The 66,289-nt window shown below is 41.9% G+C and overlaps 1 protein-coding gene and 1 long non-coding RNA gene across 2 annotated transcripts; both read right to left on the reverse strand.

Annotated features, from left to right (window-relative positions):
• Positions 1-4,332: 4,332 nt before the first annotated feature.
• LOC124292272 (coadhesin-like) lies at positions 4,333-14,679 on the reverse strand (the record flags this gene model as incomplete). The annotated part of the gene is made up of 6 exons (XM_046729333.1): positions 4,333-4,946; positions 8,314-8,490; positions 8,907-9,143; positions 12,218-12,406; positions 12,992-13,279; positions 14,559-14,679. Coding segments are annotated over 6 exons (1,221 nt in total), but the record flags the coding sequence as incomplete, so codon positions are not given.
• A 5-nt stretch (positions 14,680-14,684) lies between these two features.
• Positions 14,685-51,258, reverse strand: LOC124292267. Its single transcript, XR_006902402.1, has 3 exons — positions 51,206-51,258; positions 16,400-16,588; positions 14,685-14,748 (listed from the first exon to the last, which is right to left on the reverse strand). It is a non-coding gene; the product is annotated as an uncharacterized LOC124292267 (long non-coding RNA).
• Positions 51,259-66,289: the final 15,031 nt, after the last annotated feature.

The following is a 66,289-nucleotide window of genomic DNA, read 5'->3' on the forward strand; positions in this document are numbered from 1 at the left end:
TGTTTCAAGGTACGTCTGGTGACAAATTGACCAGAAGTCTGAATAAATTGGTGAGCTAATAAATGTCCCAGTCATGCATTTATATGATAAAACGAACCCCCACTTCATCATTCATCATCATGGCTAATGATCAAGTTGACGTGACAACTTCCTCCTGCATTCAGCACCTGACAAGAACTTTATGCTATTTTCCACACCAGACAACCTCCTCCATCAAGCTGCTGCAGACACCCTGTATTGTGATTGGACATATATGTTGATGATGTTATTGATGTTACTCATACCAATGTTTCAAAAGATGCATATCACCTGTATGTTTATAAATTATTATTTCAAACTCATTATGTCTTTCTGTGTTAATGCCAGTTACATACGAGTTTATGAATTAAGTAAATCCTTTAGTATGTAGTTTATGACTATACTATATATCAGTGCCCACTACCCTGATACAGACTATAACCTAATCCCTGTTGTTTAACACTGCCCATTTGCAAAAGTGGGAGTAAACCGTATTTGGCTGAGCCGTGAAGATCCGGGATAGAACAGATCTTCGTCAACCCAAGCCTGCCGTAAGAGGATCGGGTGGTCAGGCATTGACTTGGTTGACACACGGAATCCAAACTGCGAAGATTGTTGCGCATGATGTTAAGTAATGGATTATCTGGTCCACAGGACACAGGACGCTTTAGCTGGAATATAGCTGAGTTCGCACAATAAACATATATTTCTTGACAACACACACGCTTTTTGTGGTCCCTTGGGACCATGTGCACGAAAAGGCTTGACAAAAGTGAACAACTGCTTTATGGTCAAATGTTCCTAAACCGCTTGCCGACAAAGAGTGAGTGAGTGAGTTAATATTTAACGTCACATTGGCAATATTTCAGCCATATCGTGACGAGCTTACCGACAAAGAAGATGTACAGACGATGCTTCAATAACTCTTCTGAATCTCATCTATAAACATTTGGAAAATAGTGGATCATATGTGAGGATTCTTTTCGCGGACTTTTCCTCCTCATTCAGTACCATTCAGCCACCTTTATTCTGTCAAAACTGTCAAACATGTGTGTTGACAGTAATCTAATCAGATGGTAGACTCTTTTATGATTAATAAACCTCACTGTGTTACTGAAAATGGGATCAGTTCCTCTGTTACCAACCTGTCCACTGGAACTCCACAAGGATGTGTTTTGTCACCAATATTGTTGATTATTTTTACCAATGATTGTATCAGTGAAACAGCTAACTGTTTCATTATCAAATTTGCCGATAACGCAGCAATTGTTTCACTTTTGAAATCTGCCTACCTTGATTACAGAAATGAGGTTTTGAATTTTACAAATTGGTGTAAAGATAACTTTTTAATTTTAAGTACTAAGAAAACAAAAGATAAGATTATAGATTTCAGAAAAATCATCTCACCCTTTAGGACCTACTTCAAATGGAAATTGTGACTAATACAAGCATTTAGGCACTATCATTGACTGTATGCAAACTTGGAATGACAATGTTGATTACGTATACATAAAAGGTCAGCAGAGATTGTATTTCTTTCGTCGTTTCAAACAAGTTTAGACTTGATTGTTGTCTTATATGTAATGTTTTACGAAACATAAATACAAAGATTTTAACTTTTAACCCTACTTTGTTGGTTTGGTAACCTGTCTGTTCAAAACAAAACTAAACTCTGCAGAATTGTTAACGCAACACCCAAAATCATTGGCATAGATTTAGCAACATCTATCGTCCTTCTTTACGAGCAGCAAGTTGTCACAAAATAGCGGCAAATTGTAGATGACAGTTCTCATATTCTATTTTACGTTTTTGAATTTTTTCTGTCGGGACGTCGTCTGCGCATGCCAATAGCTAGTACAAATATGTTCCGTCATTCTTTTGTATTCATTATTTTAACAACAGTTAATCTCCATATTCATTCATTTATCATCTTACCTTCATGTACACCATTTTACACAAGTGCTATTTTTATCTCGTCATTACATTAAGTCATATCTTACTCTTTCACTCTTTTAGTGCTCTTACCTATTTATTTTTTTATTATCTTAATGCTTGTTGAAATGTGATATGTTGTGATTCCATGTTATGTTGTGTTCTACGTGTTTTACGATGTAACCAAAATTCCCCTCGGGATAATAAAATGTTATTTTATTCTATCTTAATTCGTGTGGTGCAACTGCCCGTGAAAACTATTCAGTACTCAACTGCATCACACTTAGTGTTTGACAGATCTGTGTGAGTGGTGACCTCAAGAACACAAGTCCGTCTGAGGTCTACAACTGTATATTAGACAACAACTGTTGTATATCAGTCACACACCAGGTCTAAAATACACAGGTCTATTGTCTATATACTTCTATTTCAATAGTTTGTCATTTTGTGATGATAATTAATCATATCATGAATTGCATACTATTTGAACACACCCAGTCAAATATCCATCATTATTTAGGATATATCTCGTCCATCAGTCTTGCGAAAAAACCCGACAATCCAGTAACTCATTCCAGATGTACCCGTGAAGGTCCGGGTTAGAATTTTGATCTTCAGTAACCCATGCTTGTCGTAAGAGGCGACTAACGGGGTCGGGTGGTCAGGCTCGCTGACTTGGTTGACACATGTCATCGGTTCCCAATTGCGCAAATCGATGCTTTTGCTGTTGATCACTGGATTGTCTGGTCCAGACTCGATTATCTACAGACAGCGGCCATATAGCTGGAATATTGCTGAGAGCGGTGTAAAAGTAGACTAACTCACTCATTCCAGATGTCGAGTGCATATCCGTGAATGACCTTTGTTTCTTTGGTATTGTTAAAAAAACGTATAATAATGTTATGTTCATTATTGTCTTGGCTACTGTCCACCGCCAAACGAGGCCGCGGAGCCATCTGTATGAGTATGAGACAAAGGTGTTCTACTGACCAGTGCAAAATTAGAGATGAATCCTGTCTGATCAATTAGTACGGCAATCCTGTATCCTCTTACCCCAGGATAAATCTGTGCAGTTAAGACGTACCATGCACTTTCCCTCACAGGATCTCCGCAGATAACAGAGGGTTATTGCAATGTACATTGTCTGCGGTGGAAGATTGGCTCTCTTGTACACACTCGTTTAAGCAGAAATAGGTCATTCAAGGATTTGGGCCAACGGATGACAGTTGGTACATGAGTGAGATAAAGATTAATGTCGCATCTACTTTGTTTCAGCCATATAGCGAGGAGACCAAGTTTACACATACACACAAGTGAATTATAAACACAAGGTCCCGCATTTTTATTATACACACATTTTAACATTACAGTATTATTTACAATATAAAATATAGGCTTTTACAATATTACTTACAAGTTAAAGCAAGGGCTATAAGCCAAAATGAAAAACAAAACCACAAGCATTTAGTTATACACATACACGAGGGAAATAACCTTTATGCAGAATATGTAAAGCACAATCATCACATGGATGAAAGATTCAGAAAACACATGTTCGTCTTAAGGGAATGGTGTTAAGCTGATGATAGGTGAGCAGCATTGTCTTATCCATAAACATACATCAACGAAATATCGAAGTTCGAAGCTAAAATAAGAAAACTATCGTCCTCTGTGGAAAAGTGTATCTTTGTTTAACAGAGAGAACTCGTCATAATTTTATTAAAAATATCAACAAATGTGTGTTGCAATAATACAAGTTCCAGAGAGACCAACGATGAACCATAATATCAATATATTACGTCTTTGTGTTTTTGTAATGCATCCAGGTGTATACTATCTATTATTCATAGTAATGATATAGATGTTTTTCAAACAATATGTGAATCTATTATATCACTGAAGATTGATGCCTCAATATTGAAACATTGTCCTCGTATGTACAGTGCATTATCATATGTTGTGCTTCGCCTCTGCACAAACGATCTGCCCGTGAAAATCCGGGTTAGAATGAACCTTCAGTAACCCAATGCTTGTCGTAAGAGGCGACTTACGGGATCGGATGGTAAGGCTCGCTGGCTTGGTTGACACACGTTATCGGTTCCCAATTGCGCAGATCGATGCTCATGCTGTTGAGCACTGGAATGTCTGGTCCAGACTAAATTATTTACAGATGGCCGCCATATAGCTGGAATATATCTGAGTGCGGCGTAAAACTAAACTCACTCACTCACTCACAAACGATCTGGCGATACGGTTGCATTCAGACAGGCCAAGCCACGAACAGTGCATGCACTGTTCCAACATATCTATTTATTGGCCCAGAAACAGAATGTTAATTAAGTTTTTTCAAATGTAGTTCGATCAGGGATTTGTCTTGTTCAGTCAACCCTTGTAACTTGTCCCACATGATTCCACGCATTTTAGTTAAGGACGATATTGGTTGGTTTGTTGGTTGGTTGTTGTTTAATGCTCACTCAGCAATATTCCAGCTTTATGGTGGCGGTATGCAAATAATCGAGTCCGGACCAGACAATCCAGTGATCCACAGCATCAACATCGATCTATGCAATTCAGGACAGTATTGACGCCGTGACTTTGCATGTTTTTTTGTGAAAATCAGGGTCCCCAATAATTGGTGTTATAAAAACGTGCCTTTGACATTATCGGAATCGTACAGTGGACTCCGCGCCATTACAAGGAACAGAGATTTGTATTGATTAAGGAAAGTGTTGTTTTCTTCCTCTATTTAGAAGGGGCTAGGTGCACATTACAGTCACTTGTTTCCTCTTACGTCAGGGCGATTTCACACACAAACCGTTGTACGTAATTACAAACGTCGTCATCCAAGATGTCTTTGTCGATTTCCAAGCACATTTTAGTGGAATCAGACATTGAAAAGCCAGAGATTGAAGTTCCATCTACCCACTTCCACGAGCCAGGAGTTGATGTTTGCTGTCCCCCGATGAAGTAGTCTACGTCAGAAGTTCCGATGATATCTACAAACAAATAAATGGATGAGTTGTATTAAAATTTGTCGAAAACGTCGAATAAGGTCATGAAGTATGACAAGCTCAAAATGATACAGGACGACAACGACCTCCACACTGCTGAAACCATCAGCACGGGCATTCGTCTATGTTCAGGTGTGCACTTGATTTGCCTTTGCGTGTATTTGTGATGGTTGACAAGGCAAGAATCATACAAAGGATTCAGGTTTGAGAGAATATCAGTGTATGAACAGTTTAATGATGTGATTGTCAGAATATTTCTGATGATTGTGGAAGGGATTTATTGCTTTTTGTTTTATTTATAAGACATTACATTGTACCCTGTTCATAACGCCACCATTTACCCAGGACGATTAATGTCGTGGCGCTGTGTGGTCCTGTGCGTAAATCAGTGGAAGTTAAGCGGAGAGTCGCTGGATGGGTGACCGTGTTTCGCAGCTTGACTCCTGCGGGTTTCTAGGACCAGACCTGCTCCACAACGAAGCATATGTGATACATGTGCTCTCACCTTTGGCAAGTGAGTTTGTTCAAAATTGCCCCTGTTCACCCACCAGAAAATAGGTACCCGGTGTGATAAGTCATGCGACTATTAACCTTCTCTAGCAAGAGTAATAATAATCACATTGTTGGCAGCGTGCTCCGCCGTGGTGCGGAATTCAGGGCATTACAAATGCCCTTATTCATATCATTATTATAACCAGACTGGCATCAGAACCAGGAAAAACAAATATGTCGGCCGTAACCTCAATGCACTAAAATAATAACCAAACGTAGTATAACAATAATTTGCAGACATATCTGTCATCGTCTGGGTCTCTCCCTCTTGAATGTTAGGGGGCAGTGGGGTAGCCTAGTGGTTAAAGCGTTCGCTCGTCACGCCGAAGATCCGGGTTCGATTCCCACATGAGTACAACGTGTGAAGCCCATTTCTGGTGTCCTCCGCCGTGATGTTGCTGGAATATTACTAAAAGAGGCGTAAAACCCAACTCACTCACCCTCTCACTCTTCAATGCTCGAAGGTGTAGAAGACAAGTGTGACCAGTATGATTCCAACGATTTGTGACAAGTGTGACCAGATCTTAGACATTCCTCACATAGGGTATACTCATTCGTCAACACTCGTTCTTTCCGTAACCTTTAAGTAAATCCTTGGCCCCATTTCACAAAGCGATCGCAGCACCAAGGTGATCGTAACTCCCATACATTAACATAGAATTTAGACAGTCGTAGTGCTACGACCGCTTTGTGAAACGGGCCCCTTATCGGTAATGTTATGAGCGATAATACGACAAACCAATCAGAACACACGTTAGGATGGAGGTACTTGATAAAAGCAACTAGAGTAATTTAATCAGTCATGACATTATGTGATAGTTAGAAAATCATGAAAATGTATATAGTCATATTGACATGACATAGAACGGAATTGTGTTGCCTTATTCAAAGTTTTCAATAAGGAAAGGATCACGAACAGTGCGATATACAGACACATGCGTTTGTTTACGTAACAGCTCTAAGTGACCAACTGACTGTGTTTTGGACGATCTTCCGGACGTGCTTTGGAGATTTTACGTGCGTTTTCCAAGCTTTTCAGGTCATCTAATTATAAAATGCTTAGAGTTTCAAAACAAACATTATTTAGCGCGTGTTGCTGTTTGCTTTGTCCCGGAATATATAATATGAGCGCATGCTGTCACTAGATCACTGGGCGTTGATTGTCAAGGCCCCCAATCAGTGTGCGAAATAGCCACTGGCCCGCTAGCCCATGGCTTGTAAAAATCCAGTCGGGCCACAGTCACTGGTCCAACTGGCTAGTGAATTTCATGGGGTCACTTTGTAAATATATCACTCTCTCCGACTTGTTAAGTTATAATACACTTTTAAATCATGCAAGATTATGTTCATCATATTAGCGGCTTAATGACGAAACCCGTATCATGCCGACAATATCTTATACTCATCTATTTCTGTAATCTTTTGCTTAGTTTCTACATTCAAATTTCGGGCTAGTGAATTATTTTGTGGGCTAGAAAATTTCAGGCATAGCTAGCCCGACTGGAAACTATTTCGCACACTGCGTCCCCAATCAGATGTTTGCGATACAGCTTGCAGCTTATGCTTCGAGGGACAGAATTAAACCAGCACGTGAGTTGTGCCAATCAAGATAAAATCCATTATCACGGAGAAAACCCATATGATTAACCATTGATAAGCTTAACCAATGATTAAAAGCTCACTTTACTGTGTATGGCGTTTCAGAATACAAAATGTTCAACGATGAAGATACGTATAAAACGTCAACGCCAGATAGTTCGATGCTCATTATGTCAATCACCGGATTGTCTGTCCAGACTCGATTATTTACATGTAGACCAGCGTCATTTATAGCTGGAATATTGCTGTGTGCGGCCCTATACAACAAGCAATCAAACTTTCGGTTACCCGCCGAAACAAATTGCATTGGGCCTGTAAATGAAAATAATGGTATCAGTCAGTTGCTGAAAACACAATTTGCATTACAAAAAAGTTTTATTCCAAAAACTGCTCAGAAGCATTCCTGATACGCGACGACGTCCTGGTAACAATCGAGTAGTGACCAGGCAACCATGTGATGGGCAATATAATCCACTGACACGTTGTCATATAAGTAAGCGAGTATGGTTTTACGACACTGTTTGCAATATTCCAGAAACAACACAGACGGGGACATAGAAATGTCGGCGTGACGAGCAAACGCTTTAAGCACTGGGCTACCTCACCGCCCATCACATTTAGTGCTTGTGTTGAACATCAAAACTTAGACAAGTGCAGAGATTCTACTGATGCATTTTCAAAGATACGTTCAAGAAATATTTTCGTTTTGCACATGTAACCCTGTAGGCTTATCTTGCTGTACTTTGTCTTTTAGCGACGCACACAAAAATCGTACAGCTGGATGACGACGGTTTGTATATAATCGAAACTGGACAAGACAATCCAGTGATCAACAAAATGAGCTTGGATCCACACAGCTAGGATACGTTGACATGTGTCATCCAAGTCAGCTAGAATGACAACCTGATCCTGTTACTGGCCTCTCACGACAACCATGGGTTCCTGGAGACCAATCCTAAACCGGATATTTAACCAATTCTGTGATTGCTATCATAAACATCGACCTATGCTCTTAGGATACCACGACATGTGTCAACCATGTCAGCTGGAATGACTACCGATCGCCTCTTTCAGCAAGCACGGAGTTGCTTAAGACCTCGACCAAGCTGAAAGAAATCAAATTATGCAGAAAAGGTGTTATTACCCAATAACTATCGACCAAGCTGAAAAAAATCAAATAATGCAGAAAAGGTGTTATTACCAAATATCGCCTGGCGAATAAACGTTTCCTTGGCGCTTGTCTGAAGGGCTATGAGATCCCCTCCTTCAGCTTGACAGTAGGAACGAGCATCGTTCCAGTTTCGAGTAATCGATGAGATCTTGTAACATACGTTGACAGAAGCGTCATGTATGTAGCCACTGCTTGTTGGACATGTCACTTGAATTGTAGAAGGTACATAGATGAGTTTGATGTCGACCGTGTTGGCATAAACAGTACATTTCGAAACGTCAGCAACAATCCTGAGTTAAATAGATGTTCTCTCTATTGTTTGAAACTCTGCTGGGGGTTAAAAAGAAATATAGCAGGATCGATCTGAAGGAACTCATGAAATATCTCTATTTCGGTATCAAAGTAGGTGCCTTTCGGGCCCGACTGACTAAAAGCTATACAAAGTAACATATATCGACTGTGCACTTTTTACACATTGTTAACCTACCAATGCATGACGTTTCCTGTAATGATAAGCCTATCTATGTAAAAATATTGAAATCCACCAATACAACGTTTCCTACCTAAACAGAGTTGGCTTTCAAAAACAATTTGTAGTTAAAAAGTCAAATGTGGACTCGTACCTGGACACACTGCAGTATTACATGACACTACTGTATCTCTGGTGGGTGATCCGCTACAGGTGGCCCCCCCGTTAGATGGGGCAGGGTTGGTACAGGTTCTGGCCTCGTGTCTGGTTTTTGTCCCTCCCCCACAGCTCAGAGAACAGGGTTCCTCAGGGGAAGTGATCCAGCTGGACCAACCGCCATCAACTGCATGAATGAAGAGATTGTGGGAGTGAGTGGGTGTGGTTTTACGCCATTTTAGCAACATTCCAGCAATATCACGGCGGGGGACACCAGAAATGGACTTCAAAACATTGATCACACAACAGTCTCGTTTCCTGCTGACTGGGTTCCGTCTTTTTGCGCAACTTAGTACAATAACCAGTCCAGAATTCAACTGGATATATAAATATTAATCAGTATTATTGGATATATCGTATCACTTGTATATTGCAACACTACGTGCTCTGACAAACGGAAATCTGGAAATCGTAGAAATTTCAAAACGAGGCCACAAAAAAGGTTTGGCGGTCTTTCACGGCCTTGATGTTGTACCAATCACATACTCTACGTTAGAAAAATACATGGGATAAGCGGAAAGAACACATAACATGTGTAACCAGCAAGCCAGATGACTTGTGAATCATTTTAAAACCTCATCAAACCTCGCCATAAAATATAGAAATACGATTGTTTTTCAGTTTGAAATTAAAATTCATTTGTAAATACCATTTTCTTATGGAACAAGGAATTGTAATTTTGTGTAACCATAGTTGTTTGTAGTGTCTCTTTTCATTTTCACACGAGAAAATTCGGATCGGCTGACAAGTAGGAAATTGTCTGAATTGGTTCATGAGACTCAAGTTTCGGTTTGCACATTGTACGCATGTGGGGAATTGAACCCGGGCTTTCAGCGCGAGAAGCGGACGCTTTAACCATTAGGTTACCCCACAGCCCGAAATGATTGTGTTATGTTATGGCCTTTGTTGTTATTGCTGCTCACAAACCAATGATAGTTGATGGTATCAGTGAATGCAACTAGCACTCAATGCTTACAACTTAACGGGCAGAACAAACGTGACACCTTTTGATTTTGCGATTTTCGAATGACAATTTGGAAATGACAACGATACACCTTTCATTTCCTATTACAAAATACATGGGAACACATAAAACATCAATAACAATTCTGTATGGCTCGCGACTATGTCACAAATTGATATTACGTCCCTTAAACACTGCCTTTCTCTTTAGGGTAACATTTCTTGTGTTGTTACTTAATTTCAATTAATATCAATAAATAATGTATAGAATAACCTACATAAAACTCGGGATTAACATATACCTTAACCTACGGTGAATGCTTTAAGTCTCTCGACACCGACATGGAAGAAAGGCGCTCGTGACATATGATCCGTAAATGTGGTTAATCTATAAATGTGTCACAAGCTTTAATCCTCAATCATTTAGAAGCGTCTGTTTATGATGGACGTTTCCAGTCAGTTTCCATGATGCTCAGTGATGCAGACCCGTGAAGATCAGGGTTATAATTGATCTTCAGTAACCCTTACTTGTCGTAAGAGGCGACCAACGGGATCGGGTGGTCAGGCTCGCTGTCTTGGTTGACGCATGCCCTCGTATCCCAACTGCGTAGATCGATGCTCATGTTGTTCATCACTGGATTGTCTGCTGCCATACTCGAGTATTTCATCACTGGATTGTCTGCCGCCATATAGCTGGAATATTGCTGAGTGAGTAGTAAAACAAACTTACTCACTCATTCAGTGATGCACAGAAAACAACTGTTTGTCTGTAGATGGACTTAATACACCGTGGCACAGTTTCCCAAAGTCGATACCATGCCCTGTATATATTGGACAAATAAATCGGCTAATCATTCCAGATGAATACTTCCGGTCAATTGGTATAAATGTCACAGGTTGAATTGTTCATACAATGTATAGCACAGCACCCATGGCACAATTCACAATTTTGTCCCTAACGGCTTGCCATACAGATGAGTTGGCTGCCAGCAGGTACATCCTGGGCTCTGGCACATGCTGCTCCTGCAGTCTGTACACTCAGGTGATAAAAACGCTGCACCCGTAAAGATCCGGGTTAGAATTGATCTTCAGCAACCCAAGCTTGTCGTTAGAGGCGACTAACGGGATCGGGTGGTCAGGCTCACTGACTTGGTTGACACATGTCATCGTATCCCCTTATGTAGATACAAGTTCATTGTTTTGAGTGCTGTGTAACCATTCTTCAAGGGTATATGTATTTGTAACGAGTATTTGAGTGTAGGAGCATTTAGCAACAACACAATCATAGAGTTCCACGTAACTAATTCATGTGCATTACATACTTTGATATTCGATTGATATCAATTACAATCCAAATATTTTTCCACAGTATTCATCATAATTAGACTTTAAACAGTCAAATTTCCTTTTCTCAAATAATTGGGTGGTTTTGACCCAAATTGTGGTTATTTTCCACTGGTAACATGTTTACGACGGGTGACAGGATTCTCCGTTCGATTACCTAAATGAGGATAAATGGGAGCGTCAAACTAGAGACAGTGATCTATAATTCCAAGTTTGAATAGGCGTTATTGATACATAGGCGTATGGTGTTTCTGTGGGTAGTTGTCAATAAACACTGATTAAATACTAATGCGAAACCACGGAATAGGTTTGTACGAGAAGTGACAGAAGAGTTCTGATGGAGCAGGATGTCCAGTAAACCCTCATTAGTGACTGAGTTTAGTTTTACGCAGCGTTTACCAATATTCCAGCAATACCACGGCGGGGGGACACCAGACATGGGCTTCACACAATTTACCAATGGGTAATCGAACCCCGGTCTTCGGCGTGACGAGCGAACGCTTTAACGAGTAGGCTATCCCACGGTCCCTAAAACCTTAATAGCTTTCATGTACCATCCTGTCGAATCCAGATTCGCAGATTTAAAGTAACTTTTTACAATTAGCACATTAAGGACAGTTTCTCATACACGTATACAGTCGACCCAACTTGTCAACTTGCCCAAATACAGTTAATAGCTTATAAAGTATTGTGTTACCAACGCGGCAGTTGCCATGACAACAAAGTACCGCATATATAGAAAAGTAATATTCCTTAAATATACAGCTTTTGTATATACACTAAAGATAATATTCGTTCTTCCAGTATACCTCGATCACATAAAGGACAGTTTCTCATACACGTATACAGCCTACTCATCTTGTCAACTTAACTACAGTAAAAAACGATTATAATGATTAACACACAAGTAAACTTTGTACAATGTTTACTGTTATATCTCACCTGGACAGGGTGTGGTGTTGCAGGATTGACTAGGATTATCTGTGGATGAGCCTGGGCAAGTTGAACCGCCATTAGCAGGGGAAGGGTTGGTACATGTCCTGGTCCGACTGAGTGACTGTTGCCCTCCCCCACAGGTCTGTGAGCAAAGTCCAGTGGACGCTACTGTCCATGTCGCCCAGGCGCCGTCAACTGAAGAGAAAAACGTTTCCGAGAAATAATGTTGATAGTTTTTCAGTTTGTAGAAATGAAAATTAATTTTCGTGGACTGCAGGCTAATTGTGTTACATGTTTATGCACAAACGTTTTGTACTTGTGAAAGTTGATCGACGACGTATTGCCAACCAGCATAATATGCATCCAGTCAAGTTAAGTGAAAGGTCAGAGACCGAAATACAGTTAACAAATTACCAGTATTGTCTTGTCAAAGTGACAGTCGAAATAGCGAAAAAGATCGGGTTGTTCCGGTAGCCTTATGGTTAAAACGTCCGCTCGTCACGCTGAAGACCTGGATTCGATTCCCCCACATGGGTACAATGTGTGAAACCCATTTCTGGGGTCTCCCACCGTTATAGTGCTGGAGTATTGCTACATGAGGCCTAAAACCATACTCATTCACTCAAAAACAATCTTCCTGTATACATCGATCACATGGAGGACAGTTTCTCATACACGTATACAGTCGACTCAACTTGTCAACTTGACTTCAGAACAAAACGAATATAATGATTAACACACACAAGTAAACTTTGTACAATGTTTACTGTTATATCTCACCTGGACAGGGTGTGGTGTTGCAGGATTGACTAGGATTATCTGTGGATGAGCCTGGGCAAGTTGAACCGCCATTAGCAGGAGAAGGGTTGGTACATGTCCTGGTCCGACTGAGTGACTGTTGCCCTCCCCCACAGGTCTGTGAGCAAGGTCCAGTGGACGCCACTGTCCATGTCGCCCAGGCGCCGTCAACTGAAGAGAAAAACGTTTCCGAGAAATAATGTTGATAGTTTTTCAGTTTGTAGAAATGAAAATTAATTTTCGTGGACTGCAGGCTAATTGTTTTACATGCTTATGAGTAAACGTTTTGAAATTGCCAAAGTTGACGACCAAGGAAGCAGCCAGTCAGGTTATAGGCCCACATACAGTTCACAAAATATTGTATTGCCAACGTGGCAGGTGACATAGGCAAAAACAAAAGAGAAAAATCGGGTGTTGGGGGGACCTAATAGTTAAAGCGTCCGCTTGTCTCACTGAAGACCTGGCTTCGATTCCCCACATAGGTAAAATGTGTGAAGCCCATTTCTGGTGTCCCCCACCGTAATATTTCTGGAATGTTAGTAGAGGCGGCTTAAAATCATACACACTCACTCAAACAAATCTTCCTGTACACCTCGAGCACATAAAGGAAGTCTTAAAGACATATACAATCGATCGAAATTGTAAAATTGACTTCAGAACAAAATGAATATAATGATTAAAACACACAAGTAAACTTTGTACAATGTTTAATTTTTATTCTATCGCACCTGGACAGGGTGTGGTGTTGCAGGATTGACTAGGATTATCTGTGGATGAGCCTGGGCAAGTTGAACCGCCATTAGCAGGAGAAGGGTTGGTACATGTCCTGACCCGACTGAGTGACTGTTGCCCTCCCCCACAGGTCTGTGAGCAAAGTCCAGTGGACGCTACTGTCCATGTCGCCCAGGCGCCGTCAACTGAAGAGAAAAACGTTTCCGAGAAATAATGTTGATAGTTTTTCAGTTTGTAGAAATGAAAATTAATTTTCGTGGACTGCAGGCTAATTGTGTTACATGTTTATGCACAAACGTTTTGTACTTGTGAAAGTTGATCGACGACGTATTGAACCAACCAAACAAGCATAATATGCATCCAGTTTACAAAATATTGTATTAACGTGGGAAGGTCACAGGAAAGATAAAAAGAAAATATCAGTTAACAAATTACCAGTATTGTCTTGTCAAAGTGACTTATTCTCGAAACGTTCGAAAAAATAAGAATTGTTCTTTGGTAGCCAATGTGTTAAGAATGGTTAAAAACGTCCGACTCGTCACGCTGAAGACCTGGATTCGATTCCCCACATGGGTACAATGTGTGAAACCCATTTCTGGGGTCTCCCACCGTAATATTGCTGGAGTGTTGCTAGATGAGGCCTAAAACCATACTCATTCACTCAAAAAATCTTCCTGTATACCTCGAGCACTAAAAGGAAGTCTTAAATACCTATACAATCGATCGAAATTGTCAACTTGACTCCAGTACAAAACGAATATAATAATTAAAACAAACAAGTAAACTTTCTACAATGTTTGATTTTATTCTATCGCACCTGGACAGGGTGTGGTGTTGCAGGATTGACTAGGATTATCTGTGGATGAGCCTGGGCAAGTTGAACCGCCATTAGCAGGAGAAGGGTTGGTACATGTCCTGGTCCGACTGAGTGACTGTTGCCCTCCCCCCACAGGTCTGTGAGCAAGGTCCAGTGGACGCCACGGTCCATGTCGCCCAGGCGCCGTCAACTGAAGAGAAAAACGTTTCCGAGAAGTAACGTTGATAGTTTTTCAGTTTGTATAAACGTTTTGAACTTGTCAAAGTTGAACGACGACGTATTACCAACCAACCTGCGAACCAACCTAACTAGCAGCCAGTCAGTTTAAGTGGAAGGCCATAGGTCCTTATGATAAGATATCTGCATACTTACGCGAGGCATGTCAAAGTCAGGATTTCAACCATATGAAAAGTTAATGGACAAGGGATACGGTTAAAAATGCACACGATGTGTATCTTTAATTATAGAAAGGTTGAAAACTGGAGTTGTTTCTCTGCCGATCCATCAAAACAACACAAACACAAAAATAACATATGTCTGTGTGTATATCCTCGACTCAATGTTTCACCTTTGGTCAGTTTGTTGTTCATGAGGAGGTTGGTTGGTTTGTTTCTTGTTTAACGCTGCACTCAGCAATATTCCAGCTAGATTGCGGTGTTCTGTAAATAATCGAGTCTAGACCAGGCAATCTCAATTTCATTTTATTTTATTTTATTTATTTGGTTGTCTAAGTGAAATTCATCGGTTAGTATTCACTGGAAACAGACTATAGTTGATGTGAATCCATTTGATGTAACTCCAGAACTACTAATGGCCTAGTGGGTAAAGCACTACTTCAGTGAGTGAAGCCAATTTCTGGTGTCCACCCGCTATGATATTGCTGGAATATTGCTAAATGCGGCTTTAACATAATCTCACGCACTCAAAATACAAAACACAAACGTTGAATACCGTTATATGTACTCTTTTAATAATTTTATAACAAATTATAAACCATATAAAATTGCCATTTGTAGTTGGTCAGAAGAACAAATATTACTACAAATTTTCATTTATAAAATGCACCCTTAATTACACGAAAAGAAGTTTCATACCACAAAACAAAACCACGATTAAAGGCGATGGCTGAGTTGGTTAGATCGCTGACTTTGTGTGCTGACGATTAGGTGCCTAACTTTGAGATTGTCTCGGATAGGACTCAACCCCCAAATACCATAATTTATACTTTATACTGAGAAATCATAATTCCAAATATAACATATGTCACATTTAACCCGTGCTGATATATTTACAGAAATGTATCTCATTTAAACAGAGCCGGTTTAAAGCAATGAACCCCTCCTCAGGGAATATGTAGAGTCTAAAGAATCAACTGAATGCTTTACAATAATGCTTAGCTACGTAAGTCCCAAAACATTCAAGATAAATTAAGCTTACAGAATATTTTAAAAAGTAGCATTTATTATATATTAAGTTATGGCTAAATATACCTACAATCACCAACGTCTGAAGGAATGATGTAAATCCGGCTCGGGTCCATGCAGGTAGCAAAAATACTGTAAGTCCCCATGGTCTCTAGTATGGTGATCTACCTTCAGTTCTTGGTTATCTATATCCCGTGTTTTATTTTTTATTGTCTTGTATTATAGTATAAGTTTTAAGATAGTTTTACATCTCTATCTGTGATACACTAGTAGTTTTACTGTTCATCGTCAACAGTTTTTTTAATTTTAATTTTATTGATCTTTAAATATGATAGTTAATTGTCCTCGTCACGATATGGCTGAAATATTGCCGATGTGACGATAATATTAACTCACAATTATGCTCATTTGTCCTACCTGCACAAGGCACAATGTTACATGTCTGTGTCTGAGTGTCTGTTGACACCCCGGGACAGGGAGCTCCACCGTGGCCTGCGGTCGGGTTACTGCAGGTCCTGTCCCTAGAGACTGTTTGCTGACCACTCCCACAGGTCAATGTACATGCACCAGCTGATGTCACTGACCACGTGGACCAACCGCCGTTCACTGAAAATAGTTGCACCATAATGCATTCATTCGTGGACGACATGGATAGTCTGTCATTCAGACCCTGAAACAAATATACCCAATGCAACCCATGCAAGTCTAGAATATGTGGCAAGTCTAGAATATGTGGCAAGTCTAGAATATGTGGCTAGACTACCACAGCTTCTAGCTGAAAATGAAGAAAGTCTCTGGGCTCCTTTTTATCTTATCGTATTTTAGTTTAAAACATTTTTTCTGTAAAATGATTCCATTCCAGAGACTAGCTGTTAGTGAGTGAGTGAGTAAGTTTGGTTTTACGCCGCTTTTAGCAATATTCCAGCAATATCACGACGGGGGACACGAGAAATGGGCTTCATACATTGTACTCATATGGGCAATCGAACAGCTGTTAGTCTACATGGATGGGTACATCTATCACAATTAGCATAACATTCATGAGCCACATGTACATCCTGCAAAGGCATTCTTCTGGATCTAAATTGGTGTTGAGATTTTTAACTCCAGCTCCTAATTCACTACCAGCGCCATATTTGTTGAAGATCTTCACAACTGTAATGGCACTAATACGTGTTTCTGTCTATCAACTGTGACTATGAACCACACACTTTAGCTCAAGTTAAAATCGATAAACCATGATTACATAAACAGTAAAAGTGAAAAAGTGAAGTTTTTGCATGGAAACAAAGCATGATGCTGGAACAACATAAATCAATACCTGACACCTATTGTTGTTTAAATGTTATCTCGCTCCAAGGTATCGACAGAACAAATATTTTTCCTCTGTTTTTCATCCCATATTAATGCGACACATTGGTATGCATTTAACTGCAATACTATTCAAAGCAGTCTGAAATTAAGCTCATTCACTCGCCAATTGTCGAACAGTTGTCGGGCGGTGGGGTAGTCTAGTGTTTAAAGCGTTCGCCCGTCACGCCGAAGGCCCTGGTTCACTTACCCTCAAGGGTACAATGTGTGAAGCGCATTTCTGGTGATATTGCTGCTACATTGCCAAAAGTAGGGTAAAACCATACTCACTCACTCGCTCGAACAGGTGTTGTAAGTAGAATTGACTTTGCAATCAGAGCAAATGTCTGTTCACATGAATACAGAAAAAGAACCAGGAGGGGAGCTTATTCGGTGCGCACAGCGATACCTACATATTATCTGAATGTTTATCCCCAAATGTAACACATTTGTTATCAATAAGGACGTCAAACATTTCATACCATTTTCTCAATAAACAATACATGGCATTTCTTCTCCTTAACCTTTCACAAACTGCCCAGTACCTCTGAAGAAGATATGTGAGTGATTTTAGTTTTTAGCAATATTCCAGCAACACCAGAAAGAGACTTTACACATTGTACCCATGTGGGGAATCGAACCCGGGAATTCGGCGTGACGAGCGAACGCTTTAACCTCGAGGCTACTAACGCCTCCAAAGATATGTAACTGTTGGCACCAAGTACAGTAACAAAAGCTCCATGGATCAATGTATCAACCTTTCCTTAAGTTTGCCATATTTATGTACAAAGAATCTTTTTGGTCAGCGTTGACTAACAGTTCAATAGGATCAAATATCACATCGATTGAATTTGGGAATATCAAGACAAAATTATATATTAGATATTGACAATTTGCTGTATTGTATTTCGTTTACAGCACGACTGCGTGGACTTATTACTATTGTGTTGTGCAAAATATGATCATTTAATATCATTTTTACAATTGTTCCTCACAATCAGGGTGTCTCTTCACCGAGATTCGACGTTATGCATCCATTCATTATCCTTTCGCCAGGTTTTAGATATTTTATATCGTATCTTAATGATACCTGGGAAGACATAAACTCTCAAATACATTCTCTGTATAACAATTCTTTCACAGTTTGAACAATGTTTTCAAATGAATCATGTTAAGGTGTGTTTTTAACAGTGAAAATTTACATGTTCCTGTCCAGCAAAGGAACTCTAATCTAATAGTTAATAGTTAATTATGTTAATTATGGGATAGGACATCAGCAGTATAGGGAATGGTGGTACGGGACCAGGCCCTTCCAAAGGGCTCAATTTACCACCATTCCCTATACTCCTGCTGTGGTGCATGCAAAATGTCACGAAAATCGGCCGGATAGTTTAAGAGATATCGGTTTTTGAGTGAGCATGGGGTCTGTCTGTTAGGATAGACCCGTTAAACTGACATGTATCTTAGAAGTCCCCGGTAGCGTAATCGGTTGAGGTGCTGACTTATGATGTGTAGTTCTCGCGGCTATGCATTGTGTGTTCGTATCCCACCGTTGCCTCAGTGGGTTACTTGCAACTTTCGTGTGTTTCGTTGGTGGTAGCAAGGAATCAGGATCGCATCAGCTGCGCTCAGCTGATTTGGGGGCACTCTCGCGGTGAGAGAAAAGTATAAATTTATATCATTCGGAACCTCATTTGAGGCTCAAACCTCAAAACGTCATCCTTAAATAGGCTCTATGACGTCACCAAGCCACGTGACCATCGAGGGCTCTCTGACGTCATCATTATGCATGATTAAAAATGCAGAATAACTCATTAATATGCAAATATATGCATGACGTCACAGGTAAACAAAGTGAGGTCACAAGTGATTAACCTTATGCACTTATGCAATTAAGGGACCATGCCTTCAATAACGGAAAACAATGCATAGTAGTAAGCGTAGTGCCATTCCCATTTATGGAAACTGCGCGCGCTCATAAACCTATTTTCGAAAAACGTGCGCGCTGAATGCTGATTGGTTCGTTTAAACACATGGTTCCCCCCCCCTCGTTCATGGAACCATCTGTGTACACAGTCAGATGCACTTAATTAGCTCTCGTATTATTGATATGCAATGATATGGATGATGTCATAGGTCATCTAAGGTTAAACACAATGACTTAATTAGTTGCAATGAAGCCATTCACTGTGTGATTGTTAATTAAGTCAAAACGAGACATAGTAACGACAACCATATATGGTATTTCTACAACAACTAGGGCGGCAGTGTTTTATGAGTCACCGTCAATGGAATGAATGTCTTGAGCGTGGAGAGGGGGACAGAATTTGTTTTCTAAATAAATAGACATGAGTGTGAACGGGAGAAATAGGAGCAGGCTGGCTTCAAGTTCTGGAGTAGACGAAAATGTTTTAAAATATTTGTCACAGCAGGTTTAATATTTTGATATTTTACCTGAGCTGCTCATGTTAAAAACCTTTGATATCAATTTAATAAATATAGTTAGTTAGTAGTCTGTGTCACCATGTGAGCATTGTGTTTACAGGCACTTCCAATAACGTTTTCCATATGTGACCCCTTCCCTCGCTATAAGACGTCCAGCATGAGTGTAAGGACCTTTAGGCAGAAACCTGTCCTCTGTGCGTTACAATGAAGTCAAGTGGGAATCATAACATTTCCGTCACCGCATAATGCTAAGTACATTTAATATTTACATCATAAATGGAATTTTTAAACTGTCTGATAACACTAATGAAGTAATCTTTCCCTCATAACATGTAAACATATGGAAATGATAGAACCTTGTTCTGTGTTTGTTTATGGTATGTCGAGGGAGAGGTGATACATGCCTCATTAAGAGGTAAATCACAATAATGATTGACCCCCAGAGCCTTCAAACCCTGCCTCATCTAAAAAAACCCAAAACAAACAAACCGAGAAGGTGGGAACGAGTTCATTTTGTTGAGCCCGTTCATTTATTTTGTGTGTGTGTGTGTGTGTGTGTGTGTGTGTGTGTGTGTGTGTGTGTGTAATTATTTTCAAATGAAATCCAAAGATATACATTACATTGTGTTAAAATATCATTAGAATATGTCATATTATATGTGTACATATGTCAGCCTTTGTGTTGTGAATGTATGATGAAAAAAAAACACTAGCAAATTGTTGTGATCGATTTGTAGAAGCATAACAATAATTGTTTTCCAGAAGCATATTCATGATGTGGAGAACACTATTGAATTCTGTGATAGTCGACTAACGGAATCAGGGATCGGGTGGTCAGGCTCGCTGGTTTGGTTGACACATGTCATCAGTTCCCATGTGCGCAGATCCCAGTTGTGCTCATGCTGTTGATCATTGGATTGCCTGGTCCAGACTCGATTATTTACAGACCGCTGCCATATGGCTTGAATATTGCTTAGTAAGGTGTAATACTAAACTAACTCGCTCAACATTGAGATCTGAATTGAGAAAAAAAATACCAACAAAACAAAACAAAAATTGTGATAGACCTTCTTTTATTAGCAACATAAGGTCACAAGGTTACAAGTGTAAGACTTGGGTAATTTCAGTTATTGACAAAACAAAAAATAGGAATCTTAACGGTTCAATGATGTTAAAAGTTTAATGTGTTTCATCTTGAAATGACAGCGATAGGATGGAGAAGGACATCTTTACGTGACATTTATGGTACAGAAAGAGATCTGCGCCCTGGAGATCCCAACTTGGCTGGTCTCCTGATGTATAGGACCATCTGTTTCTTTGATGACAAGCTGTTGGTGTCATTTAGATAAATCTGTTTTGACTTCGTGAGAGGTCGTGTTATTATTATATGAATAAGTCCATATCTCCTCCTTCCTTTACATTGGTACAAAATATCGACTGAAGGGTTGGAACACCAGACAAGGTTTGTATATTCCCTCGCCATGTTTTATTCTTTCTCACTCTCATCATCATCATCATCATCAGCAGCAGCAGCAGCAGCATCATCTTCGTCACTACCATCGTCGGCAGGTATGATAGATTCAGTGTCGCTTTCAGCTTCAGGCATATCCATGCGAGTTAGAATGTCCTTCATGATGGTTTTCATGAAACGGGTTATCTTGTTTTTGATGATAGATTGATCAGTGCCAGGATCCATATCGTTCAGGCTGTCTCGAATGGACTGAAATAGAGGTGCCTGTTTAAAGTATTGGGTGAACTCTATGACACTGGTAAGGCTGTCAGCCAATTCATGTTCCCACATCTGTTTCATTTTTTGGTACATCCATTCATGTGTACGATCACCTTGTTTTCTGTACTTTTTCCTCTTAAGTTTCATCAGGTCACGTTTGTTGTTGTACACACGATTCCAGATGCGTTGTAAACCCACATTTTGCCAGTCTTCAACTCCCATGTCAGTGCTTGATGGCTTCCCACAACGACGATCTTTGAAAGCAAGACCTCCACCTTTCAGGTCCTCATCATCACTGCTGTCGTCAGTCTCATATCTGAGACGTTTCCTCTTGAATTTCAAACTGTCATTTGCTGGACACCATGATCTGATATGTCGTTGTAGATCATGCATATTGTCTATCAATACACCACAGTCAGTACACGCAGTGGCCATGGTGAGAGGTCCTGTGTCGTCACTCGAGATGGATACTGTTTCAACGTCACAGCTAAGAGACTGTTCTTTGGAAGTGTGATCAGCACAAACGTCAGGAGCTGTCTGAACATCTAATGCTGCCGATAGATCTTTTATCTGTTGTTGTTGTTGTTTTTGTTGTTGTCATAAAGCACTCTGGTCAGATTTATTGTAGCTGGTTGTCAAGATATTGAAATGCAGTCTATTCTTCTCGCTCGTGTCAGGTTTTAGATCCACTGTGAGGTGTCCATAAGGTGTTTCAACAGCCCTTTCATAAAGAGTCATGAATCTACTTATGTCGTCAGGAAATATTCTTCTGGCAAATACCTTCACCTGCTGTCTGTCCACAGGTGAATTAAAAATCGTTACATAATGAGAATTTAGGGCAATGTCACGAGATTCCCTACCTCTGGGGAAGAGGTTTTGCAATAACAAAAAGATAATGACATTTTTATGGTGGGAGGTTTGGGTAAACAGACGAGAAATTCGCTTGTCATTCTTTGCTTTAGACAAAAAATCATCCAACACCATCAAGTTCTGGTTGTGGGCATCGAAGTAGTTTTCATCTTCGAGATTGTATGGTATTCCTTTAACAAACCATACTTGGGGTAAAGTTTGAAGAATGTTATCGTAAAGAGGTTGCCACACGGTATAACACCACACAATACAATCAGGCAGAGGTTGAATGAATCCATGTTGTAATAGGTTGAAGACAAACACTGACTTTCCGTTTCCACAGGGTCCGACAATGATGCCATTGGAAGGAATCAGAAATCTGAATCGGTCATGCTGCTTGTGCTCCTCTCCAGGAGGAGGAGGAGGAGGAGGAGGAGGAGGAGGAGAGGAGGAGGAGGAGGAGGAGGAGGAGGAGATAAGTTTCGAGTTGATCCATGCATCTGCTTCTGATGTCTCTGTAGATTATCTTTTCGTGTAAACCTCTTGTCACAGTGTGGACAAGTGGTAGTAACCTCCATGGTAGTTAAACACAAGTGTGGCATTACAGGGTCTGAAGCATTCTTTTATTCCCTTCAGACATGTGTCGCTTCAAGGTCGGTTGGGTTCGTTTCACAACAGCCTTTATCTTCGACATGGGTTGTAGTTTCAATACAATCTGTTTTTCCCCTTTAGAGCTGTGCTTCTTTTTTTGTCTGGCTAGATGTAACCTGTCGCTTTAGCGATCTCTTTGGTGCCTTTGGTTTTCTCTGATGTGTTTTTGTTGACTTGGACTTGAAAATGGCTGTAGGGCCAAATATATCCTGTGAAGCTCTCATCATGTTGAAAGATGACGTCTTACCTATCAGCAGGCAAGAGTGAAAATGCAAGTCAGTCGGCACTACATTGGAGTTTTATTCTACTTTCTTACCATCATGCAAGACATTTACAAATGACAAGAAAAAGAATTTTATACACTTATACAAGTTTTTATTGCGGTCCTATCTATGTATGATTCATTTATGTAATGAACAGGGTATACACCACACTGAAAACAGATACTAATATTTCGTCTTAGAGATACAAGGTAGACATGATTCAGTGCAATATCTGAAGTACTTACAAATAAATGAGGAAACATATTCATCATTGAACACATGATCATTCATATCAAATTGCTGTACAACATAATTCATTCGTAAATTTGCTTTGAATTTACATAAAAGATAGTACAATGTAAACAGACCACACGTATTCGATTTGGAAGATTGTAATTGTCTTGTGAGTGTAGCAGCTACTCTTTTCATACTTCATATAGTGATCAAATACCCTATCAACGAGCTGCTCCGCCAAACTGTCAAAACATTCGGTTTGGCTCCCTTTGAAAAACATCACAATCCAGTGACTACCCTCGTGTAAACGGTTCTCGGTGTTGACAATTAGTCCAACGCCTTTAGAACGCATGCTCAGCGTGAGCATAGGTAAAGTGTCTTTAGCAAAAACACCTAGGACACGAGATCGTAAACTCGGGTCGCATCGTACGGCACATCGAAGCTGTGAAGCTTTCATTATCATCTGGTGATTACTGGTGACAAACACGTTGCGGGCTTGGTCGATTTTGATTTCTCAGTCAAGACGACGCAACTCAGTGTGCTGGTGAGCGCCGACTTGAATTCCAGTTCGAGCCTCACGCTTCCCGATTTCACCAAGTTCAGGTACTCCGACTCAGCGCACATTGTGTCGATGTCGAAGACGAACAAGGCATTTCCCAGGAGAAATTCGCTTCTGGTGATGGCATTGCCCTTGTCTTCCTTCCACAGTCCCATGCAGTCGAGCATGTTGATGTAAGAGGCGACATCGTCCGCTTCGGCGGGTTGACCGGGCACACTGACTCCGTCGATGTACAGCGTTATCTTTTTAAAGCATGGACGACTAGTAATTATAGGGATTGCCGGTGTACCTGGCATTCAGACTCGAACTTTCCACCAGTCCCACGATGTATCGGTTGGCGACAGGATTGCTCACGTTGTCTATGGCGTGCGTCTGCTGAGTGGTCTGGATGCTGGTCACCTTGACTTCGCTTTTGGTGTACGGGTAGAGAGCTTTCGATTTTTCGAAAAGCGTGTTGTGAGCCAAGATCAAGGCGGAGTTGACTTTGACCTTGCACACCTGCAGATAAGCGTCCAAGAGTTGAACTTTGAATTCATGCTCAGACACGTTGCTCATCAAACAAAATTTGGGTTCCGATCTGAACATTTTCAAAGTCAGGTCCACGTCATTGGGGAGGAGCCGGTTCACGTGGAAGATGTCCTCGTACAAGGGCCCCGACATGGTGAGTTCTTTGCTTTGCGCTATGCATATGCCACGTAATGACATTCCTGAATTGACAGATCCGCTGACGTTACTGCTTTCCAGATCCACGTTGCTCTCGGCATAATCCTTGGTGAACAGCTGCGTCATCAACTGGGTGTTTTTCGCTTCGCACCATATCCCAGCAGGGCCCTCATCATGCTCTTGTAGGCGTAATGGTTGTTGGTACTGGACACGATCTGGTTCTGCAGGTAGACGGTGACCTGGGAGAACAGCGACAGCATAAACAAGTTCACCGGAGCGACATTTTCGTCCTCGGCCAAGGCCGTGGCATCGGTCTGCGTTACTTTGACTTTGACATGCAAACTGGTGCGTCTCAGATTGGTGTAGTCGGGGCCTGAGTTGTTCACTTGAAACTCCAACGGGGCAGCATCGTTGATTTGGCTTAAAGGTCGCACATTCACAAAATAATGTTTCTGTATGCTAGTCTGATAAGGAGGTAGCGTGAACAGATTGAAGCACTCTGGAACGAGTTCGTCGAATTCTTTATCATTGATGAGTGACAGCGACGGCTCTATGTTCCTATATGGACGTCTTTAACTGAAGATATCGTTTTCTTGCACAGGAGTACACTGGAGCGCTTTGGCCGTCTTGGAAGGTGCAGCGTTGTTGCTGGTTCAGCGAATCTTCTTCGTTGTGACGCACCTTTCGCCCGCCTTCCGTTTTAAAGCCTTCTGTCTTTTGTCTTTGGGTCCCCCTCTCTCTACCTCACTTTACGATTCTGACGTCATTTGCAATGTGACTTTGGTTGGGTCTCATTGTTGTTGTTTTCCTGCTTGACAAGCCGGGATCACCAGCTTTTTGCTTTCCCATGGAGCAGATGAGATGTCTTCCTCACGTGTTTGTTGTCGAAATAATGTTTAAACTTAGCGTAGTCTGGGAAATAAAGTGGACGTGAATCTGTGCTTTTTACTCCACAAAAGGATAACGTCTTAAATGAAGTGTAGCGGTGGTCTCTTCCGTTGAGAATGAAGCTGTAGAGGCATTTTCCGACTTTAAATACAATTCGATATTCTCGGTGTCTTTCAATTTGACACGAATGTTAAATTCAGTACCAAATGTGTAGGTAGGTCCCTGTCTCAAGTCGATGCGTCTCAATAAAGCCAGTTGAGTTTCGCCCGCCAATGAACTATCGCACAGGTTACACAACACGTCTATGTATGGATCCTTGACTTTATACAGATTCACCTTTCCAAAGTTCAGCTCCGTTAAGGACACCACCCAGAATCCGTCGAAGACTAACCTTTGATTTAGTTTGACGCGAAAATGATAAGGCGTTTTCTCTTGAAACGATGTCTTTTTGGAGTCAGAGCTTTTGAGAAACACATACTTCTCCATATTTATTACACTTCTTTCAATTCGCTTTCTTCCACGTACGAGTCGAATGACTTAGGCCAGCTGACCCATTGCACCAGAGCGTATGTCTTCCCCTTGACCTTTTTTCCTTTTAAGCACTTTCTCGACTTGCAAGAGCACATCCGCTGCTTTGCTCACCTTTTGAAGCTCGTTTGTGTAAAAAGACCCTATCAAGGGTTCGTCGTGAAAATCTTTGAGTTTGTACTGAGGAAACCCCTGTTTCCTGTAACGTCGAGTCACTTTGAAAAGCTCCTCCGTCCACTTGAGGCCGAGTTGCTTGCTGAAAGGTTTTCTGAGGTATGAGATGCGAACCAGATCACCTACTTTAAATAAGTATTTCTTGATTTTAGGTTTGCTGACTTTTCTCAAAGGTTCCAGGTAGATATGGTTCCACACTTTCACTTCGTTGGTTTTATTGACAGGTGCCGGAGAGAGTTGGGGTAAAGACGAATGCAGGGTATGATTATAATTGTACACTAAATCTGGTAGAGCATTCAGATAACGTTTGGTATTATTATGGGTCATGCATCGCGTGATCAGAGATTTCAGTTTTCTGTTAAAACGTTCCACATAATTACTTTTTATGTTTTCATTGCGAGCTATACTGAGTTTTATCTTTTGTTTCTGTAAAAACGTCTTGAACACACCCTTAAATTCACTTCTGGCATCTACTCGCACTTTCCTAGGACGTCGTTGCTTGAGGATTTGTTTGAAAGACGTCAAGACAGATTCGGGCTTTTTGTTTGACAGAGGAAACACAAACGCAAACCTACTTAGTATGTCAATACCCACAAGCAAATAACGTACACCCTGATTCTCTTTGCTGTACCGTGAAAGATCGGCAAGGTCTAAGTCAAACATCTCATTGACAGAATTAACCCTGACTCTCATGCGTTGGAATTTATGCCTGACTGGTTTGTGTAAACTGTAAGCATATTGGTTCTTGACAAACCACTTCACCTTCCTGAGTTTAACCTCAGGTGGTCTATTCGCTTTTAACTCATCACGCAGTTTTGAGGGTCCATAATAAGCCCCCGGTTTGGTGGGGTTAAAATAATACTCTGATAATGCTTTCTCGTGCTTTTTAAGGATGTCTTGTTCCTCTGTTGAGAACTCATGATGTACTGTGACATGACATGGCAAATGGGTAAATATATATGAATATATGTAATCATATATAACACAACAACAAGGACTATACATATGTAATTTATTGACTCTTAAGCAGTCTATTGCTCCACAGAAGACACACGTCATTTTGAAAGTCATTTTTGTATCAACATTTGTCTGTTTTAAATCTATTTTCCAAAAATAACATCTTAAGAACATGTGATTTCAAATCATGAACCCATTCCATGGTTTTAAACTGTGAGTCACGATAATCTTTACATTGATAGGGAATCAAACTGAAAGCAGTTACTGCGTTCAAGGATGACTCATCAGTCAACAAGTTCATCCATCTGTCAATCACGCGATCATCGTTCACCTCGGTCATGGCGGCGTTTAAGTATTTGTCAAGTTGCACCTGTTCTGACAGGTCACGACAAGTATGAACTTGTTCTTCATCAAACATACAACCAAACCACAGTTCCCGCGAAAGTCGTCTAACGATTTTAGTGACTTCGAAAGTATAACACAAAGTCAGAAGTCCCTCGGCATGTTTTAGTTGATTCACCATGGCTACTTCGTCTGCACACACAGGCACTCTCCTGGACTTTTTGATGATCACTCGTTGGGCAGCTTTGTGTTCATCTTGAAATTTTCTCTTGGCATCTTTCACACATTCATCTCGGTCTTGAAACCATTCATCAGATTGCGTAATGATGGAGTCTTTCAGACTGTGTTGCTCTCTCATCACTTGCTTCCAGGTGTAGAAGGTTGCACGGTCGTCTGACGTCCTGTTTATATATATATAAAAACAATGCCATTCACTGATGCTGAGAAATTAGTTCATGAGCAAAAAATAACCTCTCCCCCACCATGAATACTTTTCTACATCAGTTTCCCAATTTTATATCATTTTTTCTTCAAGTCTCACAGGATAATGTTGACTAAGTGATCATAGTTTGGTGTAAAAGAATATGAACCGTTCTGTGCTTCTTGTTCCCATTGTATCTGCGCAGTAAGTGTTGACTGGTACACAAGATGCGAGAGCTAGACGAACACTGGTCTTCCGCCGACTGGATCTTCTCATTTTCATGAATAGTAACCTCCTCTGATTGGTTTATTTCAAAAGTAAATAGACATGCATGCCATTGGAGTGGTTGAACTATATTTCACACTGATTGTGACAAGCGCGACTTGATTTTAGGGTTAGGTAGTAGATACCCAAGCTTCTACTTAACAATGCTATCCATATATTTAAATTTCCTCTATCCAAGGATAAGTTAACAATGCTAGTAATCACAACGATATAGATAATAAATATTTGAGAAAAAAATACAGTTTCTGTCTTCGCTAAGCATCTTCCAAATAGTCTCCGGGACTCTAGAGCTAGTCCTATCGAGAGAGGCTGTGCCTCTACGGTGTCTTCCATTCTTATGAAACCATGACCCATGGTTTACTGCTTTATATTTTACCGTTGCATGGTGTCAGATATGTAACCCGGGAATTACATTTATTGGAACTTATTCTTCTTATATGTATAGATACCTTGGCTCAAAGTAATTGAGAAACCCTTTCCATCTATTATCCATGAAAAAAGGGGTGACGGGTGGTAGCTGCTAGTGATTGAGTATCATACAGTTGCTAACAAAGTCGGACGTATTCTTAACAAAACAATAATTCTGACGCAATATGATTAATTGATCAACCCAATCTATCTATCTCCATCTACAATGAATACATGTCATGCCCATAAAACTACTAAGTTATCTGAAAACACACACACAGTCGACTATCACAGAATTCAATAGTGTTCTCCACATCATGAATATGCTTCTGGAAAACAATTATTGTTATGCTTCTACAAATCGATCACAACAATTTGCTAGTGTTTTTTTTTTTTACATCATACATTCACAACACGAAGGCTGACATATGTACACATATAATATGACATATTCTAATGATATTTTAACACAATGTAATGTCTATCTTTGGATTTCATATGAAAATAATTACACACACACACACACACACACACAAAATAAATGAACGGGCTCAACAAAATGAACTTGTTCCCACCTTCTCGGTTTGTTTGTTTTTGTTTGTTTTTTTTAGATGAGGCAGGGTTTGAAGGCTCTGGGGGTCAATCATTATTGTGATTTACCTCTTAATGAGGCATGTATCACCTCTCCCTCGACATACCATAAACAAACACAGAACAAGGTTCTATCATTTCCATATGTTTACATGTTATGAGGGAAAGATTACTTCATTAGTGTTATCAGACAGTTTAAAAATTCCATTTATGATGTAAATATTAAATGTACTTAGCATTATGCGGTGACGGAAATGTTATGATTCCCACTTGACTTCATTGTAACGCACAGAGGACAGGTTTCTGCCTAAAGGTCTTTACACTCATGCTGGACATCTTATAGCGAGGGAAGGGGGTCACATATGGAAAACGTTATTGGAAGTGCCTGTAAACACAATACTCACATGGTGACACAGACTACTAACTAACTATATTTATTAAATTGATATCAAAGGTTTTTAACATGAGCAGCTCAGGTAAAATATCAAAATATTAAACCTGCTGTGACAAATATTTTGAAACATTTTCGTCTACTCTAGAACTTGAAACCAGCGTGTGTCCCATTTCTCCCATTCACACTCATGTCTATTTATTTAGAAAACAAACTCTCTCCCCCTCTCCACGCTCAAGACATTCATTCCATTGACGGTGACACTGCCACCCTAGTCGTTGTAGAAATACCATATATGGTTGTCATTACTATGTCTCGTTTTGACTTAATAAACAATCACACAGTGAATGGCTCCATTGCAACTAATTAAGTCATTGTGTTTAATCACAGATGACCTATGACATCATCCATATCATTGCATATCAATGATACGAGAGCTCAATAAGTGCATCTGACTGTGTACACAGATGGTTCCATGAACGAAGGGGGAAAAACCATGTGTGTAAACGAACCAATCAGCATTCAGCGCGCACGTTTTTCGAAAATAGGTTTATGAGCGCGCGCAGTTTCCATATATGGGAATGGCACTACACTAATTACTATGCATTGTTCTCCGTTAATGAAGGCATGGTCCCTTAATTGCATAAGTGCATAAGGTTAATCACTTGTGACCTCACTTTGTTTACCTGTGACGTCATGCATATAATTGCATATTAATGAGTTATTCTGCATTTTTAATCATGCATAATGATGACGTCAGAGAGCCCTCGATGGTCACGTGGCTTGGTGACGTCATAGAGCCTATTTAAGGATGACGTTTTGAGGTTTGAGCCTCAAATGAGGCTCCGAATGATATAAATTTATACTACTAATGTAGCCGATACATAAGTCCCCTAGGGAGAAGTGGCGCAACCTCCATCTTTCTACTTCACCCTAGGGGAATTGTGGCTACTAGGGACGTTTTGCTACTTTTTTTAACCTTTCTATTTTAACCTTTTACATCTGTTTTATCGTTAGGTGAGTGATCAGAAAGTATTATGGTAATAATTTTCACACCGTTAACATCATCAAGGGTGTTCATTAAGCCTCGGCAGTGATGTCTGCAAAACAATATATTGTGAATCTTCTCCGATAATAATTTGTTTGGTTTTCGTGAGGAAGGCTTCTCGGGCCTGTTGCCTCACTTGTTCCACTAACTTTTTTTTCTCGTCTTTGCTGAATTCAGAGATTTTACGAGACTTGGTTCGAATCTCTTGTTTCATTCTGTGGTATTTGGCGAGTTCCGAGAGCACAAACCTAAACTCTTCCTGAGATATTTTACTGTCGGTGAGCGCGGTGGAAATGTGTGTTGAGCTTTGCTTCGGCTAGAACTCTAATTTCGTCGTGTTTCAACGCTTTACGTTGCAGTCTGCGAGATATGTGCTTAAGCACCAATCCCGCTAACCCTACCACTCCTTCTGTTATTTCGATGCCCAACACCACGGGCGCGGCCACTATGGTACCTGACTCCCGCTGCGCCTAATCCCATGCCTGTTGCCACCAGGGCGGTGTCGACACTGTCCATGTAATTGACGGCTCTGTGATATTTTTTATGCAACGCTCTTCCCGCATCACGATCTTGTTCTAGTTGTTGTTTGATGTCGCATATCTGTTGCAAACGGAACCTGTCTACGGTTTCTAGCGTTTTCGCCACTTCATCCACGACCGGGTACAGTCCCATTCTCTGCGTGTGTGTATACTCTCTTACAAAATAGTGTTTAATCGGTCCTCAGTCAATCGTTGGTGAATATACTTTAAGCTAATAAAATGGAAATGTTCGGATAAAAAAATGGCTTCGAATGTAATGGTGTGTCCATCCTGAATAACCCTAACTCTATCGAGGTTTGTGGTGGGGACTGTTGTTCCTGGTTGTACGTAAATACGACAGCGTTGATTTTCATGGTGTTTATACCAGCGTTTGTATAACGCATCCAGAAGTTGCACTTTTTGTGCAGGGGCATCTCTGAGAAAAACTTCGATAATAAGGGTAGAACCTTGTATCGTACGTACCCACGAGCCTGGTGCTGTGAGAAAGTTTTTCAGATACATACATTGTTTTCCTAATTCCAGATGGGCAACCAGCATGTAACCTTTTTGATCTGGCAGTGGTGTAGCGTAAAATGCATTTTCCTCGAATGGAATAAACCTGTCCAGTAGAACCCATTTGTTTTTTAGTTCGAGGACATTACGATCCTCATCTGTGATAAGATAGGGGTAGGTGAGGACCAGGTTAATAATCCAGTTCAACTGAGATTCGAAGACGACTTCTCGTCGTTTGTACACGTTGTTTTGTAAGTGCAACACGTACAAGGCGTTTTCCGTACCTGGTTGGTCGAATCCTCGCATGTCCCCAAGGTCGGAGAACGCGATGGTGGCTTGTGGAGTCACGTTTGCACTCATGACTGTATCCGTATGTTAGGAAATAATTTTCAATTGGTTTTCGGATAATTTCTCGGACGTGCACTTCAAGCCCATGAAATATATGTTGTCGGGTAGGAAAATTTTGGCGGCGATATCGCGGTCTTCCACAGCGACGGTGACACCCTGCAGGCTGGTGTCGCGTTCACGTTCACCACAACGCGAACGGAGCAAACGTGGTGTTGTTGTTTCTTAGACCACTGGGGTTTGATCTCTCTCACGATTTCGACTTAGCGAGACGCCGATGGTGGTTCGCATAGGAAGACTTGGATAATCAGCGTGGAATTGGCCGGTAGATTTTCCATAATGTTGATTAATTCGTCGAATCCCGTTACCATCTACAAACTTGTGCTTTGTGTCTCGGGTTTCCGATAGAAGGTGTGCTAATTTATTTTCGCGAGAGCGGGCTGAGGATCAAGCTGCATCTTGGCGTTGGGACGTAAGCCAAGAGCATTATTCCCTTGTTCAGGACTTTCATTAGGTAGTGGATTTTGTTTTCCGTAAAACGAGGGGAGAGCCGAGCGTGATGTCGATGATCCAGTCAATTCGAGAGGGGCACGAGGACCCATTTGTTGTCGTCAGTGAACATGAAAGTGTAAGGCGCTGGCGTTTCGAAGCGACGACCATGGTCTCGACATCGTTCAGATCGATCAGCTTGCCGTCGAAGGCCCTGGATATATCCACTCGTCTTCTTCATTGTGGACGAGGTCGTACCGTTCGTTGTTGACCGGCTTCGCTCGCTGTCGCCGAACGAAACGCTACTACGGCGCTGCTGATGCGGTTGCCAGATCCGCTGCTTCGCCTTTGGCGGCGGGCACTTCGGACGCGTTTGTAAATGTTGTTTTTCGGTTGCAATGCTGCAGTTTGCCCTCGATTCTGGGCTCGTCAAATCCGCGCGTGTCTCTGAGGTCGGAGAGTGTAATGGTATGACATTTTCCCAGTCGGATGGTCGTTCCCGGACCCGAAGCTTCGGTCATTGTCTTTTGCGTAGGTGCAGCGTCACGCCAGGTATCCTACATTAACTGGATTATGTTTTATGTCTAAAACCGATATTTTTAATTCAGTGATGGTGCCTTGCCTTAATTTCTTGTACTGCTGCGACGAAAACGATTCGGTTCTGCCGTCGTTGTACTTTTCCGTTTTCACCGGCATGGCTCTCAGCAGCATCGAAGGTCGTTCGCCTTGAACGTTGTCAGTTGTGCTCAGCTGATTGAGATGAATGCACAGTTCGTGGTACGGAACGAGATTGGGTAATTTCGTGCGGGTCACGGTGGTTTCCGGTGGTATTACGTTCGACATAAACCCGAGCATTTTAGTCAATGGCCGGCTGAGTCTCAAAGTGTTTTCTCCGTCGTTGACCAGCACGACCGTGCCGTTGGAGTCGTTCATTTTGAGTTCGGCTCCCAGGGTTTGAATGCTTCGTCGTTGAGCAAGCACACGCTGTAGTAGCCGTATGTTAACTGGTTGCGGTTGTCGTTGACGAACAGCCTGTAGTTGCTTCCGTCGATGTTGGTCCATTGCGGATAGTAGGTGATATCGCAAAGCACGACTTCGAGCTGACCAGACGTGTTATCGATGGCATGCTGCAGCTGAACGGCCTCGCCGCTCGTGATTCCCGGAAGCGTTGCGTACATATTGAAAAAGTAAATATGTATTCTATATAACTAACAATTCAATATGGCTACATCGGGAATATTTTATCCTAAAAGCGATGATATGAGTGCTACCGATCTCACGCAACCGAAGGTCTGAACCACGGTTTGGGCATTCCAATCATTCACAACATGTCTCTCGTGAAAGCTAGCAAACTGCTGGTGAAAGATTGGGGTTACAAGTCGTATCATTACGTCACGACGAACGAGTGGAACGACGACTACATGGATTACCACGTTTGGAGGTATGAGCAGGGACCCGCGGACGATTGGAAAATGTTCATGCTGGACACTTCGAAAGGGTTTACTCGTGCCGGTGTCGTCAGATTGAAGGATTCGATTCGAACCTACATGTGGGCCGTGCTGGGCACGCAGTCGCAAACGCGTTCGGGCATCGTGGGCGAAGGGACGGCTTATGACGCGAGAAACAGTTTGTGGTCAAAATCGAGGATGCCATCGCCAGACCAGTCGATCTACCGAGTGCCATCGTACGCTATGAAAAGACGCTGGAATACGCCAGGTCGAAAGTCGACTACATGTTCGGTGTGGAACTGTACATGGCTCCGAGCGACATGTGACTGAGGATGAACCGAGTGGTGGGTTACAATAACGAAATCGTCATCGTGACCGCTGATCAAAAGTTGGGCTTGAACCCGGAAGTCAATAACGTGAGTCAAGTCATGCTGCACTACGAAACGGGAATCGTGGCACCGGCACCAGAAGTAGAACCACCACCACGACAGAAGCAGCAGCAGCAGCTGCCCCCGCACGTGCATGCAAACGTGCAGGGAATATCGTCCACCATTTTTTTGAATTTTATTTTAAACTAAAAATATACATAGTTTCAATAGAAACAATGTCGTATTACGGACAAAAGTTAGATCCTTTCCGAAAATCGAGAGAGCCGCTCGGTGTCAAAGCTGTGCGTCAGTCGATGACCATCACCAACAATCCGAGCACGATCGATCAAAACCAAACGCTGCTGGTTCGATTCCCCAACCTAGGCGCGAAGCGATGTCATCGTCCCTGGCACAACTCGACTGGCTTTTCACATTACGTCGGAGTCCACGAACGACAAACACACGATCTTAAACAACCTGAGTCGCGCCATCGTCAAGAAAACAACCATCAAAATCAGCGGGAACGAGGTGCTGAGCATCGACGACAGTGATGTGTTTTACTGCTACGGGGACCTCCGGAGAACGTCGAACGAACGTGATGACATGGCGTATCAAGGAATTAGACGGAATAACGATGTATCGAGCGATCTACGTGTGGGGAGAGTTTTCACGTCAGATCAGCTCGACAATATAACGAAAGGAGAAAAAGCCACCGCCGAGGCTACACGGGAATCGGTTTTGCATACCGCTCAACTTCGAAGTTGCTCGAGGGGCACATGCCGCTTTTACCAGCCACGCTGTGTGACAGTCTGGAATACAAACTCTCACGTTCAATGACTACGGCAAAGTTATCTTAACGCCGGACAACACCGAGGCGAGCTACGTCGTCGACAACATCTCGCTAGAGTTCGACATGGTCACGAGCCACGAACTGGCCCGGCAGATTTGCAACCAGTACTCGAAAGCTGTCCATCCTGTAACGACCGTGTGCTGCGACACCAGACGATGGTCAAGGACAAGAGCAACACATTGTGGAACATCAACCTGAACGTGCCGGCTAGATTGATGAAAGGCATCTTGATCATTCCCAGGGCTGAATACGAGCCATTTCAAAGAGACAGCGAAACTCACTTGGAATCCCGAGATCACGAAACTGGAAGTGATTGTCGAGGGTGTGCCCAACCAGCTGTTCAGTCAAGGCATGCGAGCTTACTCCAGCAGTGGGACGAGATATATAAAAAATATGGACCATCAAGCGACAATCGTCTGAAGTCAACAACGCCATCAAAGACCTGGGTTTGCCCTCACGTGATGTCTAAATAAATACGTGGATAAACATTACGTGCTGTGGCTGGACATGCGATCCATGGATGATGACAGACTACGACGGCAGCGAGACGGTGCATCGAACAACTTCAGCGAAGGGAATCACCATCCAAATCAAGAAAGTTTAAAGTCTGGGCGGTAAATTAAAATTATATTTGTACATGCGATTTGCATGCAACTAAATATAGACAATGGAAGATCCGCAGCACGCCATTTATTGATTTACCTCGCGATCCCCACTAGCCATCTTGTGTGGTCAGGCGGGGTCGCGGCAAGACGGGGCATTCGCGTGCTTGACATGTTGGAAGGATAATATCGCGACGCGTGTTCGACCACATCGTCATTCCTCTGCCCCATTACGGTGAAGAAGACATACACGGAGAGAGCGTGGGTGATGAGGAGCCGGAGCAGGACTGGTTGTGCTTTATCACAACAAGTTGAGGGAGAATCGACGCTGTTCATCCTGGATGACTGCAGCCAACAAGGAGATGGTTAAAAACGAGACACGCTGTCGTATCTGGCCTTCTCGGGCCGACACAGGAAGCACAGCATTTGGGTGGTGAGTAGAAATTCAACTCGGTGCTGAAAGATTTACGGGAACAGACGCGATGGGTCGCCCTGTTTCACTGCAAGGACAGGGATTCGTTCGAGGACTGCTTGCAAGAAACTGACGTGATCCCGACCAAACAAGAACGAGAACGACTGAAGAAACAGCTCGCCAAAACGAAACACGCCAAACGCCTGCTGAAAACAACCAACCCGTAGAGTACAAAGTCTGCTAGCTTCTAGCAAACTTCTAGCAAACTTGCAGCAAAATTCTAGCATAACTTCAGCAAACTTCTAGCAAAATTCTAGCAAAATTCAAGCATAACTTCAGCAAACTTCTAGCAAAATTCTAGCAAAATTCTAGTAAATTCAAAGATAGCCGCAGCACAATTCTAGCACAATTCTAGCAAAATTCTAGCAAACTTCTGACAAAATTCAAGCAAAATTCAAGCAAATTCAAACATAGCATCAGCAAAATTCTAACAAAATTCTAGCAAATTCAATCATGGCTTCAGCAAAATTCTAGCAAATTCCAAGCATAGCTTCAGCAAAAAATGATGTTCGAAACACTCATCGTGTGCAACTTTGGCTTTCATCTCGATGTGTTCCGTCGTACATCGGATTTCATTTTATTAGACTTTAAACATTGCTTGTCTCACGGTATAAGATGGAGTGCGATGAACTTCTCAAACCAATGTTGGATGACTGAGAATAATAAAACGTAAAGCTTTAGGAAAGACTGGTGGCGCTCATGGTCGGCGGCAAAGTCAAACAATATTTGGGTGGGGTGACCACACACCCGATAACATTACATTCACAAAATGTCGACCGAAGAAATCGACAAAGCTGTACACGAGATACGAAGCCAGACTCGGGCGCCGAAATGACAGAAACCATAGGGTCAGTCCTAACGCAGATGTACACTGGCATAGCCTCCTACATCCTTCCCATTCCCTCGAACGTCGACTTTACCGCACAGCGAAGATCTCTAGAAAGATCATCACGGTAAAAGCATTGCCAATTTAAAGAAAAGAAAATAATGATAACAGTGTACAAGATGTCGTCGGAGGAGGAGCAGAGGGATGCTGCTGTCCCGAGCAAAGACAGCAGATGACGGAACAAGTGATTGATACCGTGAAACCAGAAGAAAAAGGATCCCAAAAGTAGCCGCCGGCCAAGTAAAGGTCTTCCAGTTAGCTAAAAAGCAGAAAAACTCGTCAATGGATTTGTTACACCATAACGGCGGCAGCATGCATCACAACCGTCATCCCCGTATTGCTGTACAAATTCAACCTGAAGACATCACCAATTCCCGGCAGCGGTACACGCACTTTCACCAGAAGTCAACCCTCGCCATCATGTTATAAAAAAATGTTGACAAATCGATGGAAAAAACGTTCGTCAACGACGCGTATCAACGCCATCGTAGGTAAGCGGTATCGGCCGCCAAGCTACCGCTCTATTGAGTAAAATGATCACCAAACAACCAGCACCCAAATTCGATTTCAACCTGCAAGACATGGGCATGCTTTCGTGTTCGATTTAGGATTGGTGATGGCCACCAAAGACATGCCTCGTCAAGCAAGGCATCATTCCGGAAACACATATTGAAATAATATCGTAAATAACATACAATAAAAAGATGGCCACAATCAACGATGATTCTCTGCGGGGCATTATTCATCACCTTCGCATTTTCTGGCAGCAATTACCTATTTTCCAAATTACGAACTTCCAAAGCAGCTGAAATCCGGCGGAACGTGAAACGTCAGGATATAGCCAGAGAAACTGCAGGCCCGCGCAAGCCGAGTATGCCCCAAAACGTGCAAAGAATCGATTACGTCAACGCACAACTCGCGCATCGAAAACCACGCCGTCAAAACGTTCGTGAACGTCGATAACGCCATCGCGGGAATAGTACGTACGTGCTCACCAGCAAACGACTCGAACTCTCGGGCGGCGGAGGCCCACCACCCACGCTATATCCGGTATTACGCGCCTTCCAAAGCACAGAAACAACGAGAGCTGATCATCGTGGCTCTGGGTCTAGTCGCGAACCGTGTTGATCGTCAAACAATTAGACTAGATCATATTTATGTGTATACATAAAGATGGGAAGATGTGCGTTGAATAACTGCAAGAACGTGCTGCTTCGGCAAAGCCGAAACCTGGGCGACAGGAAATGCATCGCCAACTATTGCGGCAACCACATGATGTCCATACCACGAAAAGGTTTCGTGAATTACACGCATGCGAAATGTGCGGTGTGGAAGTGAAATGCCATTATCGCTCGTAGCAAAGCCCACGCGAGGGATCGCGGCATGAGGCCATCTCATCTACTTGACGAAAGAGACTACCTCAACAGACGTTAAACCGACTGCTGAGAATAAAAATCTGATATTTTACACTGTCTCTGTACAGAACGGATAGTGGTGTGAAGGTAACATAGCTGAGCTCACAATACTGAGGTCCAGCGTTCGAATCTCCAGGTTCAGCAGAAACTTTTTGCGATTTTGATTTCACAATTTTACAAACCTATTAGAGATTGACTTCGCATCTAGATATATAAGCAACTAAACTATAAGTTGCTGAACATTTCCTTGCATTATCAACAACCTTTCGTGAGTGTGAAGGTAACATTGTTGTGCCTCCACAATACTGAGGTCCAAGCCGCTCAAATCCTAGTTTCGAAGGAACTTTTGTAGATTATTCGACAATGCCAACTGTTCGAGAACTGACAAAAGAACGGAGTGAGCGGTTACTCCTGTTTGAGGAAACCTCAGCTGTTGAGATTGCTCGACTTTCCTCATGTCGACGGCGAACCCACCGTGAAAACAACTCAAGCTCCAGCGAAGGAACGTGGCTCAGAGGTTATTCTGCGATGAGGAAAACCGAACTCATCGAACTGCTGGAGGAGGAACACAAACCCCGACGAACTTCGGTTCGGCGAACAGCACAATCAGAGGTAAATATCTCAGAGGCTGGTGGATTGACGTCAACAAGATCATGGACGTCGACGACACATCAAACCCCTGATACGCTGACAAAGTCGGCAGGAACTGAAAACGATCTGGGAAGCCCCAAATTTCAACTCACGGTGAAAATGTCGTTGGAAAAACAGCAGACGGACAGCACCACCGAGCACGCCCAGCCCTACTTCAGAGGCAACTAAGAAGTCGCGATCAGCCCGGGAAAGTCCGTCGATGCGTCCATCAACACCTTGTTGGCAAAAATACGAGAATTGCTGGAACGCTACACCCACATACATGCTTGGGCTGGGTCGTGACACGATCAACACGGCCTACCTGGAGGTGGCAAACGACGCGCTGTTCAAAGGCGGGAACGTACCTGGACGATGTCACCGTACTAAGAAAAAGCAAGCCATGGTCAACGCCAAAACAAAGGCTTAATGCATTGCATGAGGGTAGCGATCAGATCCACGCTGTTTCCAGCCAACGCACATCTCGACATACTTTCCAGCTATCCTGGAAGACGACGGGCTCGACTAGCGCATAGACGGACCTTGACTCCCATCTCCCAGATCACCAAAAATCGAAAAACAGAATAAACACATAGCCATCAACGTCTCTTTGGCAATGGTAAGGAACACAACGATCGCACAGGATGGTAGGCTCCCTCCTCGACAACGAAGGTATCAAGACGATCAACGCTATTCATGGTTCAGTGAGACGACGACAAGCATCACTATGCATGGATAAAAGCTTCCAGCAGACTGTTGTTACATGATCAATCGAAACACGCCGGAAAAACTTTTGCGAACGGTGCCTGCAAGGCTTCACCTGGGCCGACCTGCTGGAATCACACAGGGAGTTGCTGGGCGGGGAAAGACGGCCGTCTGAATCGACATGCCCAGACTAAAGCGACAATGTCTTGAAATTCGTCAACCACAAGCATCAAATGTCTGTGCCTTCACGCCATCTACACGACATCGAAGCCCTTATCAAAACATCGACACCGTTGCTCGCCCCATTCCCGGAAAAGTTTCCACGCACAAAACGCAAGAGAACGGCCTGAGGGTTCATGGGCATCGCGGTCGTTTGATGCAATCGATTAAAAACGAAGGCTCCCCTGGTCTACAGAGAGGTCCTTGACGCTGAGGCGTCTGAACGATTTCTCACATGCATGCAAAACGAAGAGAAATTCATCAGGAAACGGTTGTACACCATCGCCCCCATTTACATGAACCAAGACGACTGGCCAACTCATAAGAAGGCAAAGAATTGCCACGTGTGCGACGAACCCCTGAATGGAGATGTCGTGAGAGATCACTGCCACGTCGCCTGCAACCTGAAACTCAAAATCAATCCCAAAACCATCAAAATCCCCGTCGTGTTTCACAATCTTCGCGGGTACGATGCTCACTTGATCATGCAGGCCATCTCTAAGGTCGATGGCAATCTGACGTGCATTCCCAACAACATGGAAAAATACATCTCATTCTCCTTAGACGGTCTGAAATTCATCGACTCAGTTCAGTTCCTGCTGTCGCCTCTGGATAGCCTGGTGAACGTTTCAACGAATTCGAACGACTTCAATATCACCAATCGATACAATCGACACCGGTGACCCTCGACATCTGCTGTTCTCGGAAGGAGTCTACCCTCTACGAATACATGGACGATTCATCCAGGTCTCGATGAGACGCGATTACCTCCCCATCGACCGATTTCACAGCAACTTGACCGACTCGGCCATCACCCTGGACGATTACGCGATGCCCTCAACGCGGTGGTAGAAATGGCCTGCGCAAGACTCTGGGCGACTACAACGACCTGTACCTGAAAACGGATCGCATGCTGCTGGCCAACGTGTTCGAGATATTCAAGAAAACGTTCTCGAAACAGTACGGCCTGGACCCGCGGTACTTCTCATCACCGTCTCTCTTGGGATGCCTTGTTGAAAAAAGACGAAAATTGAATTGGAATTGTTAACGGATTATGACATGCACCTGTTCGTGGAGAAAGGCTGCGAGGCGAGGCAGGATTTCTATGGCATCCAAACGACACGCCAGAAACAACCAATATGTTCCCAGGTCACGATTCGAGCAAACCGACCAACCACATGCTCTATATCAACGCCAACAACCTGTACAGCTCGGCCAGACCTGTTCCCAACAGGCCTATTCACGGCGAACCGGAGAAACAACATTGTGCCGGTCCGATCCAGCTGGAAGAAGAAAAGCCAGGAAGTCACGCAGCCCAGCGCCAAATTACAAGATATCTCCATCGACATCACATGGCGTACATGCAGCCAGAAACCCACATCTAACTGACCTGCTTATACGGGGATGAGCATCCGACTCCATCCAACACCCGATGTATCATTTCAATAACGATGCCGAAACATTACACGGGCGACGATAAGTGCGCTGTGAGGGGCTGTAACATCGGAAACGGATTCTGCTCGGCGAAATCCACAATGTGGACGATATCGAGGATACATGAAGAAACATACGCACCTGCACGACTTAATTATCCCAAAGATCACCCTGTATGAAATGTCAAGTCAACAAAAAAGTGCCCGGCAAGATGAATACGATCGCTATACCGCATCGGAGCACGCCGGGCCTGAGACCCAAGATGCATTCCGCATGAAGAAAGCCGACGAGATCGCGAAATCAAGAAGGCGAAAAGGCGGAAAACATCGGGTGAAAACAACCGCCACCGTTTCAGATTACAAGCAGCCCTGTCTCGAAAAACAAAACGTCCAAATCAACACCAGATGAAACATGTTGAAAGCCAGCGCGGACAATGCGATATACCGGACTGATGATCAACTGACGTCACCGTCCCCATGGATTACAAACGATGATCGCTGACGACGGAGTCAACACCTACGTAGATGGATTACAGGCGCCTGTATTAAACAAGCAATATAGCATGGATGAGAAGATACTACAGCCCACTTAATTTTTGCTGGAAGGTGTTGATGTTATCCTGAAATCCGCTTAAAGCTCTTGTTTAACAAACAGTTTATCTGGAGGCTCCACCTGCCGGCAGCTCGTATCGCCCGAAGAAAAATTCGATATTTCGATGACCGACTGCGGCCTATCATTAAGCTGACTTGTTCTTAATTTCTACGATAGAATGAGGCGAGAACTTGGCATTTGGATGATTGGATGCCGCGGTTGCTATGGCGTTGAAGCTGAACTCGTTGATCGGTTTTCAAAGATTTTGAACAAAGTCGCAAGCGTCTTTTGAATGTATCATAAATGGTAGTTGCTGACTTGGTTTACCAGATTGCAAGTCGATCCCGGATGCGAAGTCTATGGAGCTGTGTCGAGCTAAGCAGCTACAACATTGGTAAAGTACGGGTGATACTAAGTATAGTGGGAGCCTACTGCAGCTAAGCATTGTTTGCAGAGATTCAACGCACACTACCGTAACGCCTCTGCACTATCAGTACTCGCAGGATTTGATGGATCCTCAAGACTGAAACACAGAATATGTAAAGGCCATAAGGAGTGGTGGATGTTATCATCAACGAAGTCACTCAGACTCTGGCGGGCAAAGACCCATCGAAGCATAATCTAAATAAAATCCGTCGAATCGTCACCGCGGCTGCACAAATACCGTATAAAACGGAGAAAACGCTAATGGACCGTAATAAAGGTGATACTCTATGCGTACCAGCTAGCGAATACGAGGGAGACAGAAAACGCGTTTACCGATCCAATATGGTCCATGTGGACCTGGTTGACATCAAAGATCGCAACCAAACTCTGTGCTACTCTGGAAAGATGACAAAGAGAGCATTCGTCAGAGAAGAGTTGACTATCGCACCGCACAAAGCATATTTAATACACCTTTACAGATCACCCACTGCCGAATAATTCCCATGGTTTGTTTGCTATTATATTTCGTTACCGTGACCAAACACCTGCACTCGCCGCATCCCGCAAACCATCCATTGATTTCGTGGACATATTTTGCATGTTCTCATAGGTGATCATGGGCCCCAGTTATTTGTTCGAGGCCTCGGCGGGCCTCCTGGTCCCGTACCACCATTTCTACACCAATACATCCACACAATAAACCGTGTAGATTTTATTCTAGATTCCTGCTATGCAGTTCGAGGATATTGATTTACCGACAACATTCATCCTTTCTTGCCATGGCCTGGAATTACTCTATGCGGAGCATAAATCCAACATTCCTCCTACTACAGAAGCCACTCCAACTTGATAACAGAGCCGCATAGCTTTGGTAAGTTATGGTAGGAATGATTTTATACCTTTACCCGTGAGGATCCGCTAGAATTTGATTCAATGCACAGCGATTGTCCGGGTCCAGACTCCCATTATTCACACACCGTCGCCATATATAGCCAAGGCCTAAAGGAATACTGTTAAACCTGTAAAACAAATCTAATAAGTTTAATATTGCACCGTATATTTACTCAAGCAGTATTTCCTTTATTAGATGCATGGCACCATCAAGCAAAGATAAATTGGGTTTATTGACGCAGTTATAAGGATGTCACAGCTCAGCAAAAGGCACCATATTAATTAGGCTCTATGTTGTTTCCAAGACTTGAAAAACATTCTCTTTGTAAATCCTCCCTATATCATTACGTACTGCACTAAACGCTGTTTAATACTGCACAACAACGACCACATCATCATTATATTAAAGCCTAGGGCTCAAGTTGTTCAATATCATTTCATATTCTGAATCACCGTAACTTCCGAATCGGCTGACCGCCGTTAGGTAATCCAAACGTTGGGAGGTTGTTCCAAAATATTAGTCATGCCGCTAAAGTTTAATAGTGGTTTTACTGCCACTGGTTAGCTTATATACCATAATTTGGTTTATGTTTACTTCCACTACTCAAATAAACGCTGGTATCAGCTAAAATTCGAAGTAAATAGAGAAGTCGAAATTTCTGTTGACGTTCGAATAATCGTAGGGGAAATACGGTTATACCAACTAGCGACATTTAGGTATGCGGGACGTTCGGGAGCGCTTACGAATTTTGTATTGGCCTACAACGGATGCTGGTATATATACAGACATAGATCCCAGCTTGTGGGGACTGCATTTCAATTTCAGTAGAAGATATTTAAGGAGAAACTATATAATAGCTTATATATAAATATGATGAATCAAGGAAAATACATGTAATATTATTATAGAAGTATGTTTTCAGGGGATAGAATATTTTACAAATATTACAGGAGGCTTAGACGGCTGCAGGTCTTAATTTAATTTTCGAATCTCAGCGTAATCTATCGCCCACTTTTCACCTCAAATTGTCATGACTGCATGTCCGCTTTTCAAGATGCTGCTATCAATATCATTAATTGACCATTTGCCAAGTCCGTCAAAAATTGGTAAATGCGGCGAATCACTACATTTCAAATCTTTTAACATCAAATAATTATAGGGATGCAGGGATACAATAACAGCTTCGTGATCCGAAATAGGTATCCAATGCCATTAGAAATTAATATGTCACTAGCACGATGTGAAAGCAATCAACCGTAATTGCAGTAATTCCAGGTCCTAGGGCCAACACTTCCGCTGAATAAATCGATCTATCTGACCTTACTAAGCGATAGAACTTATGAATAAAACTGTGCAATATCATTATCATCTCGAACCTCCGCTACAGACGCAATATCCTGTTACGTCCTGGAAAACTTCCGCAAGCCGCGCCTAACTGGCAGACATTTAAACATAACTCCCCGGCACTATCCAACGCGATGAACCTTCATTTAGTCCAATCTACGCGATCTGATAAGTTCCATTGGTGATAGCGCCCTTTCAACAGCCCGTATGGACGGAAAACATGCATTATACGAACATCAGCGCAATATACAACGCCGCCGCAAACGATCTGCAGAAAAACACCACCAATAACCCTATATAAAATACACTGCCACGCAGCATCTGGGGATACTGCTTATGCCGCTTCTAAAATCCTTCATCATCGCAAAATGACGTATGTGGCTAAATTTAATATTTATATTCAAATATAACATTTAATCAAAGGACTACGGAAGCGGTACCCAACGCCAACCCAAAACGTTTCCGCAAAACGATTCGACGCCAACAATTACATCAAATATATTCATCCAGCGAAACGCATCACCGAATCTGGCTGGGATCGTCGCACCACTAACCACGTACATGGAATCGAGTGCACGGTGAACCAGGTAAGAACGGAAAGGGAGATGAGCCCACGACAAGGATACAGACAAATAGCTATCTCTTTTCTGCGGCTTCACGCAACATTACACATGGCACTCATTGATGAACGAGCGATGATACCCGTTAAAATATCCGCCATATGCACGCGGCGGTCCGTAAATGTCCGCAACTGACCAGACAACCTGCGACAAATATGAGCATCGATGTGGATATCGACATGACATATGCGTGGCCAAACCTAGTTAGCGCGAGTCTGACCAAATCTGGATCCCGCTATCGCTATGCTGGTTTGGTACAGTCCTGTCAAACGTGATTGAATAACATTCAGAGGTTGACTCACTGCATTTCCATTCGCTGTGATTCGATCTGATTCGTGGTATATGGTAATTTGATCGATTTTTTCCTAATTTCGTCCTAGCCCTACTGAATTCCCTCATACATTTTAGAATCTAGTTACAACTGGTCTTTGTCACCAATACCAAGGCTCCAGATAAACTGAAACGAAAATTGTGAAATAAATAAAAGATAATCAATTTGTTTGAATAAATAAAGAAATTTAGATTCTGAGATTGTAGTATTTTCAATTAGATATCTATTTGTATTGGAGAGAAGAAGAGGAATTTTAGAGATAGGCATTACAGGAATGATAAGCGGAGATGAACTGTTGAAAGTTTGTGTAGCGTGACGCTTATGACTGGATTTGTAAATCACGAACGGTTAACGGTACACCCGGTAAAATTTCATTTCTTCTTTTCATCGAAAACAATATGTAGAATAATATTATTACTAGATATAGTTGGGGAATCTATTCGACATTTACGGTGACTGGTATTGGTGTATAAAATCGATCCTTCTTGAATCTGGCGGGTATCCTCGTAAACCGGCGGCCAGCCATTATTGAATTCAATCGGTAGTGATATTGCCATACATCAACATTTTGTATTATATATTTGGCATTTGAGGTACGCCGGTAGAATAAGAGTATACACAATCACCATATCCCGCCGACGACTTCCCCAGCATCATAATATAAATCATTCAGATATTTCAAAATAATTTGAATTATCTATTTGTTCGGTTCCAACATCACATCATATCGCGCAAGTATAGTGCTTCCTGGATCTCGGTTGCCTATTCGGAACAATAACTAAATAAAACCACACGTAGTGTAGTAAACATATATAAACCTTTACAATAAGTGTTAAAGATGAACGCAGGAACTGGCGTTCTATTCAACATGTATTTTAGTCTCATTTAAATTTTAAGCAGTCACAGCCCCGCACAACCCTCCGCCGTGAACACCTGTTATTGCAGTCCATCCCACGATACAATCCCATCCCTCTCTGGCCGAACCAACTATAAGCGCCGTTCGCTTGAAACGCCACTCCGCTGCCGTAAACCGTCCGCCGTGCGCCGCCGGCGGTCCTGAGTGCTATTAACTGAACGCCCACGTTAACCCACGGTGCCATTAACAAAGAGCTTGAACAAACAAGACAACCCTCCGCGAGCTAACGGCCGTATTAAACGCACCCAAATATTTGCCAAAGATGAACCGAGCTCAAACGCGTCAAAAAACGTAACATCATTCAATATATTATGCTGATTTGGCGACAAACCTAACCGCACATAGGGCTTCATATGGATCTGACAACTCTGATCGAATCCAACAAGAGGAAAGTGCAACCGACATCCACCACCTAATCCGCTACAAAACAACTTTAAATCTGAGCAACCAATTGGTCACTGGGTATCCTACCGTACTTGAATCTAAAACGTCATGTCTACTGCCATATTACTACTACCGGATTAATACCGTAACGTTCCACGGCATACAAACCATCGGGCATAAAAACGTACCGCGTTCGCTTCAATCAACCGGCGAAAAGATATGAATCGGCGGTGATGCCATCACTACGGAATCAAAATAAATGTATATGACGACATCGTACCGGCGAACGTTCACGCACTCCGCCGCAAGCATTAACGCAAACAACAAAAGACAACTCTGACCAAAACATTCATAGGCAAACTAAATTATCTTCACACTCTGGAAAACGAATTATATTGAAATGGCTATCAGTTAATATGAGCAAAGACCATACCGGTCATACATCTGCCCATTTCCAACCAGAACCAAACGGGGCAATAAGCAGACCGTACCTGCGGAAACGAATCTTTGTGTAGAATTTATGGTGATTAGGAAATAACGTTAATAATCCATATATAATATCTGGTATGTACAGCTTTACATTGAATGTAACGTGCAGCTGATATGCACTAGATGGGCGAAGGTCTGGTTGGCGGTATGCTATGAGTAGACGGATACTTGACAACCCCTAGATGGATCCGGACGCCTTCCGAATAGATATAACTAAATCTTTGTCATTCAGGCGGAATATTATTACATAATGCCTATTAGAAAGTGGTTTTAACCTTATATATCTGATGATAATTTGATGTTATTAACAAGCATCGAAGAATACCTGAGCGATCTTGTAACTATATCTGTAAAGCTAGTCCTTAGGGGCTGATTTCCTGACATAGAGAGGTATACCGTAATGAGTCTACACTGGATTTTAAATCTGCACTACATATTGATGGGCTAAATGCCCGGCAGGATATTACCGTCACGCGGGTGACCATCGAGATCACATCACCTTACGCCACTCATATCGACTTTGGAAGAAGAAGTCTTCGCATTTGAGGGTCAATCCCAGGAACATGAATCCGCGCCATGTTGGTACAGTGCAATTCCATGAGGCCAGGCAGCCATGAGGGACACAGCAGCTTACTCCGTGAATGCGAGAGGGGCCGCATGGAAAGCCCAACACAGATGCATATTGGCACCTGAAACCAGTAAGTACCTCCACTGCTACTTACAGCATTGACTAAAAGTGCTAACGAAGGAATCTTGAATGTATTGAACTTGGTTTTAGTGGCCCATTGCATCCATATACAAACCAAATTCATCCACAACCAACACCATTTCCATATGGGGTTCAGTATAAAATGCAAAAGTCTTTGTTTAATGTATTGCGAGTCTGTTCCATTCAACTGAGAAATATAGATAACAAGAACACCTGACTAAAGAATCAAATTGCCCATCCTTCTTCATCTTGTGCATAGATTAGACTACTGTGATACTTCACTCTGCCCTTTTTCTTCACTCCAAAACCAAGAACCGATCCATAATCACCGGTGCCAGAGCAGCTCTCCATGTCCAAATGCCCATCACAATCTGCAGGTACTTCCAGGACTCCACACTTCATCCGTCACAGAACTGTCTCCGCGCACCATCCATAAGTGCAACCAGTGCCGCTACCTGACTCATCATCTGTGAACATCCAGCCAAAAATAGCCACCAACAAGATCTCCTTCAGATCCACCAAGGCAGAACCTGTGTGTGTGTGTAACACCTCAGAGCCAGGACCCCCACGCATGGGCCAAAAGTGATCCTGTAGGTGGTGGCAGGCCATCCAGCTCACCAACTTAACACCTCACCACACTGCACCATCATTTTCAGCATCCAATCATATCCGAAAGGTATCCAAAACACCACCCTCCCAAATGTCATGCATCAAACGAACCCATTTGCCGCAAGTGCCGTGCGTCCTTTATATGGGTACTGCCACGCATTATGCAGAGAAAACGCCCAAGACAAACGGACCTTCATCCACATCTGGCCTATTACAGAACCCCTGAACCGACCCACCATCGACAACATCCCGCATCCTACCTGTGGTTAAAAGATTCCCGGTAACTGATTTTGAAGATAGGCAAGATATATCAAAGAGCACAACGCCATTGATGCAAATATCGATGACACATGGTATATGAGTTTGTATCTCTTTACATGATCGGGGAACTATTCAAAACGATTGAAGGAATAGAAATAACCTACAGCATGAGAATGTGTATTTTGATAAAGCAGCAAAGGCGAGAAAATGAACGACGCACATACACTTTGCTTTCACGTCTGTATGTTTTAGGCAGGAACTGTGGCACTTAGGTGCATGTCATGTGGACAAACGCAATGGGCACATGCTGACCCATTGTGGTGTTAGTATGTATTATTATGGGGCAGGTGCAGCCAGACACGGCGACGATGATCCGGGTCTGATCTCCAATACCGTCTAAAGTTTATTTCGTGTCCTCTAATTTTGATATTTCGCCAATGGTGCCTAAAGCGGTAGAAATCAATAATCGAATTATGCAAGTGCTGACAACGAAGTATTGTTGAGAATATATTCTATTATGACTGTAGAAAATATTAAATATATGTTTGTCCTCAGGGATTTCTGTAAACTATATGATAAATTAATGGGATTGGCAGGGATGGTTAAAATGCTCACGATGTGTACCAAATGGCGGAAAGGTTGACAACTGGAGTTGTTTTGCCGATCCATCAAAAATACCCACAAAATACAAAAAATAACATAAGCTCCTGTATATCCTCGACCTGCTCTCTGACTTTGGCCAGTTTGTTGTCTTATGAGGTTGGCTTTGTTTCTCTTTGCCTAACGCCGCACCGCAATATTCCCAGCCAGATTGCGGTGTTCTGTAAATAATCAGTCGAGTCTAGACCAGGCAATCTCAATTTCTATTTGATTTGATTTATGTGTTTGCTTATGGGAAATTCATCGGTAATTTCACTGGAAACAGACTAGCTAGATGTGAATCCATTTGATGTTAATCATAGAACTACTTACATTGGCCTAGTGGTTAAAGTGTTTTAATGTGTGCTTGAATTTCTTTGTGTCCACTCCGTCATGATATTGCTGGAATATTATAAATGCGGCTTTAGCCATAATGCTACGCACTCAAAATACAAACACAAACGTTGAATACTATATGTACTTCTTTAATAATTTAGATAACAAATTGTAAACCATATATAAATTAAGCATTTAGAAGTTGGTCAGGATCTAACATTATTATCACAAACCTCTACTTCATAAAAACGCAACCTTTAACACCACAATGCAGAAAAGAAATTACATGCACCACAAAACAAAACCACGATTTCAGCGATGTCTGGAGCTGGCTAGATCCCCTGACTTTGTGCTGACGCTTAGAAAAGCCCAGCTCTCTTGAGACTGTCCCGGTTAAGACCCAACCCCAAACACTAGAATTTGTACTTTACTGAGATATCATTATACTAATTCCAAATATAAATATATGTCATACGGTGGTGATATTTACAGAAATGTATCTCATTTAAAATAGAGATTTTATTTGTAAAGCAATGAACCCCCTCCCCTAGTGAAAATAAGAGGTAGAGCTCCAAAGAATCAATTGAATGCTTTACAACAATGCCTAGCTTCCGTGTCGCAAACATTCAAGATAAGCTAGGGCCCGCTGGTAGCATTTTAAAAGACCTTGACATTCTACCATGCACAACATAAATTCAATAACCCAAACGTCCGAACGATGCAAACCGGCCAGCAGCAAAAAAGCACCGCAAGTCCCCACACCGCAGCATGCAAGGATCTGCACTCAGTCTCCCAAGCACAACCCGTACCATCTTCGGCATCATCCCGTCACTGTTACGCTTCCCAAGATACCTACACTTCATCCCATACACCAGTCACTGTCCATCCGTCACCGCCTTTTAATCTTTAATCTTTACTGATCTCTATCATTATGATGGCTGACCATCCCCGTCACGATATGCAATGTAGCCATCGTCAGATGCGACGACAAATATTCACACTGTCCCACCTGCACAAGGCACAATGTTACATGTCTGCGTCTGAGGTTCAGGACGCCCCGGGACAGGGAGCTCCAACGGTCTGGGGCCGCCACATTGCAGGTCCCGTCCCCAGAGACTGTTTGTTGACTATTAATTCTTACAGGTCAATGTATAATCTTCACAGACCACGTTGACCAACCGCCGCTGTTCATCATCGAAAATATTGCACCATAATGCATTTATTCGTGGACGACATGGGATAGTCTGGGTCATTCCAGACTTTGAAACAAGAGTACCTAATGTAACTCATATATGAAGCCTAGGATATAGGGTGGTGTCGGATCTACTAGTTGAAATGAAGAACGTCTGAATTTTTTATCTTTATCGTATTTAGTTTAAAACATTTTTCTGTAAATTCCATTCCAGAGATTAGCTGTTAGTGGAGGAGGAGGAGTTTGGTTTTAGGCTGCTTTGTTTCATATTCCAGCAATAATGACGGGGACACTAGAAATGGGTTGGTTTATACATTGTAACTCATATGGGAATCGAAACAGCTGTTAGCCTATGATGGGTACAATATATTCCAGCAATACGACGGGGACATCATAGAAATGGGTTTGGTTACTGTACCTATATGGGGAATCGAACAGCTGTTATTCATGATGGGTAAGTACATCTATCACAATTAGCATAACATTCATGAGCCACATGTACATCCTGTGGCACTTTGGATCTAATTAGGTTGAGATTTCAACCCATTTCCCTACTTCAGTTTATATTTGGCGAAGATCTTTCACAACTGGTAATGACACTAATACGTTTCTGGTCTACCAACCGTGGACCTGCGAACCACACTTTAGCCTGCTAAAATCGATAAACCATGATTACATAAACAGCAAAAAATGAAGTTGCACTATATTTTCATTGTATGGAAACAATGCACGACGCCGGAAACAACATAAACCGACACCCGACACCCATTGGCTGCTTCTTAAACGTTATCCTCGTTTACCCAATGCCATCCTCCCGCACCACCACACGCGCTACCAAACCGGCAACACCATTCAAAGAGCCCGAAATTAAGCCTTCCATGCACCTCGCCAACCGCCTGAACAAGGGCGGTGGAGTATTTAGTGGTTAAAGCGTTCGCCCGTCACGCCGAAGCGCCCCAACCTACGCCGCATTTCGTTCTTCCGCATACGCTAAGCATTGCCAAAAGTAAAACCATATACCCCATCACTCTCCTAAACCTAACCCGTCCGAACCAGGAGGGGAGCTTTATTCGGTGCGCATACAGCGATACCTATATCTTGTCGGAATGTTGATCCCCAATGTAACACATTTTATCAATATGACGTCAAACATTTCATATACCTATCTTCACCAAATAATACATGGCATTTTTCCTTAACCTTTCGCATACCTCGCCCAGTTCCTGGAAGAAGATAGAGTTTAGCCACCAGCAATATTCCCAGAAAGAGACTTTGTTAAGTCCTGTTACGGTATATTTGCGTACAAAGAATCTTTTGGTCAAATGACCAGCGGCTGGATAGGATCAAATATCATCGATCGAATCGCAGGAATATCAAGACAAAATTATGTATTAGATATTGCTAACTGGCTGTATTGTATTATGTTTACAGTACGACTGTGGACTTTATGACACAAAGCGTAAAAGACATCATTTAATATCATTTTACAATTGTTCCTCGCTACAAATCCAGGTTGTCTCTTTCACTCGAGTTTCTTTGACAAGCAGGTAAAACTATCCTTTCGCTAGGTAGATATTTATCACATCTTACTGATAATTTTGAAGACATAAACTCTCAAATATCCTCTGTATATAACAATTCTTCTACAGTTTAAACAATGTTTCAAATGAATCCGTTGGGTGTTAAGGTGTGGCTTTTAACAGGGCCGTTCCTGTTCCGCAAAACCATTGAATCCATTTCTAAGGTTCACGCGGGAACTATGCGAAATCGAGAATATTGGATAAGTCAAAAATCCAGAATTTGTTTTTAAAATTTCAGAATGTGATGACAATTCACTTTTGTATTAAACATCGTTGTAATTTTTTTCTAAAATATAGGCTTAGTAGTTCGCGATACGCTTAATATTCTGCAAAAGATCAATGTGTGGGAGGTAGACGGCATGATTCCCCATTGGTTTGTATAGGTAGTACTGTTACTTTGAAACTAGATTTTGAATAACAGCAAATGCGGTATAGTAGCAAAGTATATATGTACATATAAAGAGTTGTGGATAATCCAACCTTCATCAACAAGCAAAGCAATGCAGTCTCTAATTTGTGATGAAAATGTTAATTCAAAACGTGGAGCGACAATTCACCATTCCAGTTACGTCTCCAAACTATGTTCCTCACACGCTAGATGGCGTGCCGCTGCCAGGCGTTAAATCCCTAAAACGCGGATGCGGAAGGAATTGTCTGCTCCGCTGCAGTGCTGGCCTGACAGCAGATGATGGCAGGCGGTGGAGTATAAGGAGCATATCCCAAAGAAACGGCTTTAGAAACCCTGGGGATCATGCCGGATATTTCTATCTGCGGGAGGTGAATTTAAGTGTGGTGGTCGGCAGACGACAAGAGCCGCGCAGCAGATAGCGAGGGAAGAAGTTTGATTTCTACCGAATCGGCCTTCCTTTCTGTATGTTTGTGAAATCGCTACTGGTAAGTCATTGTAGATGGTAAAATGAAAAAGGCATTGCATTTATTTATATCGACAGATCTACACCATCCGGAAATCAACGCCTAAGGATCCTATATTCAACAGCTGCAACCAACAGGATCCCATGCCATGACTGAACAGATATGGCCCACTTATGCAAAATCGTTCCCGAATATCTCCCAAAACACCGAGCATCAAAAGGAACCTAATGGAAAACGCAGACGCTACTACAGCTCTCTGTGACATTGCCATCAGCAAGATGTCGCATTTTGTCCAAACTGTGCCCCACGGCCGTCCCCGTCTCAACCTCACAACAGTTAATAGAGAAATGTCAGCAGGTTTCCTTTACATTTAAAATGCAGAATTTGGGGGCAAATAATTTTGTATGTAGAAATATTAATATATTATAATTTAAAATTATGGAGGGGGCATTGATTTGCATATATATGACATGCAAGGGTTGGGGTGTCACTATTGCACATAAGTAATTTTAGGGGCTGGTCTACATTGTACATGCTTCCTATAAAGATCAATATCATTACTCCTGCTGACCATATGTTACAGAACAGTCCCTAAGATCACTATTTTAATTTCATTTTAGAATACATAAACCTGTTAAATCTGTAGTACAAGTTATGTTAATTAAAGCCAAAATCTACCAAAACAATTCTAAGTATAGATCTATAGTCATTGGCTACGTGAGCTACTCCGTGAAACAACCCTCTTGCTGCATATGAGGGAGCAACAAAGCTCTTTATCTCTTTGAGTGGCATTTTAGAAGCTGCATACATGGGAACGCAACAAACAACCGATTTTATGGATAACAATTCCTTTATTGCATGTATATGCAACGTTTCGATATATGGGTTCTTTGTATCACTGTCATAAGAATGCGGGAGAACTTTATTACAAAAATATTTTGCTAGTGTGGAATTTAGAGTTTTATTAGATAATAACACAATTAGGTAAACAAATACTGAATTTGTAGTTGGAATATAAAAGCCATAAGCTGACATGAATAGTTTTTAAGGTATATGAAGCATTGCGATTTGAACATTTAATGATTTGTTGAATAGATTAAAGAAAAGTGTAGAATTTTGTATCGCACTTGAATGATAGGTATGCAGAGTTGTGTAGCATTGCGTTAAGGTAGTATTTCTTTTGCTTCTTACAGGTACGATCCTTCACTGATAGTCTGTCCATATCATCACGCTACAGGACTTGGCATCTATATTGGAGACCATATCCATGGTGTGTGTGTGTGTGTGTTTCCTTTCCTCTCCATCAAGGGTCAAGCAGCTGCCGTATAAAGGTGTCCGTCGATATGAGGAGACTCCTAGCCGAACAAGATTCGAGTCCCAGCTCTGCAGGTTCTGGTAGAGAGAGGTTACTTATTCTTGGTGTTTTAAGCATGAGCTTCAACTATGGCATGCCATAGTATTATTATGTCTGGGGAGAAATCTTGCATGCGAAACTTGCAAGCATCAACTGGAAGCAGATAGTCTGGTTGTTTTATATAGTAGTGGCAGCCTGCAGAGACAGCTGGGCAATTCCTGGCAATTGGTTGATTGCGTGAATAATTGACTGCGCTGATGTAGTCTAAATCCACACCCGCAAATGTAACGCCGGCAAAAAAGTATGCTTACAGTAATGTGAGTTCTCAACCGCAGATAAAATTTGTAGCTGAACAACCTGAACTCTTTTGTTCTTAAAGCGAAACCATATCGCTCCTAATACTTTTAAATTCGTTTCTCCTTTAAATGCTTCGTGGGAACTGAATCTCATCTATATTTGAAAATCAAGATAATGCTGTCACAATTGCCGCTCTTGGTTACATTATATTTATTAGGGAATTCTTCTGGATGAATTCTCTGGCGTATATTAAAGACGGGACTGCGGAGCAAAACTACTGGAAATAAGGCCATTTTAATCTTGATATTTTCTGTGTGAATCTGTGGAAGTGGTTATAATAAGTTTCAAATAGTACCCCAAGGAGAGGTTGATCCAAATAATGCCCTTTAACGTCTAACTCTTTAAGAAGATGCAAATTTTAGTGAAAAATACATATATTGGAACCACGTCACAGACTACAACAAATATTCAAGTGTATGACCAGGAGTATTTAAAACTGAGATATGGTTAATCATAATGGGCTATCGTTTGAGCCACTAATTCATTTGGCTATAACCTCACCTTTAAATGATTTGTCAACTTCACAAAAACAAAATTCACAGATGTTTATAGAAGACAGTCTAAGCATCAAGATCAAAGTGTGCTAATCAGGAGGTAAAGCTCAACTTCATTCCTACAGTGAACATTTCTATATGTTTTAAACCTAGAACTCCTCTCCATGCTTTATATTCATGTCTATATTGCTATTATACTAAATGTGTAGCAGTATACCTATATAAAATTATGAAAATTATGGATTTTTGCTAACATACATTCTTTAATTTAGGAACTAAATATATTTTCCAGAAAGAGAGTACCAAATGTTTCATCTACAAAATGAGGTACTAGAGAAGTGCAGAATAGCCCTGAATGCGGATGTATAAGTAATAATTGAGTATATATAAATGAAGTGTCACATATTCTAGGAAGTATGGAATTCATATAATTATAATCAATTTGCCTTTATTAACAGCCATTCAGAGCCATTACCTGCCTCGCACCATAAGCAGACCGATTTCGGGTCCAATGCCTGATGTCCGATCCCAGTGAAATTTAAACCACCCAATACCTCAGTAATGTGCATTTATTTCCATCGACATCATACATGCAATGCTCAAACTTTGAAACAGGTATTTTCAACCATATGTTCCTGAACTGGTGCCTTGTAATATTTTGGCGAACTGTGAAATCCATATTCTAATAAGCCTTTTCCATGGTTACAAGCTTGGACTTAGAACATGATTCCATAAAATGAATCATCTCACTGTTATTACATCCTAAGGATTTATGTTGAACCACTGTGATACGTCAATATCCTTTGATGACCTTATTTTATCAAACAAATAGTATTGTAATATGAATATGCAAGACTTACATTATTTAACTTGAATAATACCTGTTAATTTATATTACGCAACTATGCATGTATATCTTTTCAGAGTACTTAGCTTAAGATCTCAACCATATCACAACTTCAAATTCGAGTTACTAATGGGCGGGATTTGAGTTTGAATGATGTGAATCATACTCTAGAAACATCACAGCACTGCTCTAATATTGGAGCACGCCTACAAAGAGATATTCCTTCCAGCACGAAAGTGCCACAGCAGCCTATTGCAAAAAGAAAGCACTGATACTGCTGGATGCTGTCCGCTTAGATATGATTGCACCAGGACAATCCACAACTGAAAAAAATTGATCACAGAAGATCCTGATAGAACCCTAGCTGATCTAAGGATACCTTTGATAGGACTTATATCAAACTATAGACAATAATTTGAGAGCCCAACATTGGCTACTGTATCCACCGATTTGCAAATCTGATCTCATGAAGAAAATCTAGTTTAACCATCTACAAATTGACCAATCAAGGTTAATGGTCAAAATCTCAAACGGAATATCTTTCCCCAATAGAAACAGACGCCATCGAATGGATGACAAAGTGTAAATTCAAAGATGCATTGATTTCTTTCGATCCTTGTTTCCGCGCTTCTGCATCTTTGGGACAAGAAACATAGAGTTGGACTCAGGCGAAAAATGACACTATCATTCCCATGCCAAACCCCATCACTTCCCAAATAGTCAAGATGTATGTGAAACCTGTGTGGAGGAAACCCACCTTTGCCAACCACTCTGCCAAATCAACCCCTTTCGGTTGATTTTGCAAGCCTGCAGCTGCATCTGTTAAAGGGAAGAATCTCCATGGTTTAGGACAACACTGCTGGCGAAGGAGAAGAGGGCATAGCACCCAAGATCTACAGCGTGCGCACCGCAGGAAACAGGACGGAAGATGCTTCAAAGATATGCGTACAGTCAACCAATAAGCCAAATTCGCATATTGCACCGACATCTCGTTCAGGATCCAGATGGTGTTCAGACCATTGTATTTGCCTGGGTATCCAGCATCCAAACGACCTTGCAGAACTGCAGATAAACCCACCACCGTACCTCTGCGACAGATGTCAGATTTGGGAAGATGCCAGCCAAAAACAACAAAGTATAGAGTGAAAGACAAAGATTGAAGGAAATCATTATTGGGATTCATTGGCGAGATCAGGAATCAGCGCCCGCCATGAAGCATCAGTGAACCATTACTTTATACATTTCAGAGCCACCGTCCTCGCACTCAAACAAACTACAGGCCTGTCGCTGACGGTAAACAGAGAAATTTCTAATTTTAAAACACATTCAGAGGAGGTTATGACTATTGGGGTAGCGTGGAAAAGGAACCCGGCAAGTCACCAAGCCCTAGGGACCTGGAGATGCAGGATGGTTAATCTAAGAGGGCTGATGGCGGTTTATATCATGATTTTGAAATTAAAGGGTAAATAATTTAAAATGGCAAAATAATGCCTTTGCAAATGCAAACAGGAACGTATTGAAAACTGAGTTTTAATTTTAGAAGATAGGATTAACGAAACGCCATCATCACACAGGAACCTACTCATGTTTTTCTTGAGGAGCACTGTTTAGGTCATCCCGTACTAAATGCCCGTCTGCAGATTCCCAACCCCGCAACCCACTGAAGTGTTCCTTTAATGTTCGATAATGTTAGGCATTATGTGTCTTTGTTCTAGAGGTTAGCAAACGTAATTGGTGAAAATATTTTAAGATAATGTAATTTAAATTAATTAAAGCAGCACCGCATCGTATTGTTTCACTGCCTAAAGATATTGGTAGTAAATACTTTCTATATACATGACTATGCTAAACTGTTTTTAATTTGCATTATGGATCATATTGTTTCTATTGTTTTATTTTGTAAGTATTTCGCTTGAATAATTTGCGAGCAGGCTATTATAGGGGCAATTAATTTTGAGCCTCTGTTGTTCTGGTGATTCAAAATTCGTCACGGAAGAAAGATAAGGACATGGGTTGCTAGAAGGTACGATATTATTACAGCAATAGACATGGGGTCGTTGATGGGTTGTCGGTACGAAACAAACCCTTCATTTGTAGATTCTACAATGGATTGGCCAAGGTCGTTTTGCCAGTCGTTACGGAAACCTGGAAGATTGAATAATAAGGTTATTGGTATTTTCACATTTTCAGTTATTCTTACGTATATATTTTGTTATATCAAGCATCAGAAAAACACACCCAAAATCACCTATCCGAAACGCACCTCTATTGGCAAAATCCCAAAAAGCCGGTCGACCAAACACATGGAATTGGTCAAAAGTTTGTAGTTAAAGCTGTCGATATGTCGGCATATTACATTACTTTTGCTTCCAAACCATAGGATTATAGAATCATTTCATTTTATCATTCCAGGCGCCAAGACGTCAAGCCGCTGCAGCAACAAATTCTGAATTAGCAAACAACTGGTCGTCCAAACACCGTCTTCAAAATAATCTGTCACCGAAGCAGCATTCCGCTGACGCTACCACACTCTCATAAGCGCTCCGCTTCAATGGCAACCACTCAAACGACGAAATCGCTGCAAGCCAGAAAACGGACCCAAAACGTCCAACAACTCGCAATTTTTACCACCGGTGCCTTTTACTCACCCACGTTTTGTAGTTGCAAACGTCCACAACCCACAATAAAACAAGATCCTTACCCATTCCAAACCCTTCCCACGGCAATTTAAACATCCATCCAACCCAACAACCGTCAACCTGGTGAAGGAGTCAACGCATGAACAAAGCCGACAGGGCCCGGGTCTCTACCAACTGGGTCACACTCAACAAACCGCGCCAGTAAGGCTGTACATCACAGCCGCCACGGACCAAAGCACCGAGAAGTGCGGCGTTAGGTCACGAAGGCAACACCCCCGTCAAGTTCATTGGCGGAAGGCGAAAAGAAACAAAGATGATCCCTGAGGCCGCTTTAATCGCGAAAACATTTTCAAGATGATGAAGGGAACAAGATAACCAGCCATTCCGAGCGGTTAAGACCCAATCAAATAACGTCATTCTTTCAAGACTCGTTCGCCAAAACCGCAGCGAAGTTCTGCAGCCGGGAAATACCACGAGACCGCCTGCCGTACCGTGAATTTTACCACCCACGTCTGGATGAACCAAACTATCGGAAAGTTAACCAGGATAACTGTCAGGGCTATTGATCAGACTAAATCTGTTACACATTCTCTGGTAGGAGCCTCAGAGAGTTCCAATAACTCCAGGCTAACCTCGCTTCTTTTGGCCACAAGAAGACATTACAGATGAGTGGCAGCACTTCACGATTATTAGCTGCCTCTGCCATCTACCTTATCTTAATTCAAATATTATTTCATTATTTGCTTACAATTTATATTTCTTTTGGTTCATTTCACAAAATGAGGTGAAAGTCCCGTTGTTAAAGAATCTACATTGCGGATAAAATGTAAATATGAAGTGGAGGATATTTTGTGAACTCTGGGGTGATTTATTTTTGTTGATCTTAGCTTTTAGCCCTCCCTCATACTGTTTCTTACATCATCTGACAACTTCAAAATACTTCCGCGCTTCATTGCGGCGTGCCATACATAATATTCAGTTTGAAAGACTCTCACATTTGTGGGATGGGATAGATGTTTTTGTAAGTGTATTTTGAAATAGACGGTAGGGGTACACTCAGCCATACGGCTATTAATGGCTGCAGATTATAATCACAACGAACATCTAATCGGTGTAATGTGATAGTACCATAGCCGTGGGTTGAATCTGCTCTTTTTGATATTCTATTGAAAAGTTCTATATGTCCTTTAGTAATAATTGCTGAAAAGTTGCCCCAACATGAGAAGCAGAAATATGATCCTCAAAACTATAGAGGGTTACCTTGCCTATTCGTGGTTGGCACCCTTTATAAGTACTTAAATTAGGCGTAAGAGAGCATATACCAGATTTCCGGGATAAGCTCCAGTTGACGTGAAAAGAAATTACTTGGTGTAACTAATTTGCGTAGACTTTAAATGAAAGTTATCCTACTATTTAAGCGGTAGATGTCTCAAAGGTATATATATCGCTTTTATTGATAAGAAAAGGCGTTCGACTGGGTATATGGCAATAATGTACTTTTAGTTATAAACAGAAACAAAAAAAACTGTGGTATGGTGTTGTGCCCCTATACTCAAAGCTACACAGAAGTTCTGGCTTTTGTTTAACACGCGCTTCAAAACCCAAACATGCAGTTTACGTCTTGGTCCTTTTTTTTCAACAAACACGTAAAATACCTGAACCTAAGCAATGTTCGCCGCATATAAGAATGTATTGATATCCCTGCGACGGTATTGGCTGATGACATCGTCACCTGTCAACCTTCCTTTAAGGTCCAGCAGTCGCCATATATTAGTTCCAAAGAGTGCTTGCGATGCACCCGTAAACGTATAGTACGCGCGGATTATCCCAAATCTGGCGCGAACAGATATTGCAACGCTGCCGCTTATAGGGAGGCATCATGCCTTCCCATTTATCCTCCAAATCAGACTGCATGCCACGTCAAACTCCTGAAAATCCGCGCCTTGCACACAGCAAAGATCTCCCCCATATACTACCCCCGGCCTGACACCGTCCTACATAATTAAGGAATTACGAAAGCATAAAAGATACTTCGCGACGAACTTCAATTCACCCATGAAACCCCATGCATACGGCCGCCAGAATAACACTTTACTCCTACACCGCGTTCCCATATGATATGTGAGTGGCTATCTTGAAATAGTTATGAACCGTGTTAAATCAAACCAAAACGCAATGGATAATTCAAGTCAGCGTGGAGACATGGCAGTTTTACCTGGCCACATATGAGATATCACGCCAAATCTTGCAAAGTACTGCACTCTGGTTTCATTCCTTCTGAAATATTGTGAACTCTGCCATATAATTCTTACATTTGTGAAATATTATATGCATAAATACAGGAACTTGTCCAAATTTATGCGATCCTTTTCACGTCTGGGCATATAGAATTACCGCCAAGTAAGATGAAATGTCCTTGCTTCTTGAGGTGAAACACCGGTTACCGGAACACAGATGTTCACCGCGGAGATGTATGGATTGTCCTATTTGTGGTAAATAAATTTTATCCCCATGGTCTTCGATGCGGCTTCGATCCTTCCCGCCTCTTGCTCCAAGCGGTACATGTGTGTACCTTATTTTGTGAAGATTCGTTGTGGACATTTGATGTATATAGTATACGATCTTCAGATTGTGCCAAGTACTGAGAATGTTTTATAGTTAATATACCCAGCAGCCAAAAACGTCAGTAATAAACAAAATTAGAGGCAATGCATATTCCAAACAATATGAAAATGGATATATGATCAAAACATGTTTCTTTTGTGTACAATATCTGGATATTAATTCAATGAATAACCAGCCAGGAGCATTATGGAACGCCCGCGCACATTCAGACTTCTGGACTTCAGCATTCCACCATCGATGGAAGGCTATTGTGCACTTTTGAATCCATGATTTCTGAGAAAGGCCTGATGCGGCTGGGGCACAGGGTTGTTTTGGTTTTGTTGTATTTACAGGTAGTTCTTCGATCATCCTGCAAGATGTTCAATCCGGGCTTAAATCAAGGGTTGGTTATATCATTTTGCATAATGTTGATATTGTTCGCAGAAGTCTGCCGGAAGTGTAATGGTATAGGCACGGTGGAGGCGGTGCGGTGGCATCAGGATTGGCTGATGAGGGTGCCTCCGCTTTTGAAAGCCGCCTTCCTGGGATTGGTTCTGGATATTACCATAGAACCCACTTTTGTTCAGGGTTTATTCTCTCTCATATGATAGCTCCTCCTCGGCGAGTTCTATTGGCGCGGGTCTGAATAACGCTTCGGCCACATCGCTGATTCTTGCTGGGCCATTCCTGTGAAGTGATACGCAGTACGACTCTCATCTGCGTGAACAGAACAGTTCTCTCACGCACCGCATTCCAGCTTTGGCGCCGCAGGGCAAACTGTGAATGCTGCCCGCTGGAGTAACGAGGGTGGAGGATAGGTCCGCTGGCCCACGCGCAGCCGGAGGTCCTACATCACCGCCTGGCGCAACGGTACTGCCGGCAATTGGATTGGTCTTTCCGCAGCAAATCACTGTCTTAGTCTTCCTTAAAACTGACGTTTCTTTAGTCGCCACAAAACCAGAAATGATTTGTTTAAACTAAGCGAAGTTAATGTATATGTATATGTTGTTTTATTCTGAGTAGGATTGGTGGTAAATAGCAGTATTGTAGATTATGAATCGATAATATGTATGGATGCATGTAAGCAAACCGATGATCTTTATTTGACTAACCATTTATTTTAACCAGCAACCAAACCGAACTAACCGGACCAAACTTCACCACAACCACAACCCACCAACAATACACCAACCAACCAATACACCAAACCCAACGGTCATTCAAACCAATCCCACCCCGACCTAACCCACCAATTCCACGAGAAACGAAATCTAAGTTTCCTGAGCCGATTTATCAAACAAACGCCAGCATGAATGCATTATCGAGCAATACAGAAATGTCCTGAAGCACACAGCACATTAAAGGTCTCCAGCTATCCCACGGATGATCACCATTCTACATGCGACACCCATGCAATGTAAACATCTCTTCTTCCCCTCCCCACTCTCTTCCTTCCTTCTTATTCTTAAAAGCATGGTCCACTCAAACAAGGTGTCCGTGTTGCCTGCATATAAACATCCACCGCGCCTTTAATAAAAAGCATAGAGCCAACACCGAATAGCGGCATGCGGACATTTCCACTTCCTGCATTCCTCCCACTGGCGCAACTCATTCTGGTGTCACCAACTTTGATGAGAATCTACTCTAAGCACCTAAGAAAAGAACATAACAGGATTGCAATTTGAAAACCCACATTTTCAAGCATTCGTTAGTAATTCTGAGAGGCCCCGTACATTGAATGACACAGCATGCACGAGGCCCAACACTAAAAGCATTCAAAACGCCCACTTTAATTAGAGGGCCGGGATACTGTAAATCTTGCAAAATAAATGATCCTAACATCCCTAACACTTGCAATAATACTTCTTTAGAGCAAAATCAGAAATAGATTTATTTCTGGTAGTCAACAAATTGTTTTCTCATCGTAAATTTTGGAAAATACATATAAATATATTAAATTAACTGCCAATAAAATAAAAAATTCAAAAACTCTTTACAAAACTCTTTATATTGCTATATCACAATTTCATATAATTGTATACGTTTAATAGCAATTACAACATCGCACTGTCATTGTCCTGAGATAAATGTACGCCCCTAAAATCCATCTATATTTGAGAATTTTATTATAGGTTAAAATAATCGTTAATTTGATAAACTGCTATTAGTCTCTATCAACTCTTCTGGTGGTTGAAGTGAGTTAGCGTATGTACTTTCAATACAGTAAAGAATTCTGACTGCATGAATATTTTGAATATTGTCAACGGAAAAACAGTGTTTTCTTACATTTCTACATGCTATTCTACACTTTCAGAATTTTAATTAGTGGCTAATTAATGGTAAAATATTGATAGCAGAAAATTTCTGAGGATATAAGGCCATTGAGAATGGGATAAAATTTCTGTGATGCGAAGGACTTATCCACCTGCATTCTTTAGGTAAGAATGCTACGACAGTTAATTATAAGAATATACATATCCACTATCCAACTTCTGTGTAAGATTGTTGCCTCTAGATCTACCGGCTTCCAGTTCGAGGATGTTTTTTTATTTCTATTGATTTACCGCCATAGTTCTTGGTGGTATTATGGCGCCTGGAATTACTGGCGACAGTGCGAGAAGAACGTTATTCTCGGGTATATAAAGTTTACCTATCCTGATAAATAGAGTTTTTCTCGTGCCAGTACCACGGCACCCAATTCCGCGAGGATCCGGTTAGAATTGTCGTCAGCAACCGCTATCAGTCTTTTTTCCAGACTCGATGATATACGCTATGTTTTATGCATTTTACAATGCACAAATTAAAAGCCACAAATCGAAGTATATTATTCTTTTGTAATTTCTCCTTGTGGCATTCTGTATTGTTATTAAAAATTCAAAATGTTGTTTAATATTGCAATAATAACAAATAACTTTTTCATCATTATATTAGCTACCACCGTCCGTTTTTCAAAGGCGATCAATGATATATAAGTTATGACAAACCCAACTCACAGGGCTTTATATGGATTTGATAACTCTGATTGACCAATAGTATGTAAATTGAGATTCACTTTAATGAATCTGCATATGCACCCTAAATTGAGCACCATTGGCTACCCATCAGAACGCAGGATTCTCAAAACGCCGCTCTTACTGGTTACATACGATTTGACAACGTCGTGTAATCATTCTACTACAAGTAGTTCCTATCGCATACCCGCCTCTCTATCAATCCGAAAGCGAAAACATTCGCGCACCCTGGCGGAGGCCGTGCAGCATTGATGAACAAAAATAAATACGCGACGACATTTCGCACAGAGCGCTTGACGCAGTATCGCCGCAAGCATACAACGCAAAATACGTAAAACAACAAGCATCACAGCAAAACCAAATCATCTCTCACGACCTGGATAAACGACTATACTGGAAAATGGGCTAAAGATAGCCATGAGCCAGCACTACGTAATAAGCAGCATTCCGCCCATTCTCCCAACCCGCAGAAACCAACGCACAAGCAGCACCTTCATGGAAAGCAACCCTGCAACGGCGCAACGTATGCGATTAGGAAACAAACGCCAGACAAATATCCGCCCTACAAAATACTGAAATGTAAACGCAATGATTATAACCAGGGTGATCCAGTTCGTCATGGCTGGGTACAATTACGCAGCAGGCAGACGCGGAATTGTCCCAGGTACCTGGGCAGGCGGATATTTACCAATCGCGTAAGATCCACCGACCGTTACACCACCAACACCCATCTATCTCGCACGCCCCGCAGCCTCGAGACGCCAACCCGTATCGTCTAGGAACCGTATTGCAGTAACGGCCGGCGTTAGGCAGTCATTGAGATAACGCAGCCATTCCCGAAATGCCGCGAGGTGGGCCGTACGAAATCAGTTCCGTTGTTAGCGCTAATGGAATCGGAAGTGGCCTCACTATCACTTGTTGATCGGGTGAAATTTAGTTAACCTTACTGGCGATCCTGTTTTGAGGGCTTCCATGTATCCATAATCTGAAACTGGTTCCACAATCCATAAATTTTTCCATAGCGTTGCTATAAATGTAAAGTTCTTTTGGAGCGACAGGTTCCGTTCCAACTGAGAAATATAGGTATACCACTAGTAAGAATCAATCGTTCATCCTTCGGCACAAATTGAATCGGGTATGAA

This window comes from Haliotis rubra, unplaced genomic scaffold (assembly GCF_003918875.1).
Source record: "Haliotis rubra isolate DU_JTF1 unplaced genomic scaffold, ASM391887v1 Scf510, whole genome shotgun sequence".
NCBI lineage: Eukaryota > Metazoa > Mollusca > Gastropoda > Lepetellida > Haliotidae > Haliotis > Haliotis rubra.